At 31.3% G+C, this 59,756-nt stretch overlaps 2 protein-coding genes and 2 long non-coding RNA genes across 5 annotated transcripts; 1 reads left to right on the top strand and 3 right to left on the bottom strand.

The window, feature by feature from the left end:
• The first annotated feature begins 4,870 nt into the window (after nucleotides 1-4,870).
• Nucleotides 4,871-6,726, top strand: LOC145326419 (uncharacterized). The gene is made up of 3 exons (XR_013881906.1): nucleotides 4,871-5,373; nucleotides 5,702-5,771; nucleotides 6,250-6,726. It is a non-coding gene; the product is annotated as an uncharacterized LOC145326419 (long non-coding RNA).
• Nucleotides 6,727-20,971: 14,245 nt separating this feature from the next.
• LOC145326421 (uncharacterized) lies at nucleotides 20,972-29,025 on the bottom strand. Of its 2 annotated transcripts, XM_080169768.1 has the most exons (17): nucleotides 28,959-29,025; nucleotides 28,383-28,553; nucleotides 28,062-28,143; nucleotides 27,502-27,552; nucleotides 26,801-26,824; nucleotides 26,267-26,318; nucleotides 25,380-25,478; nucleotides 25,079-25,135; nucleotides 24,768-24,797; nucleotides 24,245-24,292; nucleotides 23,946-23,987; nucleotides 23,440-23,531; nucleotides 22,609-22,798; nucleotides 22,326-22,409; nucleotides 21,767-21,865; nucleotides 21,354-21,444; nucleotides 20,972-21,204 (listed from the first exon to the last, which is right to left on the bottom strand). In XM_080169768.1, exons 2-17 carry the CDS (start codon nucleotides 28,548-28,550, stop codon nucleotides 21,166-21,168), a joined length of 1,248 nt encoding a protein of 415 aa, XP_080025894.1. In that variant the 5' UTR covers nucleotides 28,551-28,553; nucleotides 28,959-29,025; the 3' UTR covers nucleotides 20,972-21,165. The 2 variants fall into 2 exon arrangements, with proteins under 2 accessions (XP_080025894.1, XP_080025893.1); XM_080169767.1 differs by lacking the exon at nucleotides 28,959-29,025 and having other exon boundaries at nucleotides 28,383-28,953.
• A 1,098-nt stretch (nucleotides 29,026-30,123) lies between these two features.
• Nucleotides 30,124-43,516, bottom strand: LOC145326422 (uncharacterized). The gene is made up of 7 exons (XR_013881907.1): nucleotides 43,485-43,516; nucleotides 42,911-42,987; nucleotides 41,385-41,474; nucleotides 41,051-41,153; nucleotides 32,864-32,979; nucleotides 32,161-32,202; nucleotides 30,124-31,027 (listed from the first exon to the last, which is right to left on the bottom strand). It is a non-coding gene; the product is annotated as an uncharacterized LOC145326422 (long non-coding RNA).
• A 248-nt stretch (nucleotides 43,517-43,764) lies between these two features.
• On the bottom strand, nucleotides 43,765-55,904 carry LOC145326423 (uncharacterized). Its single transcript, XM_080169770.1, has 5 exons — nucleotides 55,765-55,904; nucleotides 51,663-51,728; nucleotides 49,324-49,410; nucleotides 44,895-44,983; nucleotides 43,765-43,947 (listed from the first exon to the last, which is right to left on the bottom strand). Exons 2-5 carry the CDS (start codon nucleotides 51,726-51,728, stop codon nucleotides 43,791-43,793), a joined length of 399 nt encoding a protein of 132 aa, XP_080025896.1. The 5' UTR covers nucleotides 55,765-55,904; the 3' UTR covers nucleotides 43,765-43,790.
• Nucleotides 55,905-59,756: the final 3,852 nt, after the last annotated feature.

A 59,756-nucleotide genomic window follows, 5' to 3' on the forward strand; every position in this document is an offset into this window, starting at 1 on the left:
GCGCGACATTACCAACACCAGCCGGGATGCAGAGTTGCTGACCAATGCAGATACTGGTAGACCAGGTTTGACTTGATTTCCTTCATTGTCAGATTGTTTGTGACGGCCATCTTCTTCATTGCTCAATAACTTTTGATTCATTGTTGCCGCCGTAACCAACCTGCAAAAATACAATATAATTAAATTTCAGCATAAACATTTAAGATCTAGCATTAAATTCTTCCTCAGTAAATCTTTTTTTATGACACCATGAACAACAGCAATACAACAATGCCAACATAGGAATTATACCTAACAACAACATTAACACAATCAAAACAAACTTGGCAAACAATGGTAATATATCTTTGAACAAATGTTCTAGACCAAACCAAGGACCTGTAACCTGTTCGAAAAATGACAACTTATGATCAACAAAATCCAATTTAGAAGCTTGTCCATTAAAATCCTCAAAATCCTCTAATCCCTGATATTTAATAGTCTTATTAAAATCAGCAATAAACACCTTTTCGTCGTTCAGAAAAATCTTTTGTCCCACGTGTTCTGATTTTTCATTGGCAATATGCAGAAGTTCGAGTCCCTGCCCCTGATTCCCAAGGAACAAATTAGCTGTCAACTTCAAAAATACCGGACTTTGCGAACAATTTAACAATTTTATATCCTCTACTGCTACAATCATTCTACTATATTCTTGTATTCCAACTGTTTCACCTTTATAATCCACCATCAAGTGTCCTACTGCACATCCATAATCCACACCTAACTTTACTGGAATTTCAACCGCTGTACACTTTTCATACTTAGCAATTTCTCCCAGGAATATAATTCTAAACCCATGATGCATCTGTACATTTGACCTAACTTCTGTTTGAGCACATCTAGAAATACTAAAAAGTTCCATCATCCTCTCATTCCTTTCTCTACTCGCCAAAAACATAGCATTCAAATCAAATCTAGCTTCCTGTTTTAACAAATCCCCAAAATAACTTCTAACAGCCGCCTTCGGTTCCTCTAAAAACCTGATACCCTCCAATTCTGTTACAAAAATGTTGAAATCCAGATGCTGCAAAGTAAGTTTCTCTGTTCCCATAATTTTAACTAAAATATTCCTTTCCAAGTTAGAAACAAAAAGTTGTTCATTCCAAGTAGTCAAATTGAATGTATCTTGAAAAACTACCTTAAAATTACTGGCCGGTTTTCGTACTACATACGGAAAATATGGAGAAGTTGATGTTGCCCACAAATGATTATCTTCAAAATTCGCCACAATCGTTTTTTTATCATAATCCATAACAACGTTTCCCTTGATCAAAACGGGTGTATTTTTTACTAAAATATGCAAAGTCCCAACAGCAAAACCTAAATTGAACCACATATTGTGCGCGTATATTCCCAGTGTCTTGCATTGAATATTTTCACCACCAACATCCCAGAAAGGTGACAATGTTCCATTAACTGTGAAACTGTGAACAGTTGGCAAGTCTATATTTACTTTAAAACTAATACCATCATGCTGATACTTTCCAGAATGAAAAACCCTTCTACATTCGTCCATACTCAACTCTACCTGTTTTTCATGTGGCACGTCTAGTACGTGCACATGACTCGCGGTACCGCAAAACCAGCGCTCCAATTTTAGTCTAACCTCACAACTAATGGCTTCTGACAATATAAAATCGGTTTCTGCTAACCCCAATAATTCCACAGATCTAACCGGTTCCATCCTATCATGCAAACAGGCAGCTGATCTAAGTTCAACATTACTTATTTGAGAACAATCATAAGCTGCTAACCGTGGATCCTGTGACGTATACATACCACCAACAACAATCAAACAATAAAACTGCATCACAACAACAAATAACAAAATATCCAAGTACCTGACTCCTCTATCATCCTTGGATTTCTTCACAGGTACTGGTCCAGCACGTCCACTCTTTGAACTACAAGCGTCCGGTGATCTCTTGCGCATACCACGATCTCCATCTCGTCTATTGCGGTCATTCCGGTCATTCCGGTCATGTCTATCACCGCCACTTCCTCTCTTGTCATCACGCTCCCTACGGTTCTCGTGGTAATCTCTTCTCCTGCAAATATTATACAAATTATTACAAATATTATTTTTTAATCAATTTTGCGAGGTTCCTAGTTACTACATCGGCTACTGAATAACGTTCTAATCTGTCTTTTTCTCTGTTTTGTCTATCCTCTTCTAATTTTTGTAATTGCACTTCATTTGTAGAACCTTTAGGACGACCTTTAACAGGAATAGTCTCAGACATTTTTTGCAATTTTGCATTATCTAACGATCTATCTAATTCATCCTCCTCAACATCTCTACCTCGTTTAACACTTCCCCTTCGTTGTTCCAAGTTTACAATTTTACTTTGCAATTTTGGAAAAGTGTCCTCTAAAATACTCATCCGAGACTCTAACTCTCTAGCAGATTCCATGTTAACATCCTCTACACCCAAACTGTTGTCTACTAAGCTATTATCAGAGGCATAATCTCCATGAAAAACACTATCCTTACTAATAGTAGAATATGTAGAATCTAACTTAGTTTTGTCAGTCATATCATTTGAATCTACACTATCAGAAATATGAGTACTTTCCAAAGTATCACTAAGATCCTCAACTAAATCATCTAAATTTTCATTATCCTGAGATACATTTGACCTTTGCTGTGACAACCCAACACCCAAAAAAGATTTCTCCAAAAAATCTGGTGTTACCTGTCCATCCTTCCGCCTTCCAACCACCTCTGGACTAGCGCCACAACTATTCTCCTCTTCAGAAACGCCTGAACAAGTTAAATTTCTCAAAGTATTGGGAAAGTCATAGTTTACTTTCAAGGTATTATCCACAGAGAAACATTCATCTGTAATCACTAAGTCAATCTTTTCATCTGGAGTCAAGTCTAAAGTACTCTCAATAACATATATTTTATCTCTTGGTACAATTCTCACCCCTTTATCTTTCAATCTACACTTTTCTAGGGGTTGAACCTCGAATAAACTATCAGAAATTGCTTTTGTCACTAAACACGGACCCACCCATAACGAGCAGAGTTTACGAGCTACACCAATCGTTGTGACGTCATAAAAAATATAACAATAGGAATTTATAGCTACCGGCCGACCTATCCTTTCTGTATTTTCTACCTGCAAATACTTCTCAGTTCTATCTTGTCCAGTCCTCCAATTCTTGTCAAGGCACTCCAATAACTCTGAAAAATTCATATGTTTAATTTTCGAGCGTGTTAACGGGTCAAATGAGTCAAGTGGAAGCTTAGGGTTTCTTAGAAACATCTTAAAATACGGGGAACATCCTAACCTCCGATTGAAAGAAGTGTTCATACAAAATTGTGTAGCTTTAAGTTTATAAGCCCAATCTCCATCTTGAAAACGCAAATCAGTCTTAAGAAACGAATACACCGATTGGTTGTATCTTTCACTGTAATTTGAATTTGCTGATCTTGGAGGGATAAAAATTTGTTCAATTCCCAACCTTAAACAAACTTCCCTAAAAACTTTTGATTTGAAGCTTTGTGCATTGTCAGTCCTAATTCGCTCGCATAGTCCCCAAACAGAAAATAAATTAAACTTCAGACATTCAATAATTGTTTCAGCTTTAACATCCTCAATAGCAAACAACCACACATATCTAGTACAACTGTCAACTACTATTAAAATGTGCTTACAAATGACTCCATTATATTCACACTCATTCAAAGGACCTAAAGCATCTATGGCTAACTCTGCCATAGCTTCCCCAGCCAAAGGAGAAAATTCTATATTATGATTATGTTTAGGTTTTTTACGTCTATTCAAACAAATGACACAATTTGCAACTGCCGCCGCTACATATTTAGATACATAGGGAAAAATGAAGTGACGATTAATCCTGCTCAAAGTTTCCAAATAACCCCTATGCCCCGCTGTAACATCTGCATGAGCTAACAAGAAAACTTTATTGTACATTCCAATAGGTACCACTACCCGTTCAATAAATTGAAATTCTTTCTGAAGCCGCATAGGTGAAGTCAGGATAATTAAACCATCCTTATAACTCAGATGTTCAAAAAATCTTAATATTTGTTTACCACGATAAGGCATTTGAGACAATTCTCTGGACGTAGGTTTGACATTATTTACAATAAATTTCCTCACCTCAACTAAAACAGGATCCTTCTCCAGGCTACGACTAAATTCTCTCGCCTTCAATCTGGATGATATTTGACTGGCCGTCTCTGCTCCAATTCCTGCAATAAGACATAATTTAGGATCTTCCAATTGATATACAGTATCCAATATTAACTCTCCTTGTTCGTCTGTCGATAATTTAGATATCCTATCTTTACTATCCTTTAATGCAGTACGTGACAATATATCAACATTAGTATGCATCTTGCCCTGCCTATGTACAACCTCATAACTGAAGGTGGATAAAAAATTTATCCACCTTATGGTGAGACCAACAAAATATCCGTTCTGCCTCCAAGTAGATAGATGTTTCAGTGCAGCTGAATCAGTTCTCACGATAAACTTCTTGTGTCTCAAATAACATTCAAATCTTTCAACAGCATTTACTAATGCACATTAAGATATATAAGTTTTTAAGTTTCAAAGGGTTAGGGTGAAAAACATAATCAAGATAATAAAAAAAAATGTTTGTATTTTTAGGTTTTTTATTTTTGACCTTTTAAAGGCCCGGAAATGCAAATGAAAAGACAAAATTTGAAAAAAATCTTGCATTATTTTTTTTTTACCAAAGACGACATTTATATTATCCTTATGACTTCTTATTGGCGCATACAATTCTACATACAATTGGCGCTTTCTGATTGGTTGAAATGCGCTAACGCTAGCAGACAAAGACAGAGAAAAACAACAACATTCAAATCAGCACCAAACAACGGAAGCAAAACAATCCATTATTGTGAATTATAAACATTTAAAACAAACAAATAAATGTTAATTATCTTCATATAAAATAGTGAAAACGAAAACTCGAGATAAGTGTTCCAAATATAACCCAATTGGTGAAAAATTAAAGAATACTAGGCCTCCTACGTTTAGTGAAATTTTGAAACTTTCAAACTATTATCAAAATCCAAATTTGAATGAACGTAATATTGTTAAAAATTATGTTATCCCCGATATTATGGAAAAATGGAGTAAAGTACACAATAATCTACCACTAAAATCTGAAAAAAAAACATTGTTCTTTCTTTATGTAATTTCTTAAGTGATGTGAAATGCTGCCGATTTAAGAAAGCAACAAAAAAAAGATTGCAGCTGTCGATGCCCAACTTATACAAGTGTTTAAAGTAACTACATGTTCTTGTGGTCTCCCAGAGATAATTTGGAGGTAGGAAAAATTAAAAACATTATTCTAGTATCGCTTCAAAACTGATTAATATCCGGTTTTAAGCTATACTAAAAAATTATGTCTAGCATCTATTGTTTTTAGTTTTCTACAAATTTAAAAGTTACAATGTAAAAAATAACTATTCCAATATAGCTATTAGCTTCGAGACCAATTAATATCCACTGTATTTCCTTGGAAAGTTGTCTATATTACTATGCAACAAATAATTACTCTCTTAATATTCTATTACTTACCTATTTAAATCATAAGTTTGTTAATTAAAACAAGGATTAATTTGATAATAAAATGAATATTTTTTATATTTCAGTAAGCCAACAGCTAAGTGTCCAGCTGAACAACACTCTCATGTTGCATGCAATTGTCCAGCCGACAGTAAGGTTAGAAAATTAATTAATAAACTTTTTAAAAAGTTAAATCTTGTGCGAGAAAAGTTGCTTTAAGTTTAAACTATTCCCTATCCTTGAACCTTTCTCAAACAAGCATTGCAGAGAATTAGCATCTAATAAAAAAACTATTTCCAGTCAGGGGGGAGAGGACATTTGCAGTTTATTTCACTAGTCCCCAAAGTTTTATAATAACGTTTTCATATTCGTTATTTTTAACTTTTATAAGATTTTTATTGTTTTGTCTTTAAGTATAGTGTCCAAACATTTCAACTACTTATAGTTATTTACAGAGGGGTTAATTTTGTGTGTCATCATTGAGGTTTTGCATAAATTTATATGTCAATGTCAAAGAAATTATGCAAAACAATGCAATATAATAATTTCAATACTAGTTTAAGACTGTACTTTATTAAAGAAACCGATTGCATACCTAAATTCTATGGAAAATTTTAATAGTTTTACTTTTTAGATTCCAAGTTCTGATACTGAATACATGAAGAAGATCTTACATCCAAATGGTCCCCCTAGTGATCTGTGCTTCGGAACTGTGGACATTAAAGAAACTAAGAGGGTTGAATCTATTATAAAGAAAAAAATAACTAAAGAGGTTAATTAAAAAAGAAAATAGTTAAGTGACCTAAGTGACAATGATCAAAGTGACACAGATAGCTCTAAAATTAGAAATAAGGACAAACGAACAATAACTCTTGTAGAGGTGTCAGAACATAATTAATAGAACATTAACTTGTAAGTCTATACGGATTTTACCAACCGTGATGGACAGACATTCAGACGGACTGACTCTAATTATTAAAAAGCTTCGCCTACCTACCAATCTGAATTGTCCTTTATCATTTGATTAATATAATACTTTCATTTCATGATGTGGGACGTTAATATCCAAAGTAGTGCAGCTAAAGAAATAATTTTAATTGTTTTTAGCACCATTCTTATTAATTTACCTAAATACTAGCGGCTACGCCCCTAGAGGCCTCTAGGGAAACATGAGTGGGGGGGGGGGGGGTTGACCCTCCCTACCATTTTTATTTTAAGATTTAAAAAGAAAAGTATTTTTTTTTCTTATTGGGGGGGGGGGGTTAAATTTGTATTAGGAGGGTTGAGTTAACCTACCACAAAATAGTTAAAACCTTCCCGGGACCTATAAGAAGCTTAACTGTTAAGGAGAACCATATTGGTTCAGCTGTTGGAAAGATTCTTTGCTACAGACAAAAAAGCTTGTTATTTTTTAGACTAAAATTTGCTGAAAATTTTTTTTTTTTTTAAAGGTAATAAAATTGACGGTTAGATGGACTTTTTCTATTAATAAAGAGCACCTGAAAATTGTTTTTGTGATAAAAGAAAATATAATTTATTTAATTGTTGAATGACATTTGGCATGAAATATTGTTTTGAATGACAGTTTAATATTCTTTTAACATTGATTGTTTAAATCTAATCATATATTAATAAAATCTAAAATGTACTGAATTTCTTAATTTTTCACATTTCCTAGGGTATTTTTGGAGCCATTTCCGCTTGCCGATATTGAAATTAGGGCTTAAAACTCTTCATAGAGGTTGTTAGATACCTATGTTGATTATGTTTTTGACCCTAACCATAAAGAAATCAGAAAATTTTAGAAAACTTATAAAGCTTAATGCACATAATTCTCCTTTATGTGCTGCATAATTGGCTTCATGAGTTGAACAAACACGTGACCAACACGATATCATCTTCTCTTGTCCATTTTGTTTTTGACTTAACACCGCAGACATAGCTGTAGATGACCAATCTGTATCCAACACAAATGGTTCAGCCTCCATTCTCCAATCCGGAAACGATTTACTTATTTCTTTACAGAACAATTCTCTAGTCTTTGTAAAAGCTTCCATACTTTTTTCATCCCATTCTATTTTACTACTGTTTCTAAATTTGTTCAATGGTGCTGTAATATCAGAAAAATTCTTGAAATATGAACCATAATAATTTATGAAACCAGTAAATCTTTGAATATCTTTACCTGTTTCAGGTACTGGCCAATTCTTAATCTTTTCAATATATGCTTGGTCCATAAATATGCCTTCTGCATTTATAATATGGCCCAGAAATTTCACTTCCTCTGCAAACAATGTACATTTTCCAAGATTAATCTTGAGGCCTGCTTCACAGAATGTTCGTAGTAGAATATTCAAATGTTCCAGATGTTCCTCCACATTCATACTATATACAAGAACATCGTCCAAGTAAACTAGGCAAAATGCCCTTAATTCAGGACTCAAATCCATTACTCTATCCATCAACTTTACAAATGCACTTGGAGCATTGGTCAATCCAAACGGAAGCCTCTTGAAGCAATATTGCCGTCCATTAGAACAAAATGCTGTATATTTCCTGACAGATTCCTTCAAATGCATTGAATTATATGCTGAAGTTAGGTCAATAGACGTAAAAATCTTCTTTCCTCCAAGTTTGTCAAATAGCTCACCAATGTTAGGCAAAGGGTAACAGATCTTCTCAGTTATCTCATTTAATGAGCGGTAGTCCAGGACAAAACGAACTTTCACCTCGTTAGTATTTCCAACCTTCTTCTTAACAGCAAAAATTCCAGAATTAAACGGTGAATTACATTCTTCTATCACATCTGTTTCCAACCATAAATCAATCTGTTCTTTTAGTTTCTCTGCATGATGAGGATTGAGTCTAATCATCCTATTCTTGAAAGGTTGAGCTCCAGGAACCAACTGAATATCATACTCCTCCAAAGTACAAGATCCAATATCCGTAGGATCAATCGATAATGCCTTGAAATTCTTTAAAAACAAACCAACTATCCTTCCTTTCAAAGAAACATTATCCTTTAAAAACGGAACTTTATCTAACTTCAATTTATCTTTAATAAAACGAATCTTCTTTAATGTTGTTGACACATCTTCTTTAACCCTGTTCTCTTGCAGCATTGCTATCTTCTCCGCCACAAACAAATTTCCAACCAAAGTACCAGCAGGAACAGATTTCGTAACAGTTTCAAAATTCGTGATTTTAGTCATAATTTTACCGTTCTTTCCCACCTCAGTAATTCCTTCGTTTATCAACAAGTTGTTTCGGCTACAGTAACCTTGTCTAGGAGCTATATAACACAACTGTCCTTCAGGCATATTTCCTTTAGTTGAAACTTCTACCAGCACTGTACTCAATGCAGGAATTTCTATTCGATTTTTCAATGAACAAATCCATTTTTGGTCTTGTAACTCAGCTACATTAATCTCAGGTTTCTTAGTTCTTGCTTTCTCCATTTTCTCCAAAACTGTATGAACCAAATTCTTCACTACAATTTTCCGTTTAGCTACTAAATTCACACTGATTCCATGCATCTCAATCCTGTTGCCGTCTTTGGCAAATATCGTCTTCACGTTATTTTTGTTCAACCAATAACTGCCTAGGTTCATAGGTACAGTCATGTTGGAAATAACAAAACAATCTTCTCGAAAACTGTGACCTCCAATCTGAAATTCAACATTCCGAACAACACCATCAATCTTGATGCTGGAACCCTGCACGCCTGTTGCTTTCGAATCCGTTTCTTCAATCACACAATCAAGCTTTCTAGCCAACACTTGAGATATCAGGCAGCCTCTTGCATTGCCGCTATCAATTAAGGTCAGGATCTCCATGCCACCAATCTTTGTTGGAACATAGACTTCAGCCGCTCCAGCCGCCATCTCAGAATCTTCATGAAACTTATAAAACAGCTATCTAACTCACACCAACAGTTATGAGGTTGTAACTATCCAATTGTCTATCAAATAACTATCTATCTATCTACAACAAATAACAATAACAAAAGAACTGAATAAAACAATTCACTCACCGACAATATTTCATCCACCAACAGAAACGTCCAAAAATTCTTAATCCACAATCAACAACAGAAATTCTCCGTCCAACAGAAACTCCCCAAACTATTTGTTAATCCACAATCAGTAAACTTCTCTCCGACCAATCTAAAATATTACAAAATTTTAGATGCCAATTGATGGAAAATCACTGTACATAAAAATTAATATTGATATTAATATATATATATAACAAATTTACAAGACTATTTTTCGAACAGCAATATATATATAATGGTAATCAAATGGTAACAACATGAAATCATAACAACTCACCATCAAATAAATAATGATGACAGTATCTCCCAATCAACAAAAACACTCGTCTCAGCCAATCTAAAATAAATACAATGATTTTAGATGCCATAAATAAATGTTTCACTGAACCAATAACTTGTAACACAATAAAAGAAGTTGTATTAAGAAATATGACATGATCAAACATTATCAATCACCAAGCAAATTAATATTTCCAAATACCATAAGTTCAATTCTTTGAAATTCAATAAAATATTACCTAACAAAACTATTATTGTCAGATTAAACTGAGATGTATAAAAGGTTTAAAAGTTGAAATTCAACTAACTATATATCTCAATACCTGAGAGCACTTTCTTGCGCAGCTTTGCTTCTCTGCGCAGCTCAACTTTATGCGCATGGCGCGCTCCAGGCCCGATAATCATTTCAGCTACCTCTATACACCGCCCCATATTGCGCATACCAGCTCTGAGAGACAGTGCAAATTTCTTTGCAAATATGGTCACTCCCCCTTTCTCTCAAACAAAAGAGACAGCTCCCCCATATCTGCGCATACCAACTCTGAGAGGTAGTGCAATATTCTTTGCAAATATGGTCACTCCCCCTTTCTCTCAAACAAAAGAGACAGCTCCCCCATATCTGCGCATACCAACTCTGAGAGACAGCCCCTCCCTTCCTTCATAGAAAGAGACTTCTCCACGATTATATCTAATGCATTATAACAATTTTGCTTCATGAAATTCTAAACTTCATTAAAAATTTTGCTGAATCAACATCACTAAATCGCAATATAATTGTTTTAAAATCGAATACTTTAAATCACAATAACTGACTCATCTTTTAAAACAATTTTCCACATTTCATCAAAATTTAATACTTTTCAAATATCTAATTTCACATTTTTATCAAATTTAATTCAATTTAAAATTCAATTTAATATTTTTCAATAGCAATTTTACAAAATTGTATTCCTAATTCATTTTTCATTTTCACTTTTTATTATTCTTATCCCTGTTAGACTCCACAACAGTCTGAAACAAAAATGAATTTTCATAATTTCAACAAAACATAATCAAAAACTAAATTAATTATTTTGATTTCCATTATAACATAATCTCGTAATTTCATATAGGCTTATAAACAATATGTTATCTTTTCATAATTCAAAATAAACCATCAAAATAAATTATCACAAAATTAGAGTTGCTTCGTTCACTCTTTATCATTAATTTTGTTTTGTTGTTGTTTATTTACAATGCGCATAAATCAAAACAATGCCGCGTAACAAGTAGAAAATGGAATAAGGTTTTATGATTATAATACATTCAAAACATTAAAACCATAAAATGTCATCTATAATAGCATTATTCCATGCCTCGACTTCCGCTACAAGGTCGTCTTCATAATCGCTTGCCCCTAAACCATCGACATGCGCCACTTCCTTCGTATCCTCCCCTTCATTCACCTCTCCTTCAATTTCACCAACCAATTTCTTTTTATCCAAACTATTTTCATTCTTTTTAAAACTCTTTTGCCCCGTCTTATAAGGAACAAAAGGCTTGTTTCCCCACCGCAAAAAGTATTTTCCTTTAGAATTAGGCAACTTTTTATCTCTAATATCAAAACAATCCCTCATCATGTGACCCTTTCTGTTGCAATAATAACAAATAAAACCACCTTGAATTGCGCCAATTAAAGGAATAAGTTCAGCTGGTCCACCAAATTCATCAGCTAAATCAATTTCACATTGATTTATTTCATATGACAAATTATCTTCATCACTAACCTGATCAATAGTTACAGGATTTGACTTGGAACCAACGCCACCAACCATCGTCTTAGCCAAAGCCATCTGGTTTGTTGTACATCCTCTAGCCATTGACCCTGAAATTTGATTAAATTGTAGCCCTTTAACAATCAATTGTGCTTTAACTATTAACTCTGTCCGAAACTTCGTTATCATTCGCACTTGTCCGTCACGCTCCAAATCCAATGCAAATTGACGCATCTGATTAGCCAAAAGTGGAGATAAAACCACATTACACACTTGAGAATAGAAATCCATAAACATATCATCAGTTGGTTTCGGATACGCACGTTTCCAGAAAGATAGTATCTTATCAAAAAATGCATCAATCTTATCATTCTCATGTTGCTTAACACTCAAATACGCATCTTTACACACATTTTTCATGTCGGGTGGTAAAAATGTCTCCCGCATCTTACACAAGTACCCCTTTAATGTTAATTGTCTATTCTCCATGTCAGCAGGTTTTAGTGTATAACCACAAGCGGTTCTTACACCCACACATTTATCAAACAAAATTTCCTTACACACTTGATGATTAGTCATATGATAACGTCTAGTAGTCATCCAAAATCTCTCCAAATAATCATCAAAGAAAATCACATCATCGTCAACTGCAAATTCAGGCGCATTTTTTCTGAACTGATCATCAAGTTTAGCACACGTTTCATTGTACCTATGCACATTCTCCTCCCCCTGCGAAACATACAGAGATCTATCTGGTACATAAACAAGAGATTTACACCAACTAACCTGCGAATCACTCAGTCCAGCTTCAAAAAAAATTGAGCGTATTAAAATCCTCCGCATCAACCTCAGAAAGGGCTGGCCACCACATGAGAACTCCATTATAGATATTATCCACAGCATCAACTCTAGACAATTCCCAAAGTTTTATGATCTTATCTTCATTTCCCTGCATACCACCAAAAATAGGTCGAGAACCACCAGCAAACAATTTAGGCTTCTCTTCTGATCCTCCAAATCCTCCAGATCCACCAGCCGTCCTCTGCCACGGCATAGAGTTATTTAAACCATTCTGCTGGTTATTCGACCCATTCTGCTGGGTATTCTGCTGGTTATTCGACCCATTCTGCTGGGTATTCGAACCATTCTGCTGGTCATTCAAACTATTCTGCTGGGCAATCTTTTCAAGAATTCGCTGCTGGCCAGTCATAAACTCATTCTCAACGGTCACATTCTCAGTCTTGATATCATTATCAACACTAGGCTCCACCACCTTATTAAGACGATCTTCCAAATCGTCCATCCGAGTAGCCAGTCCAGTAACCGCAGCAACATTAGTATCAACATTATCCGTCAACTCTTGAATTTTCGTCTCCAGTGGCGCTATACGCCCACCCAGCTCCGCCGCCACATTATCAATTCTAGTCCCAAGAGCATGGATCTCATTAACCAAATGCAAATCCTTCTCATCCTGAGACAACTTCCTCCACTCTTCAATGGTCAATCCCATCGCTCAACACAAAAAATACCTGAACAAACTAAAAAGAAAAGAAATAATACAATTAAAAGAAAATCTGAGCTATAGATTCGTACTACACTACTGCGCCAAAATGACGTATAGTAATAGCAAGAACAAACAGCTAAATATTCTTATAAAGTGTATTAATTCAATACAAGGTTAACATACAATAATAACATTAATATTAAGACAACTGTTCACTTTTATGTTCGTATCCTGTTGCAGAGCAATGACTTGCTCCGAAACCGTGGATACCAGAACTAAAAGCTAAACTATATAATACATGCATTGCTCTTAAGTCAGGAAGAAAGGGACTATACATCACACCATCATACCATTAAGAAATTTAGTCAATCAAATAATTATAAAACTTATCTGAATCAAAACAAATCTTACACTGAAAAAATCTAAACTTGTTCAACTGTTTTTTAGACAAATAGATATATCACAAAACAACCTACCACTTTGCTTATATGTCTGTTAATGTTGCAATGTTTATGGGTTAAAATAAAAATTGTTTTGTATTGAGCTTTGTCTCGCTGGAAACATTTGCTTCGCAGAAAACTCACTTCGTCTAGTTGGCCATACAAATTGTTCCAACATTTTTTAGTCTTAGTTGCATATCTACCAGAGTTAGTTGAGTATGTTCATATGTCAAACTTTAAGATGGTCACTTGTAGATCCTTGATAAAGGTATACTTTAGACTATATGTCTATAGATACGCCCATAAAGACTAAATCGACTCTCCACTTTCTTATTAATTAAGGTTTTTTTCCATTTACAATTTACTGGCCGCGGCGCTCGGCCCACTAGCCTTTAACTTAACCTAACCTAATTGTAAAAAAATATCGTTTCGGACAGTGTCTTAGTTTTTTCGGGGGGGGGGGGGAAGGGGGGTGTTTTTTCAAAATTGAAAAAAAAATTCTAAATTGTTAACGCCAAAAAAATGTGATGGAGGTCGATGGGTCCATTAAGAAAAAATGGGCTATTACAATTTGGTCGCTCTCTCCTGTTAATGGTAATAAAAACATAATCTCAGTTGAAAATTTTGCAAAACACTTTTACTTATTTCCAGGGAAGGGAAGGACAATAAAAACCCTTTAAAAAAATTTACCAGCCACTAAATAAAACAATTTAAAGTTATGGCACTTTGCAAATTTAATTTAAACATCCCCAGCAAACCAGTTGAATCAGTTTTAATTACCAACATTATAATAAAACGAGGTTCTGATTATATTTTTTCTAAGAAGTAAATATTTTTTATTCCCTTCTGCTTGACTCAGTTAGAATGCAAAGCCCAAAAACTTCTTAATACTTTTGAGCTTCCTGCAATATATTTTTCATTACTTAGCCATTAAATATGTCTGAACTTAGTGTTTAATTTTTCTTTTAATTTGATCTGTTAGAAATTCTGAAATATCAATAAATATGTAATCCTTAACATTTATAAGTATTTTAAAATGTAATGGATTAAAAAACATGCTCTTAAAATTTAAATATCGTTGTTCAATCTTTTATCGCCGTAACTTATAAGAAGCGGATATTACCTAACAAAGCCTTTCTTGTTTTTTAAGTATGATTAGAAACTTCCCAGTCATCTTTGCATATCTAAATAATGAACATAATTGTCCTTGTATTAAAATCTATCTATCTATTTGAGACAGAGATGCTAAATTTCTTAGTTTTGTATTCTTGACAGCACAACTTTGTTTTCCACTTGTACCAGAGTTACTCTCACAGTACAAAGGGATATCACACTCGAAAAAAAATTATGACATATCATAAATACTTTTTGGGAGTAACTAATTGAACAAAATTTGAGTGTAAACACAAATAAAGATGGGCATAAGAAAGGGATAACATTAGTTATATAAAAGCTATATACTGTAAATGTTCTTTTTTTATCATATGTCTTATGAATAAGAAGCATCATTCATTAGAGTTAGAGTTTGTTTAGAGGGGAGAAGTTAAACAGTGCAGTACATATTACATGCTTTTATGGACGTAATGACAAACAATTATAGAGTTGCTTCGCTTTAAAAACTATTTTAATGACTAGACTATTTTTTATAAATAGTAATATAATGACGTGCACATAGACATGTATATATTAACCCAAAGCTCAAAAATATATTGTTGAGATGCCATTTCTCTTGTATTCGTGTTTTGGAGTGTTTAAGTTTACTCATTATATACAAATAGTGGGTATATATATCTTGCAAATGGACTGAACTAAGAAAATTAAAAGTAAATACTCTTAGGATAGGTTTACATATTGAAAGCAAAACTTATCTGCAGTTGTTTTTCTAAAGTTTGTTTAGCTATGAAGAATCTTTCTTAGTTTAATGAATCAAATGCTTTGCAAACATCAAAGATGCAAGCAAATTATAAATATCATAATCTTATCTTACTCTAAAGCCAGGGAGATTTAAATAAATAAAATCTTTTTTTTTCTTGGACTTGTCAGTGTCTGCTAAATCCTCCATCCGCTTTAAGGCTTAAATAAGCTTCATAAGTCAGCTGCGCAGCTTTCATAGCCACCCAATTAACGGTTAACCTCAAGCACAGCCTCCGAATTTTCATTCAGACTCACATAGGCCACGAAGCTACCTCAGCCATAGCCACTCACAGTTGCAGCCACCAAAATTGATTCAACTGCATCTGCAGCCAAATTTTGCTAAATATATTAAAATACATTCTTGTATCCCCCAACTAAAAATAATTTGAGTGGTGAAACTAAATCTGCATATTTACTTCCATATTTCTATATTAAAAATTTAATATTTATGATATGTAGTAAATATATGTGAGCATGGATAAGTAAGGGTGCTAGAATAATCAAATATGTTCCACCTCTAAAATATTCTTTTATATAATCATAGAACTCAAATCAAAGATAAATTTTGATTCTGTGAATCTTTTTTCTAATAGATTTGATTATTGAAATTGAAAGAAATATTTTATGAAAGAGCACAATAAAAACCACAGAACTAACTAAATCAGAGAACTAAACTTTAATAACTTTTTTACTAAAACAATAAGTGTTAGCTTATGTTTTAAGTTAGTAATGTTTTTCGTCTGTCTGTTAAGATTTTGATAACTACTGATCTAAAGCTACACATAATTTTCGCTACCTGCCCCCCTCCCCCCTTTCGGATAGAGAGCCTCAAGATCATGGGTCGCAGCCGCTAGAACATATAAAAAGTAGAACTTGAAGGGGTTGTCACAATGTAGTAATAACATAACACAAATTATTTTGTCAGCCTCCAGGTTTGTGTGTGTGTGTTTGTTTGTGTGATGTAGAAGGTGTTAACATCAAAAGTACTTTGTTCTCCTATATGAAGTAAAATAGATGAGAAGGTAAATAAATTTAAACAAATAACAAGATTTGGTGATATTTCGGATAAGGATGAAAACATTATTAAAAGCGAAGGTTAAAAAATCTAACAATTTTACAAACGTCAACAATTATAGATTGACAATGATTTTTTAATTCATATTTTAAAGTCTTAAAATATCTTGGATCTAAATATGTCTTAACTTTAAAGAATACTCAATACAAACTTCAAAGATAAAGCCAATGTAAATTCTATTAAATATAAATCGAATGCTTTTCTTTCCGGTGGTAATGCTTATAAAGCTACTACTTTAAAAATTTGCTTTATTGTTAAGCAAATCCTCAAATATGTTTGAAATCGGAAGGATATTTAAACCCAAGATTTAATGTGAATTTAGTGTTATCTGTTAACATATAACATAATAAAATTTAAAGTAAAAAAGTTTTTTCTTTAGATAAAATATATTTTCCTGAGTTTAATATTTTAAAATTGTATCCAATTCTGAGCTTAATCACAAACATGAAATAGTATTCTTACGATTTAAAGAAAAAAAAATTATCGAAAGTGGAAACATTTTAAACAAAAAATGGATTCACGGTAAAGCTCATGGTAAACTTCAGAAAAAATTCTTAGATACCAAGAGGAGCAACCAAGAAGTTTGACACATATTACCTAACTAATTGACTTGTTTTCAAATTATTATTTATTAATTATTCAAACAATAGAAAACTTATTCCTGTTAGTGAGTTTATTTTGTGCACATTATTACAACTGGTCCGTAGGGAGTTCTTTCTCAGCCATTATTGAAGGTAAAATACAAAACAGAAAAAAAACATCTAGTTTAATTAAGTTCTTAACAAGAAATTTTAAAATAAAGGTTACGTGAAAATACGAAAACTAAGATGAAATATGGTTATGAAAATTTACTTTTCCTTTTTAATTTAAAAAATCATATTGAACAACAAAACATAATTTTGGGCAATCTTATCATATAACCAATTTCATTCATTTACTAAGTATATTTGTAATAACTTTTATTTAATGAAATCTTCCAATTTTTAACATGTACAAAACGGCCTGCTTAATTGCTTCAAGATCCATGTCAGATCTATATAGGAAATAAATGTCTATAAACGAGCTCAAGTTTTCCAAGGAATATATGTATATAACTCATAGTGCTCCAATAATCCATAATAAACTCTCATTGGCTAGAACGATAAGACCCATTATTTTACTTTATTAAAAATAAATTAATTATTTTTATTTCATGTTGCTATTTACCTTATATTGATGTATTTAATTTCTAATCATAAAAAAGAAAATTTAAATTTATAATATAATAAATTTAAGAAAACTCTGTTTTAAAAGAATTCGATTGTGGCGACACTTTGTGTGTTCAAATATTAAACTAAAATTGTAATCATCATCATTAACCCTTTGGTGATGGTAATGTAAAGAAAAAAATATAATTTTAAAAATCTTTTTAAAATCATTTAAATTATTGAATATTTACTTTCTTTTAGATAGTAATGCCGGGTGAGGAAAATAGATTTATTGAGAAATAGATATGCATATAGAAAACTAGCCAATAGGGAGATAATTATATCGAGCCAACTCTAGTATCTTTATATAGACTATTTTTTCGTTTAAAAATGAACTGTTCCTCTATATTTGTAAATGTATGGTTGTCCAATGTGTTTTATGGATATTGTTTTAAATCTTTTATATTCCTCAGATATAAAGGAGTAATGTATTTTGTCTGTCCGTTATACCGATTTAGTTCAACATTTCAGGGAAATTTAAAATAAGTCCTGGAAGGTTTTCTCTATCTTTTTAATTCAAAACAATTACCTAGAAGCTAAGATCGCAACTGGCGATATTTAAATCAATGAAAATTTTGCTGTTTTGTTTCTTGTCTTAGATTACCCAATCTTTGTATTAAAGGACGCCTGCAAGAAATAACACGCTTTAACTGCTGAAAGACTGCCACAAGAAGACCCAATACCCCAAATTTAAAGCCTTCAGCTTCAATAACAAAAAAGTTCTAGGCATTTCAAAACAGCATTTTATGTACAATGGAATTTTTGAAAGATTTCCAATGCTCATAAAAGAAAAAGCAATATTAAATTACGTCGCCTAGACACAAAATTATAACCTTATCTTTGTCAGAAACTTAGATTGCCTGTAACTGATTACATTTTTACAATAAAAACACCACATTTCATAGTCAAAATCTATGAAAAAAATTCGATTAAGATTGCATTTTAAAACGAAAATCATAGCGGAAACAAAGGGGTAAACTAATACAAGCTTAGCTGTGATTGGTTGTTAAGCTGATTCAGCCTTCTGATTGGCTACAGTACATTCGGTACAACGCAAGTAAAACTTAACTTTTTTTAATGATTTTGACTATAAAAATGGGTATTTTTATTGTTAAAATATAATTAGTTACTGGAAACCTAAATTTATGACAAAAATAAGCTTTTAATTTTGTTTCTAGGCCACGTAGTTTAATTTCAAAGTTTTCAACATGAGCATTGCAATTCTTTCAAAAATTTTATGTACATAAAATGTCATTTTAAAATGCCTAGAACTTTTTTGTTATAGAAGCTGAAGGCTTCAAATTTGGGGTATTTGGTCTACTTGTGGCAGTCTTTCAGCAGTTAAAGCGTGGTATTTCTTGCAGGCTTCCTTTAAGGTATATGGATAAAGATATACGGTGTGACATCACTTCCACACATGTATCACAGAACCACATATTAATAGTTGAACACATAGTGACCCTATTTCTAAGCTTTCTTTGCTTCACAATAATTCATTTAATATTGTATTATTTTGCAAATATAAAACATTTTGAGGTTTTGATTATATACGAAGGTCATGGCACAAAAAGATAAGGCAATTTAATAAACAAGATGGGAGGGTTTAAAACTAAGGAGATCCAATCTTTTTTTTTAGGATGGGAGATGGGTACAAAGTCTTAATCGAGGGTAAATTCAAGTTACTTATTGGGGGAGGATGATGATAATTTGAAAAAATCAAGGCCTTTGTAACATCAGGGGGAAATCGGGTAATATCTTTACGTGGTAGGGGGGGGGGGGGGGGGGAATTAAATCTAATATTTTTGCTTTGTGAGTGGATGGGAGTGGTTAAACACTCCTTTAATCTCCCCTTGAACGTTCTGTTAACTAAACTTATATATATATTTAAAATAAAGAAAATAAACCTTTATAGAAATACTTGGCATAAAAAATGTTTCTTAATTAAAGCTCTAAACTAGGAACAACATCTGGTAATTACAATTATCCAAACAATAACTTTTCAACAATTTAATACTAGGCTAAATCTTTCAAAAATCATCTAACATTTTAAGTAGATCAATGTATGTTGACGTTTGTCTGTCCAACTAAAGCTTGTAAACCTAAAGATTTTGTTCTGTTTTTTTTCCGGAAAAAAACTTGTTAAAAAAATGGTTTTAATCTATTTCCACTAGTTATAAATCCCCCCTTACCCCTTAAAAAAAGGGTACTTGATTGATGATGCTGGTTTATCTTGGTTTTCTTCAGGTTAAGATACTAACACTCCTCCGCAAACAAACTAAAAAAATAATTCTAAACTTCGATTTCTATAACAGTATTAAACAGTTTTAAATATTGAAAGAACAGAAAAGTTTAGAATCTTCAACAGAAAAATGTATTGATGTATATAAATATATAAATTTGAATTTGTTTACAAGCTATCAGTGTAAAATTTTACAAAATCGAATTTGACGTTGAAATGTACATAAAGTTAAATGCATGCACAGGGTGTTATACATACAGTATACACGATATTTTTATTTTCCCATCCAAAAGTTTGTTATTTAAAAGTACAGAAAAATTCTTCAAATAAACATAATTTCACTTTACATATTACTATCTATAGTTTATTATAGTGTACCCTATTCCAGATGAGGGGGGGGGGGTCTCCAAATAATCACTATTCTGGGAGGTGGCCTTTCAAAGGTAGAAGGCTGAAACTTCTTGTCAACATTCCCATCAATATGGAGTATAATTAAGTTAAGTATAAAACATCTATAGCGGTCGGGCTGCTTTTAGCCGCTTTTATTTATCACAACTAATTTTCTCGTCTCCTGTAAAAGATAGAAGGCTGAAACCTCTTGTAAACATTCCCATCAATATGGAGCATATAGAAAATCCATAGCGATTGGGCTACTTTTACTTTTTACAACAGATTATCTCGATTCCTACAAAAATACACGGCTGAAATTTCTTGCCAATATTCCCTTCATGCACCGTGATTAGGTATACAAATCTACGGTAGCGGCTTTTTAGCTGCTGTTTTTTTACAACTTTCAAAAGCCTTATTTCTTTAAGGTTTCGTGATTTTATGTTATTGCATATTATCTCTTTTTATTTTCTTTCTTATGATTACAGATAATCTGCTCAATTTGTCTGTTTGTCTGCTTCATAATTCATTTTGTGTTTCAACCTTGTTTACCTTAGTATCTAATAATATATAAAGATTTATTTTAAAACTATTTGATACAAATATGTTTATGTATTTATTTCTTTACATAAAAATTAATTAAATTTTTGTTTGTTATTCTGTTTCCTCTTCATCTGTTACAACTATATCGACCTAAATTATTATTTTGTTTAGCAGGAACAGAAAGTATGTACAATTATAGGCAATAAAGTTTTGTTGATTAAAAAAGAAACAGATCCTTTAATTGTGGAATTATTTGGCTTTTGTAAAATCCAATATAAACAAAAAGAAATAAAACTTACTTTCTCATTTTCATTCTTTGGTATTACGAGTTTTAAAGTTTTTCTTCTTTGACTGGAACCACCAGACGTTGACTTGACTGACTCATTAGACCTTTAAACAAAGATGATTACGTCCAACATTATAGATTATTCATGATTTTTATATCTTTTTTATCAAATAAACTTAAAGGCTAATATGATTTGTCGTCTTACTTTAAGTGTTACTCAAATGAATTGGAACAAATTTTCTGAAAATAATGGTCTAAGCTCAAAAAGGGCAGATAAAATTGCCTTACAATGCAGCGCATCTACTAGACCAAAAATAGTACAAGATTTGTGTTATTTAGAACCTCTAGCCTGGCCAATCAGAATTCAGTAAAAAGGGAATTAATCATATATTTTAACATAAAATATGTGATTTCAAATTGATAAACCTTTCAATAATTGCATGCTGGTCATTGATCTTTTTAGGCAGGAAAAGGCTTAATTCCTTAGCCAATAATTGACTATTGGCCCGGGCACTTCGTTCCTCTCTGAAAAAAATTTATATAAGAATCTCATCGTTAATATTTTTATTAAAAGGGAACATTGTCACGTATTGTAATAAAGTTTTGACACGATTAGTTTGTATTAACCAGGGACAAGGAAATGATATTCTGACAAACAACTCTAAAGATAAAATTCCCCACAAACTCCTTCTCCTTTTCCTCCCCTTCTTTCCCACCCCTCTTCACTTACATGACAAAAACAAACTATTTCCCCAGATACCCCATAAGGTTTCGTGATTTTTTTTTGTAGAATTGTTGGTTAGACTGACCACCAGTGGTATAAACCAATCGAGATTTAACAGCGTCCACAGATGCTAATCAATACGAGAATAATTTTATAAACTTTTGGTAACATTATGATAAACAGTTATATGTCCCTCCTCCCTTACCTAATCACTGAAGCTGACATTTTGGCAAAATAAAGTCATTCCAAGGAACTTATTACCTTGTAATATGAATATTAGTTTGTGAAAGGGATCTTGGTTTGGGAACAGGAGAAATGTCAGGTGACATATTTCCAGATGAAACTCTGAAATGATAATTATGTTATCAGAAAAAGATCATACCCTTGTGTACATATTAATGCCATGATGGCAATTATTAAATGCTGTTTACTTTACAAATACTATTCAAAATATTTAATAGAATATTACTTCCAGATTTAAATGTGTTTTTAGATTAGAAACTTTAGAGAACTCCTTTTCACTTAAAATATCTATCTTACTTACTTTTTCATGCCGGAAAACGTTTTTGCTGTTCTGCTTCTAGGGGATGGAATAGGGCTTATTTCTTTCTTAGGTGCTAAGATGTCTATGTTATTCTGTTTCTGGTTGTCTGCATTATTTAGAATTTGACTGCTAGTGTTGATATTTATAACAGGGCTAGCTATTCTGGTGCTTGTATTGTCTTCGTTCATATCTTAACAAGGATGACAACTTCCATAACAGCGAAGCTCTGAAACGGTAGGACAAACGAACAATAACTCTTGTAGAGTGTCAGGACTTAATAAGCAGAACATTAATTTCTAAGTCTATACGAAATTGTACACAAATGTGTTTCGAAATTGCTTAAATATAGGATACAGTAAAAGTCCATACTTTTCTTTTAGGATTTGATAATAGAGTTGCCTCGCTTATAATACTTTATCTTGTTGTCCTAAGAATCATTTTTCAAATAATCAGGTATATAGAATAATCATATCATACAAAACAATTTTGTCAAAAAGTAAAAAAAAATCAGCATGTTTTAAATAGACTTATGGACTTTCTGGTAAAGATTATATAGTTGCAACGCTTCCTAAATTTTACCTAAATGTCTCAGGAATCATCATGCAAAGTTTGAAATTGATAGAATAATAATAAAATGTCATTAAATAATTATATCATACAAAAAATGTTGTCAACAAAGTTTTAAAATCAACATGTTTTAAATGGACGTACTTAATTTCAGGTAACAGAAAGATAGATTATTAAATGAAAAAGAAGAAAGTTAAATTATGTAAGAAAATGTGAAACTGGCTTGGATATGTAATGGATAAATCCTAATACCAGTTTTATTACCTGTTGATAATTTTTTATTAATTTCTCTGATAACCTCTGGATTGACGGACAGCTGGGAATGAAATGTTGATTGCCTGACACTTAGACCTGGCCTAGTCAAATATTGAACACAGTAATAGTGTCTGACTGATTATGACGTAACAAAAAAAATAGCCAATGAGAGGCCTCTATAAATTTTACCATTGGTCAATAACGGCCTCTCATTGGCTATTTTTTTTTGTTACGTCATAATCAGTCAGACACTATTACTGTGTTCCAAATATTTTATGCATAGTAATTGTTTTATAACAATAAATCAACTTATTTAAACTGTCACAACTTTGGAGCTAATATGATTTTTAGATGATATATTTTTTCTAGTCAATGGAATCTTCAATTGAATCAACAAAATAGGTAAGAACATCCTAGCCCTTTAAATGAAAAGTCGTGAATTACTAATACAGAAATTATATTCTTGTTGAATAGCTTCAACAGAAAAAAACATGTAACATGAAATAGTTTGTTACCTGTCTTGCTTGCAAATATTCTCTCTTGATCTTGTAAGAGTCCTTTAGAACATTAGAAGAAAATGTTTTTCATATTTTGCATAATTTCGAACCTTCAACGTCGGAGTAAAATAGTTCTTTTGATTTGCGAATTTGTAAATAACTATAAAATAGAACTTTATAAATCTAAATAATCCGTCCATAAACAACTGATATATTTACAATACATACAAATATTAGGTACATACAAACATTGTGAGGGATGGTAAGCTTTAACGAACACTCTGTGCGTGTTAAATAAACATGAAGTATTTTGCTACCTGTCTTGCCTAGGAAGAGAAATATTCTCTCTTGATCTTGAAAGGGTCCTTTGCATATTTTTAAAATATTTCAATATAATACATTTATTAGCAAAGTTATCAATTTTTCTGACTTTTCTATTGCACAAATATGCAACTTTTAGTGATTGCAAAAATAAACTGTATATGTACGTATAATGTCTTATCGAAGTAATATTTGCAACCTAGCAGCATTCCTAGCTTTGTATGTAATTGTAGAATAATTTCATAAAAGTGTATAAATCTCAGCTTTTAACGATTGTAAACCTAAGTAAAGTAATTGTCTTAATGTACTTCTAAACAGTTTAAATAATGAATTTACCCTAGAAGGAGAGCATATACATTATTGCAAAGGATTGTATCATAAAGCATATACCAAGCTTTATAAGAAAGCATGACCTAATTGGTTTACTTTATCCGAAGAACTTCTTTTAGTAATCGGATATTTGAAATATCTCAAGTGAATTTATTATTAAAAAAATTATAAAAACAATGTCTAAAATACCTTAATTCATGACTTGAAGCATTCTTTGTCCTTAAATAAATAATTATTATTATTGATTACACTATAATGTGAGTCATCAGTTTGCAACTTAAAATTCTGCAAAATGTATTCATTATCAAGATATCAAAATTGAAAATTATGAAGTTAAAAGGCTTTTAGAACAATTTTTCTCCCCCCCCCCCCCTCCAATATTTTTTTGATTTAATAAAAAATATCGTCCATTTCCTCCCACCCAATAAAAATAATTTTTTAAAATAAGTCTGAACATTAAATTACTTTAAGGACATAATTATTTGAAATGCAATAATAACCTAAATCTAGAAGGTAAAGCTCTATTTCTGGATCCAGGATCAATAGATGACATTGTTCTGAAATAAAAATTTATCTATAATGTATCTCTGTCTTAAGATCTTAAAAACCACTGCAATGGTTAAGCTCTACTTTTTAGGAAATACCTACTGGTCCTGCAAAGGGTTTAAGCTGTTTTTTTAGATCTGAACATAGAAAATTGTATTGGAAAATCTTAATACAGATGGATAAAGATATCATAGAGTAGAGGCAACATAAGTAATTTAAATCTTAGAATAGCAATGATTTTTAAAAATGTCTCACCCTGATCTGTTAAATGTGGTCTGTGGATAATTGTTTGGTTTGTCAGATATGTATGAAAATCCAGTGGTGTATCGAGAAGGAAAACCATTTGCGGGTAACCTATAAACACAAATATGATTTATCTATCCAAGATTGGTATGTAGTACATGACACTAACAACATCATAATCAACCTGAGGGACAATTCAACATATATTACTAGTTGCTGTAGAGTAGCTCCATAAATTTTTTGTACTTAGGTGGATAATTAGTTTTACAAAGATACTAAAAACACTTCAAAGTTGCTGATATGAAATTTTTATAATTTTTTGCATAGATATAATAAAAATTTTTTTTTTGCACGTTTAATCACATACATGCATACATTTGTCACAAGACTATATACGTTCATTGTAACATTCAAAAATCAATTGCATTTAAAACAAACCCTATAAGGGATTTGTTGCTTTTATTATGTAGCTATACAATTGTAGTGTTTAAAAAGGACTAAATATGGGACATTAGAAGAGTCAAATAAGATAAAGGTCGTTTACAAAGGAAAAAAAACAATGATAAACCCATATCAATATAGAAAAGTACAGCATTGATATTCATATGCAATAAGGAAGAAAAACAGACATATCAAAAGACAAAGACTTAATTAAAGAGTAGCTTGCAACTAATAGTTTGCATGCTATAATTTCTAAGGCATAGTCTTGATAAAGAAATGTTTCTATGTATGTTTTTTTTGCTACGGAAAGAGGCAAAAATATAGGTTAATAGAAGATAAAAAAAAACTTAATTGTTTTCAACCTTTAATAGCTTAGCTCTTTCTTTTTGGTGGTAGTTGCTAATATTTTTTTTTTTTTAAAGAAAAAAGTATGTAATCATTCTTGTTTATATACCTACCTAGATAAAGTTCCTTGAACACCACCATGTCTCATGTTAACAACGTTTCTAACTAACAATCAAAATTAAATTTTATCAGCTTAGAATATCTTTTTTTTTGGCAATACCAGGTTATAGCCACATGTTTAACACTTACTCCAAATATTAGAAACATTTTTAAAATAACAGAAAAGATCTTTCATTTCTAGTTCGAATTAGTTGTGTTTAAGATTGTGTTTTTAAAGCATATAAAAAGAGTCTGCTTAAGAAATTTGAGTTTTTGTGTTCTCGAAATTCTCAGTCACAGTATATTCACTCAACTTCCCCTAGTTGTGCAATATAGATACACAATATTAGAACACTTAAAATCCTAAGCTTCTCTGCGAAAAATGGAGAGCATCATTGACTAAAGATTGTACTAAACTGATAGAATTATGCACTAATGCGGTAATAATTTGAAAATGGATTACATTTACAGAAGTAAAACCACAAAGTTACAAAAAAGCGTTTTTAATATGTTTTGGTGTTCAATAATTTTTGGACAAAAAATATTACCTTGCCCTTGATTTCTGATATCATCTAAAAATATTATTCGGATCAACTGCAGTTCACGGTAAAATATTCCTGGTAACGATATTTCCAAAAATCTATGAATTTGAAAGGCTGCTAGCTGCCAAACTGCTGAACGTACAGATCATACTCGCACATCATTTTAAGCAGTATAAGAAGGCGTACAAATAATCTGGAATAGCCAAATTCCAATTATGCACAGGGAAAGCTTCACTGAAGAAAAAACTCGTAAAATAGGTCTTTTTCGCGCATTTCTCTGCACTGTGGGTTAATTATGCATTAATGATTTATGGCTATTCCAGATCATTTGTAGGCCTTCTTATACCGCTTAAAACAGTGTGCGGGCATGATCTGTACGTTCAGCCGTTTGGCAGCTAGCAGCCTGTAAAATTCATAGATTTTTGGAAATATTCGTTACCAGGAATATTTTACCGTGAACTGCAGTAGATCCTATTATTCTTTTGAAAAAAGAGTGAATTCACCCCTAGACTCTAATAACTCTAATATCATGATATATTTAGAATGACATTTTAGCGAAAACGTGTCAGCAATAAACTTATCCATTCAGGCCATATAGTCGACATAATAATGTAAATATTTGCTTATAAATAATTCCAAGTTCATAATTTGGCCCTATGTATCAAATGCAATTATGTAAGAAATAAATGTCATCTAAATAATTTTACCTTTTTTTTTCTTACAGCTTTTGTAAAGAAAATAAATTATTCCAAGACATACTGAATAAAATAATTGGCGTAAAAATATATTTTTTAATATTGCAAACCAATAAAACAAAGATGGCAGCATTCATTACAAAGAATGCTATTAAATATAAAATGATTTTCAATTAATAGGATCATCCAAAAAGAAGGACAAAGTTATTACAATGATTTTAAGATATTTTTTTCTCGTATTTATTCGAATCCGGTGGATAGGAACCGGTTCTCATCCATACGAAAAAACTATGTCTAGCATCGTATTATATCCAGCTTTCGACGAATATAAAAATGTACAATTATAAGATTAAAACTAGTTTTTTTAGCCCCGAGAAATTAAGCTTCTTTTTAAATGGAAGAATATACTAAATATATATAGAAGCTACTCTTTAGAACTAAGAAATTCAAAATAATATAAGCTAAGGTACAGAAAACTAATCAACAATTTCTAGACTCGTTTTTTCTGTATAATTTATAAGGACGTAAGGAGCTTAATAATAGAAAAGCTACTCTATAAAACAAGTACATACACAAGAATATGAGCAAAGCTACAGCCAACCAAACAATTACTTCTAGATCTCGGAATTGAATGTATCTACATACCAAGTCTGGCTGAAATAACATTTACAAACTTTAGACAAAGATCAAACAAAACAAATCTTGCCTAGTTTTAAGCTATTTATAATTTAAACCTTGCATTAACAGAAACTATCAGTAGGTTTTCTCTTTTTGGCGTATTACAGTTTACTGTATTTTAGCAGGTTTCTAAAGTTGTGCTTCTTGTGGACAAAATAGTCATTAATACTGAATTCAAAATACAATTATGATTAGTATTAAATAATGAGAATTACCAAATAACAGCTATCTGTATTAATTGATTTTTCAGTAGTCATTGAGGGCAGTGGAGTGCTTGAAGAAACAACAGAATTTTCTGTTGTGGAAGTTTTACTTAAAATTTGTTGTTTAGTTGTGTTTGTAATAGTATTGGTTTTAAAAAGGATTGCGTCATTTTCTGTCATAGCCTGAATATGAACAAGAATATTAGTATTTTCAATTAAAACGAAGCTTTATAAACTAACTAGCGGAACTATGAAGGACAGAGAAAGAGGCTAAAAAATAACTTAAAACCTCCCCAAAACTTAAATCTGAAAATAAGATAGCCTTAAACCACCACATGACCTTTATGAAGCCTACCTAAAATATTTAACCAAATCAGTTCAAATCGGTTCAAACTTAATGCTTTATATAATAGGATATAATAATTTCTTCATAGTTATTTACAGCTTTACTATAGCCAAATAAGCAAATCGTTAGAAGCGACCACAAGGCCACTATTTGCACAAGAAATGCGTGACTAAACATAACTCGCATAAAATCCATTTATTGCACTTTGCTTCGGTATTCAGAAAAGATAAACACATATCAACCAAGAATAATAATAACAAATTCTAGTAGTAATCTTCAAACTGGAAATATTTAATTTATCAAATCCTTATCAAATCAATGACTAAGTAATAGTATGATTCACACAAGTTTTGAATTATTATTAATTTATTCCTATCAGGGACATTTAGGGATAATCCAATGATCTAATGTTCGTCCCTGATTGTTACTTTATAAAAAAGGGTTCCTTTTCCTGGATACTACTTTTTGAAAAATAAATCTTTAGTTCTAGATATACTATCACTTCCGCATATTCACTGTTATGACTGCTGTTAAAATATGTAAACGGATAATGAAGTACATTGAGCGAATTGAACTACCCTTGTCTGAAAGTCCTAACTGTGCAGGGTGATGGGTTGAGACTTTTAGAGACCAAGACAAAGTGTTGTTAAGACTTAAGACGTTTAACGTTTGCAGTTATGACGCGGTTTGGGCCGCGATTTTCACCCCTACTACGAAAGGCTGCGCTACGTGTTACGTTACAGTCACAGGTGCATAGACATACATACTGACATACCTCATAAATAGAGGACCACCAATTCAAAACAGAGTATACAGACAAACATTTATTAATTAACTAAAGTCATATAAATTGAATACTAAATTATATCACATATGTTTCTAATATCTACAAAGTACAATGCTCGTTACATATTGTGCTAAAACCCTAAGATATATAGCTCGGCAGTCGTCCGCATTAGGACACTAAAAAATGATCCAATGCGGTTGTCGTAGCTCAGTGGTAACGAACTGAGTTACGGTGATGAGAGTTCGAGTTCTAGTCCCCATGTGGCAACTCGAATTTCTCAGTTGAATACATTCACGCAACTTCCCCTGGTTGTGTAAGAAGGGGATTATTGAGTAAGTTTGGATACTTAATAGTCAAGTACATAATATCAGTACTACCCTTATCCCAAGCTCCTCTGCGGAGAGCGTCATTCATTACGGTGACTTAAATTGGGACACCTGCCATACTCGGCGAGGGTGAGGTAATAATGAGTAGCTCTCATGAGATAGCGGGTCAAGTCATAATGTGCTTGAACGTGGAGCTTGATAGCCCTAGTGGCTATACAAAAGTGTCTCAGCCTACTCCATGACTACTTAGGTCCAAACCCTAAGAGACTATGGCTAATCAATCAATCAATCAATCGAGCCCTAATGTTACATATTGATATCTTAGAATAGGATATGGCACTTGAGGATAAAGTATTTTGCTTCAAACTTTTCCGCTAGTAAATATACTGGTAATTGTTAGGCTTGTTAAAAAAATAGAGGAATCATTCAGTTATGTCTTATCAATAATTATTACTGGCAGAAATGTTGGGCAACATTTGCTATAGCTACACAATTTTGCATACAACCCTTAACTACCTTCTTTACTGGGATAAAATAATAGAAAAATGAAATCTTAAATTAACACAATAGGTTTATAACACCGGATTTTTTTATCACATATTTTTTTTACAAACTACATACAATAAATAAAGTAATGCATAATTGTAATAATCTAGTCTAGAAATCAATATCATAAAATAGATAAGTAATCATAATTTCTACATATCTTCTGTTTTTTAGCTGATTTGTGCTTTATAATTTGGTTGTATGGTAGCTACTAATTACATATTAAAGACAGGGTTTCATTATCTGAAAAATAAAACATGATATGTCCATTTTGAAGCCCCCTAACTCTCCTTTGTATTAAACTAGGGGCGCCCCTAATATCTAGAGGTTCTATAGTTAAATATGGTAGACAAATAGCCAAAACCAGGTTTGTATCAGAAGAGATCTCTTACCTTTAGATTAGAGAAATAAATAGATAGCATTCAAAGCATAAAAATTTTGAATAGCGCAGAGAATTCGAGAAAAAAATCTAATATGGCTTTTATCCAGATAACAAATCCCTGTCCTTTTTTTTTAAAGTTGATAAACTATTAAGATTTGATTACTGCATATATTGCATAACAAAATTTTACTTAACAACAAACATTTTTTGCCAAATTACTAAGCTGTTTCCATTGGTGACATTATTAGGTCTGAGAGATTGGTTGTATTACTGAAATTAAAATAAAATTATTCTTAATTGTTCTAGCAAGTAGCGAAGCTATTCCATAAGTGACAGAGCGTGTCTGTACTTCTGTAAGTTCCTCATTCTTTATATTAATAGTGCATTTTTATTTGCTCTATTTTCTACCCTATTCCATTTTTCTTCATAGTTCCTTTGCATTAAAATTTTTGAGTAATTATTACTACTCTATTTTTAGTAGCGAAGCTACTCTATAATTCACTATGTCCGTCCGTCCGTCAGTTCGTAACGCTATGGGGGAAATGGGATTTACTCAGCTCCTATAAAAGATAGAATGCTGAAATTTTTTGAGAACATTCCCATCATCAGGGAGCATAATTGACCATAACACATCACTGGCGGTCGGACGGCTTTTTAGCAGGTTTTAGGCTATTTTTAAATTTTTCACATTTTCCCCCATATCTTTGGTGTTTATGGTCAGAGTTTAAAATTTTTTTCAGTTAAAGATATCAAAATTAAATTTTCCGTCGTTTGGAGAAAACTACAATAACGGTCAGACTGCCTTTTTGCAGGTTTTTAGCTATTTTTACATTTTTTACATTTTCCACCATATCTTTGGTGTTTATGAACCGATTTTCAAATTTTTTCAGTTAAAGTTATAAAAATCAAATTTACCGTCGTTTGAAGAAAACAATTGTGAAGGTTAGACTGCCTTTTTGCAGGTTTTTGGCTATTTTATATTTTTTACATTTTCCCCCATATCTTTGGTGTTTTTAGTCCAATTTTCAATTTTTTTCAGTTACAGATGTCAAAATTAAATTTCCCGTCGTTTGAAGAAAACAACAATAATGGTCAGACTGCCTTTTTGCAGGGTTTTGGCTACTTTTAATTTTTTTTACATTTTTCCCCATATCTTTAGTGTTTATGATCCGATTTTCAAAATTTTTTCTGTTATAGATATCAAAATTAAATTTCCTGTTGTTTGAAGAAAACAACCATGACGGTCATTCCCATCCACGAAATTTTGTGCTTCGCTACTTATGGATGTTGTCATCCTTGTTAAATTATATAGGTTTACTTTATCTTTTTGAAAATCTTCGCTATGATGGAGGTTATCGTCCGTACTCAAAGCAATGAAAAAATATTTAAAAGAGCTATGATACCTTGATTTTGATAAGTATTTCTTCTTAATAACAAGTCGAAGCCTAAAATATTTATATATGTATTTAACAAACCTTACATTCAAAGAAGGGGTCATGTTTAAAAATATTTTATCTACTTATTGCTATGCCCATAGAGGCCACTAGGGTCAATAGAGGTGGCAGCGTGGGTGGGGGAAAGTCTCTCAATTTTCTGTTTTTTTTACACTAAGAGATTTTTTGGGGGGTTGGGTAATTTTTTTCTAGTGTGATTTTTCGTGGGAGGGTGGTGGTACCCTCACCAAAAATAGTATTAACTTTCTCACGATTAGTGAGAAGCTACATTGTAAAGTAAACCGTATCTGTTTAGCGGTTGGCGAGATCCTTCAGTACAGACAGACATACTGAACATATATAAACAGACACTATGTTATTTTAATATTACTGCTATGAAAATGTTATTTTCTCCTTCGAATGAAAAGTTGAAATGCTGTAATTGTTGACTTTGATCACAATACTAAAAAATCAACATAACTTCTATTCTTCAATAACAAAAAAAATTGAGACAAGAGTCTTTCTGAACCAAAATCAGTCGCAACTCAAGTAAATTTCAGACAAAAACACATCCATTTAAAGGATTGGGTGTCTGCAATAGTTGGGATCCCCTTAGGTATTGCGATGTATACACATTAATGTAAATATAAAATCCAAACTAACACGACCTTACCTGTAAAGACCATAATAAAATAGATGAACAATGATGACGAATATAAGAACCCCCAGCAGGTACAGACAAGTCTTACCAGCTTGTGTCCAGTTCAGGATGGTGTAAATATAGGGCTTCTAAATCATAATAAACAAGATTAGCTTTTAAGCCAGTTGAAATGACAAAGGAAAACTGCCTCTTCATTTATAAGCCAAAGGCTTATAAATGAAGAGGGCGTTGCTACAAAAGACCTACTATACAAAAGACCTACTCCTACAAAAGGTCTACTCTACAAAAGACCTACCCCTACATAAGACCTACTCTACAAAATACCTACCCCTACATAAGAACTACTCTACAAAAGACCTACGAATATATATTGTTATATAAACATCAAATGTATTAATAAAGTAATACATAATCAATACATGGCCGCAGCGCTCGGCCCCCTGGCCTGCCTTGCCTATAACCTAACCTAACCTTACCTAAATATTGTAAAAAAAAATATTAAAATTTGAAAAAAATCTACCAACCACTTTTTGTAAATCAACGAAATTCTAAAATATAATTAAGTTAATGTACGATAAACATTCATACATTATTACATATAAGTTAGGTTAGGTTATAGGCAAGGGGGCCGAGCGCCCGCGGCTAGGCAGGCCAGGGGGCCGAGCTCTGCGGCCATGACCTTCTAGCATTACGATTTTTTGTAGAGTAGGTCTTTTGTAGGCGTTGGTCTTTTGTAGAGTAGGTCTTTTGTAGGCGTTGGTCTTTTGTAGAACCGACGAGTAGGTCTTTTGTAGGGGTAGGTCTTTTGTAGAGTAGGTCTTTTGTAGCAACGCCAAAGAAAATGGGCGATATAGTTAAATACACCCCAATTAAAATGATTAAAGTTACCCCTATTGCAGATTAAAATTATTTGTGAAATAGTTTTGAAACTGAAGAATAATACCAATCATTCGAGATAAATCTTAAGTAGCCAACGGTTTAAGTTAATTAATGTAGATCGTGTTTGTAAAACATTGGGTAACAGTCACGGGTAGGCTAAAAAAATTCCAGGTTTTTGAAAATACCCATTTAAGTGGTTTGTACAGCCTTAAAGTCACATGTCTTGGTATACTGGAAAAATTAAAAATCAAATTTTCTACTGGGCCCTTTTTGAGAAAATCCGCGAAATATATTTTTCCATTTTCGTCTAAAATCCTTAAAAAATAAGGTAAAATATTTAGGGTAGGCTTTTTAAAACTGTTATTGGTCATCCCATAGTTATCCTAAAAAAATTTTAGACATACCAATGGAAAGCTTATCTCTTCTAGTTTTCAAAATGATAAACATTTTTAACATGCATTGTAAGGTTTTGTATTTATGTTGCTAAATATAAAAAGTATCATCAATTACATTAACATGTTCATGTGCATGGTTTATTGTGCATCCCCCCCCTCTCATTCCTCGATCTAATTATTGCAACCTGAATAAAAACCTTGGGTACCAGAATAAAAAAACTTGGGTACCAGGATGAAAAACCATTGGTACCAGAATGAGGAGAGGGGAGTTGAATTTGATAACCATTTTTTTTTTAATTTAGATTTAAAAAGACAAAGTTAAAAAATTGTAGGGGGTGGGTTATTTTTTTAAAGGAGGATTATTTTTTCTAAGGGTTGATTTCTCTTGGGGGGTGGGTGGTGGTACCCTCCTCCAAAATAGTTTTAATCCTTCCCAGAACCTATGAGAAGTTACCCGCTAAAGGAGAACCTGATCGGTTCAATGGTTAGCAAGATCCTTGGGTACAAACATACAAACACACAGACAGACATCCTGTTGTGTTATTATTTGGATAAATTATTAGACATTTTCTGAATTAAACGTTAGGATGCATGCATGGTATCTGGATAAGTAAATCTTCGAATGAATGAGTGTGCATCTTCTAAGGCCTGTTCAGAAAATTGACTTTAAGGTTTTCTAGTAAGGTCAATGAACTGCACCCATGTACATGCATGTAGTTTTTAAATAAAGACTAGAATGAAAACATCTTTACAACCAGAGCAAAGTTCTTATTATACGTAGCCGCCTATCCTACTAAGTAGAAATACCTCATCAACTGTTTAACCCCTGTGGGGGCTTATTTGTATAATATATTCCTAACATAACCTATTTAGAAATATCTTTTAGGTTATACAAATGCCTAACCCCTATGGGGAGCTTATTTTTTTATCCCTTTCTTAACGTAACATAGACTATTCAACCTTGCAGGGGGCTTATTTGTATATTCTTAACCTAACCTAACCTTTGCAAAAATACCTAAACAAATTTTCCCCTGACATAATATCCACTGCTGCTATGTGTCTGTCGCGTGACAATAATAGCAAGAGTATATGGGGAATGCATTGGTCCATAAACAGGTGCAACTCGTTTTCAGATTGGAACCAACCGATCAAAATTCAATTAAAAGACCCAAAGTTTTTAAGCCTACGAATAAGATAAAGTGGTTATAAAACATTGGGTACCAGTGTAATTTAATGTACAAAGTCCCCTCTCTGGGTTTTGTTGGGGAGGAGGGGGGATGGCGGGGGCATTGGGTTGTTTATTACACTAGTTCCAAAATTTTAAATAATAAGGTTTTTAATTCATTATAATAAGTTGAGTGTCTAAACGTTTCAACCACTAATTATAATATACAGAGGTAATCATCATTGAGATCCCTGGAGTCTTGGCTTTTAAATCAGTTTAGACTAATCAGGGAGGTATGGACCAATGATAGATAAATTAATCTCCCCACCCCACCATTTTCTTCCCCCCAATGTCAGAATATTACAATTTTTTATTGGGTGGGGGGAGGGACTAAATCAAATTCATTGTCCTGTGTCCCTGCCCCCATGAGAAGAAACACTTCACCATAGAAAAATATTCACTCTGGTACCCAAGGTTTTCTATTCAGGCCATTTATTTAGCCAGAAGGTCGGGGATATAAATATTCACTCTGGTATTTAAGGTTCTGTATTTTGCTATAGGATGGGGAAGGGTAAACAATATTCACTCTGGAACCCAAGATTTTTCATTCTGTTACCCCAGGTTTTTCATCCTGGTACCCAAGTTTTTTTATTCTGGTACCCAAGGTTTCTATTCAGGTTACAATATTTAGCTAGAGAAATGGGGGGGAGGGGGTGCACAATTAAACCATGCACATGTACATGTTAATGTAATTGATGATACTTTTTTACAATTAGCAACATAGATACAAAACCATACAATGCACGTTAAAAATGTTTATCATTTTAAAAAGTAGAAGAGATAAGCTTCAAGTGGTATGTCTAACAATTGTTTAGGATAACTATGGGCTGAGCAATAACAGTTTTAAAAAGCCTACCCTAACATTTTGTACCTTATTTTATTTTTACTTTTTCTATTAAACTAAGACATGTGACTTTAAGGCTGTGCAAACCGCTTAAATGGGTATTTTCAAAAACCTGGAATTTCTTTAGCCTACCACCCGTAAGTACAACATTGCAGTCCATTGACCCATACCATTCCTCCCTATCATCTAAAAATCAGATGAAAAACGTCAAGTATATTCCAAATTATGTGGGACAAACAGACACTCAAATATCTTACAGCCTTTTATTTAAAGTTTCACATAAATGAATAAAAATAGTTGAAACCCAATTAAAATCACTTTTGGATGTTATCATTTTTGTTTCGATAGTATTTAAAACTTCTTAAATAAGATTTTGATGAATTCAGTTTAGCATGAACAAAAAAGTTTCCAAAATAGTGGATACACACACCTTTTACTATAATTGGTACAACGAGCTCTCAAGTTTTTCTAGGGATGGGGCAATGGACTTATAAATAATTTCGAATAATAAGTAGAAAACAAACACTAGTACTATGCACAGGCCAAACATAATTCAACCCAACGAATGATAATGTACATGAAAACTTTCTAAATTACATTACCATCGTATAACAAAAATATTCTATTCTTATCCCTAGCTAGACTTCTCTATAATTTACTTTTTCTGTTCGTTTGTCGACAGTCAGTTCGTAACAGTTGAATTGTTTTGTTAAGATTCCTATGCATAATATTTTCATTGTTATGTCCGTCTGTCTGGCAAACAAATAGCATTTTTTAAAAAAGATTTCGTAATCTTTGAGTTTTCCATGTTCTCTCTTTTTTCCTTTGTTCTAAGATTTAAACATTTGCTCTAAAACTCACTTTGTCAGTTTGTCTATTCCATGATTTTTTGTTTCGCTATTTATAGATGTTATCATCCTTGTTTCCACAATAATTGTAGTAAATTGTAATTGTTAAATAACTGGCCTTGTACCAGTTCACTGTAATATATTTTAGTAGAGTTTTTGTGATAAGATCCTTAAGATAAGTATTAAGGAAGGTCTTTGTATATTATTCACGTTAAATCAGACAACTTTATGTTCTAAAGTCCCAGCGAAAGGGCAAATAATTATGAAAAACATAAAGGAATGGGAATGTAAAATAATTATAGTTTGAAAGTACAACCCCTGATAGGAGTTAACAAATTCCCGGGTTGGGACGGGTAATTAAAAAATTTGCAAGCTTGATGTAGACTTTTGACATCAAATAACAAAGATGACCACATGCATAAAAACGAAGCTCTGAATTCAACAGCTTCAAAACTTAATCAGCAGGATGCTAATTAAGAGGTATTAACAAAATAATCTATAAATTGCATAAATACATGATTCTGTTTGAGGACAAACAAAAATGATTGTAAAAAATTAAAAATCAATTGGATGTATATACTTTCTAGAGTTGCTACGGTTACTTGATCGTACTTGACTGTTATTAGAATTATCAAAAAAAAGTTTAATCGATAAGACAATTGACGTACAGACCCTAATAAAAAAACTTCTCTATTAAAAATGGGCACGACTAAAACTTCCACAAAGTCGTTATTTTTAAAAATTATTATCCCTGTTTGAATAAATATCATAGATTCACAAGAAAGATTAAGAATTTAAATTCTTATGAAATGTGCATATTTTGTACTTTCATGGTTTTCCGTGGCTTCAATTTAAAAGTTTGTCTGTAAGTCTGTCAGAAACATTTGTAAAGTGTTTCTTTTTTCATTTTTATCTTTTAATCTCTTGTAATGAATGTGAAAATCCGTTCATCAATGAACATCTTATTTTCAACTATTTTGTCCGTCTATCTGGATATCTTAAAGCTAAAAGTGTGCTTCACTTTGGATGGTTATTTTCCAAACAAAATATGTAATATTCCTTTACAAAAATTACAAAGTTTAGGGTAATAACTAAAAAGTCGGAGCCAAAGTGTTTAACTTTTTTCACTCACTAAACATATGAATTACAATTAGGGATGTAAATGGGAATCTCATTACAAAATTATACCTTTATATTCCATGTTTGACGATTGTAAATCATTAGAATACCACAGTATAGTGCAAAGTGAAATTATCGAATATTATTTTCTGCTTTTCTAAGAAAACCTAAGCTATATAGAACACACATGATTTCACAAAACTTGGGGTATTGTCGTATTATCACAGTAAATGTAAATGTAAATGATTGCCCCGTAGCGTTTAAGCACCCGTAGGGTCTTAAAATAAAAGAAAGGCGGATCATGGAAAGAAAACAAAGTCATTCCTTAATTAGGACAGAAGTCACCTTCATAGGAAGGACATAAGTAGCTTCCCTTATGTGAGAATTTGTTAGATGAAGGGCATAACTTGTCTCCCTTAACAAAGATTTTGCAAGATGAAGGACATAAGTAGCCTCCCTTCACCACACAAAACCTAGCTTTTTGGTCCTTCACATAGCAAAATCTTGCATAAAATAGTTTATCTGTCCTTCACATAGCAAATTCTTGCAAAACATAGCATTTATGTCCTTCACATAGCAAATTCTTGCAAAACATAGCAAATTCTTGCAAATCATGGCAAATTCTTGCAAAACATAGCATGTATGTCCTTCACATAGCAAATTCTTGCAAAACATAGCAAATTCTTGCAAAACATAGCATTTATGTCCTTCACATAGCAAATTCTTGCAAAACATAGCAAATTCTTGCAAAACATAGCATTTATGTCCTTCACATAGCAAATTCTTGCAAAACATAGCAAATTCTTGCAAAACATAGCAAATTCTTGCAAAACATAGCAAATTCTTGCAAAACATAGCAAATTCTTGCAAAACATAGCATTTATGTCCTTCACATAGCAAATTCTTGCAAAACATAGCAAATTCTTGCAAAACATGGCAAATTCTTGCAAAACATAGCATTTATGTCCTTCACATAGCAAATTCTTGCAAAACAAAGCAAATTCTTGCAAAACATAGCAAATTCTTGCAAAACATAGCATTTATGTCCTTCACATAGCAAATTCTTGCAAAACATAGCAAATTCTTGCAAAACTTAGCATTTATGTCCTTAACATAGCATTTTGGTCCTTCACATAGCAAAATCTCACAAAACATAGGTTTTTGTGACCTTTTTCTACCAGGAGATCAGAACTAAATCAGAACACACATAACAAGAGTTTTACATAATTTAACTCTGCATAAATTATGATAATTCATTATTATTACCCCTCCCCCCCCCCCTATTTAAAATTTACCCCTGCATAAATTATGATAATTCTTTATTATTACCCCTCCCCCCCCCCCTATTTAAAATTTACCCCTGCATAAATTATGATAATTTATGCTGAGTTAAATGTACTGTTTGAACTTCTATCTAACAGGATATGAGAACTGGGAGGTTGTGACACAAAAGAGGCCAGCTATGGTGCCATGTAGGAAAAGTGGCATAGCATTCTAGGACCTAAAAGGCGTCATAGGTGGCCCCTTTTAAGTCCATCATATGACATGGGAAGGAGGTTGAGGAGCATTTTATGCAGTCTAAATTCCCAAGAATGCAATGCCACTTTTCCTACATGGCACCACCTCCCATAAAATGCTCCTCAACCTCCTTCCCATGTCATATGATGGACTGGAAAGGGGCCAATTGAATAATTGTTAATCTGAATGTACTATGTAAACACTCTTGTTATGTGTGTTCTGATTAAGTTCTCATATCCTGTTAGATAGAAGTTCAAACAGTACATTTAACTCAGCATAAATTATCATAATTCATGCAGGGGTAAATTTTAAATAGGGGGGGGGGTAATAATAAAGAATTATCATAATTTATGCAGGGGTAAATTTTAAATAGGGGGGGGGAGGGGTAATAATAATGAATTATCATAATTTATGCAGAGTTAAATTATGTAAAACTCTTGTTATGTGTGTTCTGATTTAGTTCTGATCTCCTGGTAGAAAAAGGTCAGAAAAACCTATGTTTGTGAGATTTTGCTATGTGAAGGACCAAAATGCTATGTTAAGGACATAAATGCTAAGTTTTGCAAGAATTTGCTATGTTTTGCAAGAATTTGCTATGTGAAGGACATAAATGCTATGTTTTGCAAGAATTTGCTATGTTTTGCAAGAATTTGCTATGTTTTGCAAGAATTTGCTATGTTTTGCAAGAATTTGCTATGTTTTGCAAGAATTTGCTATGTGAAGGACATAAATGCTATGTTTTGCAAGAATTTGCTATGTTTTGCAAGAATTTGCTATGTTTTGCAAGAATTTGCTATGTGAAGGACATAAATGCTATGTTTTGCAAGAATTTGCTATGTTTTGCAAGAATTTGCTATGTTTTGCAAGAATTTGCTATGTTTTGCAAGAATTTGCTATGTTTTGCAAGAATTTGCTATGTGAAGGACATAAATGCTATGTTTTGCAAGAATTTGCTATGTTTTGCAAGAATTTGCTATGTTTTGCAAGAATTTGCTATGTGAAGGACATAAATGCTATGTTTTGCAAGAATTTGCTATGTTTTGCAAGAATTTGCTATGTGAAGGACATAAATGCTATGTTTTGTGAGGTTTTGCTATGTGAAGGACAGAAAAGCTAAGTTTTGCAACTTGAAGGACATAAGCAGCCTTCCTAATGTAAGAATTTGTCAGACAAAGGACATAAGTCACCTCCCTTAAGTTAGATTTTGTTAGATGAAGGACATATTAGACCAATTTTCAGTGACTTCTGTCCTAATTAGGAATGACTTTGTTTTCTTTCCATGATCCAGAAAGGCTACTGCGAAAATACGACGAAACGCCCTTAAGAGGCAATGTCACGAAACTAAAAATACCCAAAACTTGTAATAATTACCTCTTTAAAATTAGTTCCACCAGCAAAAAAGTAAATAACAGAGAATGATAAATAAACAGTGGAGAATAAAAAGGTGTGGATCATGTGACTTATTTTCCAAGGCCTGAAAGAAAAGAAAAAATATTCAAAATTAGTGCTTCACTTGTAGTCTCTATCCTTCTTTTAGTTAAGTTAAGTACTTAAAATTAAAAACGTGTTGTTGTTTAGTCTTCCTAAAAATAGTTTAAATCCAGTCCAAAATAAAAGGTGTAATAATAACACGCAACTAAAGAACAAAACATAAAAAAAAACGTTTAATGGCCATTATAAATATATTTTATGAATTATATTTTACCTGTCAGAAATAAATACATCTATGATAGTTGCTATAGCTATAAACAAGTGTCCAGTGAAGTTTCCAAAATCAAGTCGACTTGTCTCGGGACTAAAAAATAGATTTTCTTCTTATTATAACCAGTCTTTACTACAATTTGTTTTGAAGTTTCTAACAAAAGCACCAGAAGACCAACAGGAAGATACTTCAACATAAGAATAATATTATCAATAAAACTTCAATGAAACCTCTATCTTTGATAATTTATGGAGCATATCTTCTGCAATCAGTTTTTAAAAGTTGATAAGAATACTTTTACATACTTAAAGTGACCTCATATTTAGAATTTTGTTGATATTTTTAATTTTATGCAGTAATTAACTGAACGTACTTAATTATATCAATTGCATATTGGGTTAAAAATGTCCAATATTGTAAACAAAGACAGAGATATAAAGGATATGCTCTTTAATACATAATGAAAAGAAAACAGACTTATATCTTAAGATGTGGTGCGCCTTTATCTTACATTACAAGATTATGTTGTACAAATTCATGCACAAACCAATGCATAATGAACATATAACAATCTTTCTTCGACAGCAGCCAAAAATCTTTAAAATAAAACATTTTGTTGTGCTAGGTATATGTTTTCTATCCCTGAAGTATGCAATATGGTGCAAATAAATTCGCAAATTCAAAATTCTGCACATGTTTGATAATCAGCACTTTTCTTCAATCTAGCTAAGACAATATAATAAAGTAAGTCTCTATATTCATTTGTTGGGTTTCGCTTTGATGGATGTTGTCATAATTGTGTTTTTTTTTCTTTGCTGGAGCACAAATTATTTAAGAGTTAAGACTGATTTAAATAAATCTATAATATTATGACATAATAAGAAAATTACCCAATTTTTAAAAAAGTACCTAAAAAATGGCAAAGTTTTTCGAAGATAATATTTTATTTATTGTTTTCAACTAGTTATTACCACCTTACTGATTGATCAATTTTTTGTTGTTCCTGAGAAATAAAATAAACAAAAAAGTGCTAATTATGGAATATTTGCACAATTCATGTTTTTCACAAAAGAATTTGTTGCATGATATTTAATCATGTAGGAAAATCATGACTTTTCTTTAAAAAGTACAAATTTCTTCTTTTTTAAATAAAAAATACTTCATATGTAATAATAATTTATCGGACAAAAAGAAGAACGATTATGCCCTGAATTGAAGGAGTTATGCTTTTTAGATTAATGCTATAAATATATGTATATTTTTAATTTGTGACCGAATTTATTTCAAACTTTCAAAAACTTTCTTTGTTTGTCTATTAATATCCTATTTTAGATAAAAACAATATTGGCGAGGAGAGGGAGGGTTGTTGAGTACCCCCTCCACAAAAATAAGGTTAAACTTTCCCGAAACGGGACTATTAGAATATGCATGCAAGGTAAGATATATCATTCTTGTGGTTCTCGAGATCTTTCAGCACAGACAGGCAAACAAACTTCCTTTTACTTCAGTAAATACAATGTTTAACTTACTTATAAATGGTGACCCAATAAACTACAGTAATTAGGATAGAGAGGACAGAATTACAGTTACACAGGAACCAATACAACTAAATTAAATATTAACAATTAAAGGGTAGGAAGGTCGCCTGAAGATCTGTAGAGTAGATGGTTGAATTTTATCCACAAAACCACAAAAAATTGATTGTTTTGAATTTCCTCACTATCAGATTTCATTCATTATTGTTTTTCTACAGACAAGGGTGTGGAACTCATTCCTAAATATTTATTGAATTCCTATTGTTAAAACCCATTCCCTTGCATAGAAACATAAAAACAGCAATACAAGTTATTTAGAAATTACTTTCTAATTCACCGCTGAGCATTTTTTTAATAGCATCAAAATTGCTTGTAATGTTTCTTATTTTAACAGGTTATTAATCTTGGGTCAAAATCGAGCAAATATGCAGCATTTTGCTACGGGAAAAATTAAGTTATCATTTTGTGTGCTATTCCTATATCCCTATAAATAAATAGATTAAAGAACACACAATATTTGACGTAGGTAATTATCAACAAATCATAAGAAATTATCTTAAAGATATACCTTATAAAATGATGGTAAAACTTCTTTTTCATTTTCTAAAATATAAAGACAATTAATTTGAAATATATTATAATATATTAGATAGTTTTTAAAACTCAAAAAAAAGTTATATTAATATTTAAAATGTTAAAAGATCAAGTAATGTATCTTTATAATACTCTTAAGTAAAGAAAGAAACTATCAATTTTATGTATTAAAATATAATATTTTGAATATCACAAAGAATACGTAATTAAAGTTGTCATTACAAGTGTCCTATTCATTGCTTCGTGTTTTTATGCCATTTTTACAAAGATGAGGGAAGGTTCAGGAGGGGGTAAAATCAGACGAACAAAAATTAATTCTACTTTTCTCATAATATGATAACAAGTTGAATATACCTTTATAAATTTCCTTTTTCTCTTTATAATATCTGATACTGCAGAGACAAGCTTCTATTGTGAATGTTAGAATTGCTACCCATCTAAAAATAAAATAAGTATAATCAAATTATTGCAAATTCGTATGGTCAAGTCTTTATAATTTTGTTAACTAAATAAAAAGTATGCAGACATAATTATAGAGTTGCTTCGGTTCTAAAAAATGTACATTTATTTACACACGAATAGAAAAATCTATTTACAGAAGGTATTTTCAAGAAAATAGAATCTGTCAGCCATCAAAGATTACAACAGTGTGGACTTTGAATTTGTTTTACTTTTATTAGCTGAAATGTTGGCATGTACGCCGGATATCTACGACGTTGCTGGTTCGAGTCTGGACCACAAAGCGCTGACAAAAATGTCATATGACGTGACATAATATGTAAAAGTAGGAGACATGATTTTACCAATAGATATACGCAACTCATTAAAATTTCTAGGGTAGCTTTTATATAGTTTAAGTACTTGTTTGTTGCGTAATAATAATTATTTATTCAGTGGTAATTTACTTCTTTAATCTAGTTAAATCTGTTTTTTTTTAAATTCCCTACGTAAATTGTAAAGAATCCCCTTAAACTCCGCACCAAAGATTAAAAATACATGTTTGGTTGTCGGTTACAAACCAGTTTAAGGTGCAGCAAAATCTTAGTACTAAAGCTAATATATTTTCTGAAATGTCAGACTTTCTCTGAAATGCTGGCTTTAAAATGAATAGGTATTAACTTCTCTGTAAATAGTAAAACTCTATTGTAGTAAACAAATGAAAAAGCTTAATTTTTTAAACTAATTATCGTAATTTAATACTATTCATCTTATGATTTGTTCCTTACTATAATGATCCTGTAAAAAAAATATTTCAAGTAAGATCTCAACAATCTCCAAATTTGTTGAGGAAAAAAGGTTAAAAACGAGGGAAAATGTTTTATAAAGTCTAGGCCCACTCCTTTTTGACATGTAAAGTAGCTGTGCTAATAAGATAATTACCAACCTTCCATTATTAGTGAGATAAATAAAATATTTAGCTATTTTCTCTGGTTCTCCCTCTTCATCAAATCTCAGATATGTTGACACGAAAGACTGAACATTATATTGTTGTTTACAAATATTCTATTTTCTTTTTTGCCAAAAAATGCTACAAGCCAGGTACTGCTGTAAAAAGATATAAACACTGAAGCAGCTATAAAAAGTTACAAGCAATGTAACGGCTGTAAAAAGTTTCAAGCAATTTAACAGCTGCAAAAAGTAACAACCAAAATAACAGCTATATAGGTTACAGGCAATGTAACAGCTGTAGAAAGTTACCAGCCAAGTAACAGCTGCAGAAAGTTACAAGCAATTCAAAAGCAGTTATAAAGCAGTAAAGGTTTTTTTTAAATTACATCCCATGATAATTACTGTAAAAGTTACAATTAAATATTCCAATTATAGTTTCAATATGACTTTGATATGGTTCATGATGTACTCTTTTTCAACCTTTCAATAAAAAGCCAAGGTATTTAATTTTACGCTAAATCATCTAGCAAGAATATAAAATATTTTTATTGAAACAGGAGACGTAAAAATTTTATAAACATTTTTAAAAATTGACATAAGATACCTAGCCTTTATATTGAAATTGTTGAAAACGTGATAATAATGTCGAAAATACAGAGGTGAGAATTTCGAAAATAAATATAGAAATAAGATAAAAGCGTAAATTAGACAATGGACTATGAACAGCAGAAAAAATACAATTATGGTATGTCTGTGCGTCAATACTTCATCATAAGTTATGTAAAAATTGGTGAATTTTGTTAACAAAAATCAAAACAGCCATCCGACGAAATAGGCGTAAAATTGCAAGATAAATCTATTTTTCTACGTCTATGAACCTCTGTGTCATGTTAATATTCCTTTAAAAGGTTTTCTTAATGCTCCACTACTCAAGGGCATTACTGTCCATGTTAAGAATACTTTTGCTCGTCTTTGAAGTTACGCTGTGGTGTGATTTCACTTTCGCACATTGAATAACATTATCAAATTTAAAATCATTACTAGTGCAAAATTCGACCCTTTTTCTCGCCATTTACTTATTCGCTATTTTGGCTTTTTACAAAAATAAAACATAATAAGGATTATGGATATTTAAAAATGCTGAACGGATGCGACACCCCATAAGTTGCATAAGATAATGATTCCCAGATAAGGTAAATTACATTGCATGCACTGAAAAAAAGAGAAAATCGCAGAAAAACAAGGATATGTTCGATGTTTTGCATTAGGGCCTAACGAAATTTCTGTTGTGTTTTTCGGCTTTATCTATAATACAAAGTAGAACTATGTCTGTCTTTTAAATCTAAAATACGAAAAATTGGTTTGATTAATCCTCTTGGGGCAAAGCCCCTAGAGGCTAGGGGCGAAGCCGCTAGTATAATATAAAATTATACCTATTAAAAAACGTGAAAAAACTATAAAAACTACTTAGGATGCTGCTATGATATACATACCATACTACTAATTATTTCACGAATTGAATACAAAGAACATGTATAATTGTATAAAAATTACTCAGACTCTAGGACTGTATATAAGCTTTGCAATTGCATGAGAAAATAGTTTAAGCATGAAAAAAGACTGTTTACGTCAAAAGTTGACCCAAAAAATGCGCAAATAGCTTGAAAAGCTTCTACAATTGAAAAATAATTGGTCAATTTTAGATTACACTTTCGTAATTGTATTTTTTCTTATATTATATAAAATCTAAGGAAAGGATAAAAAGATGTAGAGCATGAATTATATTAAGTTCTTGAGTTTCAGCAAGCAGAATCAGTTTTGATGCACAAGTAAAATTTTCAGATATTGTGCAATCAAAGGGTTGATAAGCAGTCTCAATGCAAATATCATATAATGCTTCTAAATCTAGCCGTATTGATGGTATCTATTAGGGCGGGTTCATATCGGAATTAGACAAAGAGGGGATGTGCAACAGATAAAACTAACTTAAATAAAATTTCTGACTGAAAAAGAATTTTTAAAAATTCAGTTTTAGAATAATACCACTTAAAAATGTATTTCATTAATAAAAAATATGCAAAAGCGACATTCAAGTCCTCTCAGTTCCTATTAGTGCTAGAGGGCTAAATATTTTTGTGCATTTTCCCAGTTTAATAATGAATTTCCGACTATAAGTCAGTCAAAGTCATATTTACTAACCTTTTACCTACGACCAGAAATACAATTGTATAGCTATTTGTAAATGAGAGTAAGAAATTTATTGAATCAGAACTATGGCTTCATGGTGCTCCCAGAGGAATAGAATCAGGAACTACTGTCCGTTTCAAAATATCTCATTCCTAGCCTTAAAAATGACTAAAGGTTGAGAATTGTCCAATTTGAAGAGGTTTTGTGAGATTTTCTCAGGCTAGGAAAGAGATTTTTTGAAACGGTCAAAAGTTTCTGATTCTACTCCTCAATACCTTTCCTGGGAGCACCATGAAGCCATAGTTCTGATTCAAAATTCTGTGATTTTGACACCCATTCACAAATAGCTATACAATTGAATGTCTGGTCGTCAGCGGTTTTAAGACTTAGGATAAATTTTACATCATCCAGAGGTATATTATACTCATAAAAATCATTTGCAGATCTCCAAAAAAATGTCCAAAATCGACCCACCCTAGTATCTATACCAAAGGTTAGGCATCTTTCTTTTATAACAGCAAAGAAAAATATAATTCTAATTTAGTTAAGCCAAACAAACGTACAGACAGACAGTGCACGCTTGGTTTTTTATTAAATGAATAAGTTAGGGTACAATGTTTGGCACTTTCGATATAAGTAAATGATAATAAAAAACCCATAGAATGCGATAATAACTTCAGAAAAATAGAAGAAAATAGTTTTAATACTTAATTAACGTTTTTAAGTTTTTCTTCAAAAAGTTTAGATAAGATGCCTTTAAAAGTCGTCTATGATTTTGTCAGGGATAAAAATGTAACTTTAAAATAAGAATTACAACATATTTTTTTAATTAGTACAAAGTAAAATTTTGAACATTTTATTGATCAGTATATTTTTTAAAATGTGAAGTAGAAACCTGAATATTTTATCATGAAAATTGTGTTATGATTTGATTGTCTGCTAGATTACAAGAAAAAAGATACTGACAGTACTTGTTGGTTCTTTAAAAATGATTAGGTAGATTACTTTCAGAACCCCTCTTTTTGCAACGTTATTTCAATAGAACAGAGCCGTAGTCTTAGTGTACTCAATATCTAGACAGCCAACCATTGTTTTAGAATTGTTCAATTTTTTTAACTTCTGATAAAAACAGAATTAATGGTATTTTTGTAAATATTATACCTCCAAGAAATGGCTATACTTCCCAATCATATGTTGTGTGATATTTAAGAGGAATTATTTTGATATAATGTCATTAAAATATTCGTTAAAAAAAGTGCTATTCTAGCTTATACTTTACATTTTAATGTGTATGATAATTCAAATAAAAGATAATGAAGATTTATATTATATTTAATTGTTATAATTATAAAGAAAAACCTGGAAACAGTAAAAAACTGACTTTATTTTATTGACGTAGGGAAAATTTTGTCAAATATTTGAATAAAAAAACATTATAAAACAAAATAAATTATTTTTAATATAGTCACAAAAAGGCTTAATGAGTTTAGGAAATATTTCATTCACTAATCATGTCATTTAAACTCTACTACACAGAATACAGTGTATAAAGATGTTCTCGTTTTAATTTTAAGTAATTTGAAATGCATTTTAATACCTTTTAATGATTTATTTTTTGAAACATCTTTTTATAAAATGTTATTGATTTTTGAAGTTATATGTTAAAATGTTTTTAAATTTTGTTAACATTTTGTTTTAAATGTAGAAAATTGGTAATTCTAAACATTCAAAAAATGATTTTATTAAATTTTCATCACTTAAATTGCATGTTTGATGAAATTTTCAACTGATAATTCAAGAAAAATCGTTTAAGTTTTATTATATTTTACTTTGAAATGTTAAAAAAATATAATTATTGTCAAAAATGTGGAAGTTATACTTTCCTCAAAAAAAGACCTAAAACATGCAAATTAACACGTGTAATGAGATTTTTTTTCTTTCAGGTTTAATTTTAAGTAATTATTGATATTTTTTGTAAAAAGGATTTTATATAAAAAGTTTTAAAACTCGAGTTATGTAGTGGTTCTAAAAAAGGTTGCGAATTTATGCAATTTTCTTGCAAAAAAAAATTTCTAGGATTTTAAAAATAGCAAAGGGTGTTATTAGACGTACTTACAGATACAATTGCAAAGTCATTTTGGCCAAACACTAAAATAAAGTTTTGACATCTGAGGGTCCAACCGTGAGTGGTTAATAAGCAGCTGCACAACTAAACTCAATATAACAACAATAGATGCCTCTATAAGAGTAAATGTGAAAAATATCGCTCTGGTCCAAACATAAATGAGATGTGGTATCTGTACCTCCTCTACTCCTCCAATCCACTAAAAAAGTAAAATAAATATTATACTTAATATAAACATAGTTAGATTTTAACAAAGAGTCTTAAGAAGCAAAATTTAAAGAATCATGGTTAGCGTTACTGCTTTGTTTGTCATTTATAAAGTTTCTACATAATACAAATTGATACAAAAAAAAAACAAATAGGCACAAAGTATATTAAAGTACACTCCTAGAACTCAATTTAGTGTAGTCTACGTATTAATATTCCTAAACAACAAGACTTTTTTATTAAGTTATAATACATATAGCTTCGCTACTACTAATGTAAATAATTAAAAATGTGAATCATAGAAACTAAAACTTGAACAGGAGTTATTTAGTGATTTGATATTTAGGTTAGACTACTAAAATTATTTGTGTGAAGATTCTTTACTCAATCAATCAATTAGCAATTTAAATCATTTGATAGGATTTGGTTATAATGTCGACTTTATCTGCTGCTTTTAAAAAAAAAACTAGCGGGTGTAACCTAGGACCTCGGGCTTTGTATTCAAAGAGGTAAGAACCATGTAACTTAATTGTCTCTCCTACCACTTAGTTATTCATGATACTTTATAAAAGTTGTTTTTTTGGGTAGATTCACTGCCTTTAAATGCATGCTCTAATCCTTGTTTCAGTAAGAATGCATTGACTAACGTATTATACTAGGTGATAAATTACATCAAAAATGTATGTCCAAAGGTTTGCTAAATCAACACAAATTTTAAAAAATGCTTTTGAAAAAACAAGTGAACAAAGATGACAACATTTATAGGTAGCAAAGCTCTGAAATATAAAAGTAGGAACATCAAAGTAACAGAAGAAAAACACACAAACTAGTAAGATAAAGAGAGATCTTTCAGTTATCACTGACTCTTTAATTTTATGACCCTACTCTAAATATATAGAGCAGATATGTCTCCTCAATATGTTTACAAACCTCAATAATAAATAAGTAAACCTGATAATGTATATAATTCTACTTTTTCATTATCTCTAATATGATTTTAATAAACAACTTAACCCCTAATAGGAAAATTCAGAAAAGAATTAAAAATACTAAATTATTGATATTTCCTTTTTTCTTAATTTTTGATTATTGTCAATAATTGATTCTGTTTGTAAGAATATTTATCCAATCCTTTGCAAAAGTATGACAGAGTACGTTCTTCCATATGAGAAACGTTATCTACTTTTAATCAACACAGCTTTTCTATAACTCTTTTAGTCAGTATGTTAATTATGGGTAAGGGCAGGAGAATGAGGGAGTTTATTTGGTCTTAACACACCCTTTAAACCCTTTATAGTAGGGGGCACAGTATTAAATATCAACACCAGCAATTAAGTGTACCTTTTTACTCCCTACACTGATATTTTGCAAAATTTTTAGAATCTTTGCAATCCAAACTAGAAAATATATTTTAGTGGATAATTCTTTATCTAAATCCAATAAAATCTATTAAGACTGCTTCACAAATCTATAATGTATTTCTATATAAAAATTAACTAATTTATGACTATATAATTATACAAACTAGATTACGCAACATTATTCTTTGATACTCACAAATTTATTTGTTCTTGCTAAATTAGAAGGCTGCACTGCACATACACAATACACATAGACTGTCAGATATGAGGACAAAAAGTGACAAGAGAAATTTTAAGACAATTGTTAGCGAATTCTTTATGTTAATAAAAGCATTATGTTATTTTCATATGTTTTTAAAAGAGATCTCTGATCGTAGACTTAGCCGTGTTGGAATCGTTCTAAAAATTTCAAACCTTATATTTAGACTCTTGTAAAAAATATATCGAGCACAGCGTAAAGTCAAATATATTTTTTTAAAGAAAACTTCAGGTGACCTGAAGTTCCCCTTGACCAATGAGTGTTTACTCTAACTAAATTGGATGCTTATGGAATTATGATAATTAGCTTAGCTACTTATGGTTGTTTTCGTCCTTTTATTGCATATCTTTTATAAAATCAAAACCATAACTTGATCTGGATAATACTTGGATAAATACCTTAAACCATTAAGAGATTAAAAACAGCGTTTATAAGAAGCTAAGTATAGAAATAAAAAGGTTAGCGAAATCTGTACGTCTAAGTAGAGGATTAACCCCCCCCCCCCCCCCCCCTTCAAAATTAGATAGAGAATCAAATAGAGTAGGTATGCTACTAAAATAAAGACTTTATACCAAAACTTTTTCTAGACGGGAAAGAAATTGAGAAGCATAGAACAATACTCACTGTGTTAGTAAATTTAGACCTTGTAGGTGGATCAGAATGCTTGCAACATTGAAAAATTCGCATCATCTGAAAAAAATTCTTTAAATTTAAATTGAACAATTAAGACATATGTAGAAAGGTTAAAACTATTTATAAAAAGTGCAGAACTATGATTCCAATATCTCTTTTATATTACTGGAACTGTATTGTTTTCAGCTGTTTACTAAGTAAAAGCTGGGTAATAGGTATATCAATTGAGATAGGTTTACCCATGAGGCACATAGGTACAAACTTTCATGATAAATAGGTACACCACAATATAATAAGTACAATTTTTATGTGATTCCAGCTATTATCATTTTGTTGAAAATAAAGATCAATTACTTGAATAGTTTGGAATCATGGAAAGAAAACGAAGTAGTGGGTTTCGTCGTATTTTCACAGTGGCTTTTGATAGGTTATTTTAGGTTAGGTAAATGTTAATGATTGCCCCGCAGGGTTAAGGCCCCCCAAAGGGACTAAAAATATGAGAAAAGCTACTGTGAAAATACACAAAACCCCCTACTTCGTTTTCTTTCCATAATCCATAGTTTGTTTATGGATGTTGACATCCTTGTTAAAAACGTATCTATTCTATATTTATGTTAAGTCTGTTCGTCCGTCATCGTTAAATAAAGGCATGTTCACGCACTTATGATTTGCCTATCAACGATAAACTTGTTCACCGAGAAATTAGAGATTTGTTTATCTTTTCTGTAAATGTTTTGGTGTGGTGAAATTAATACACCAAATGAAAATTTACCTAGAAAGGAAGATTACATCTTTGTACATTTTCTTGTTTTTAAATCAATATAGCAATAAGAGCAATAAGAAACAACCCGACTTTATTATTAGTTAGAACGTGTCCACATTTTTGTACGAAGGGGAAGTTTTTTTTTAGTAGCGAAGCTACTCTATAATTCACTTTGTCTGTCCGTCAGTCCGTCCGTAACGCTATGGGGGAAACGTGATTTTCTCAGCTCCTATTCAAGAGAGACAGCTAAAATTTTTAGTACAGATTCCCATCTAATATATACAGGGTGGGGCAAATAAGACCGGACAAAATTTAAACGGCCATAGCGCCAAAACTACTTGACCAATCAGGACGTTTGACCCCACTATAAAAATTAGGGTTATAAGATGGGCTCGTACTCCGAGCTGGCCGCGCTTATGTTCAACAAGGCAGATTCGAAATGCGCCGGTGAAATAATCTGGATTCTTGACTAGGGCCTATTAAATCGGATCTCAGCCCATCTGTAGATGAGGTAGAGTTATGCAACTTGCTGGGGGTACTTTTAGATACATAAATAAGACACTAGAAAAGACTAGAGCTCTCTATCTAAAGTGTCTTTGCTGTAGTACTCCGGCAAAGTGAAACGTGGCAGATTTTAAGATGTCAAAAATTGTGTGAAATCGTGAAAATTTCTAGGTTCTCGACGTTAGAGACCCATATGGAACTTAAAAACTCATTTTAAACTATGAATTGCGCTGACAACCCTAGCTGCCATTTTTCATGTCATATTCAAAAAGGTATAGAACGTCGTTCCAGCTGAACTGTGGTTTAAATAAGAGCCTCTGTGTCAAAGGGTAGCGTTAAAGTTGGGTAAATTTGGATCCTGCGGTTCCTCACGTTCCAAAGGAAATGGGGCCTCCCAGCAGCCCGATCTTAATTCAATAGACTTTTAGGCCTGAGGCTACTTTGAAGCATGCACCAATAGACGTGCCTATACATTAAAGACCTCCCTCATTGCCACCATCAAGGAGAAATTCGCCAGCTTGGAAAAGGACATGGTGACCAGGGTTCTGCAGGCGGTTCAGGGGGCGGGTGAAGGCGGTGATTGAGGCTGGCGGCGATTTTATTGAATAATCTAATAGTCATACACCTATTTTGCTTGCCAGTTTTTAAAATTCAATAAAATCTTTAAAATTGACGATTTTATGTTCATTTGTTTAGAAGTTAGAATTTGTCTGGTCTTATTTGCCCCACCCTGTACATTGTTTTGTCCATCTGTCTGTTATTTGAGGTGCAAGATCGATTTCTAGATTTTTACGTTATTTCAACTCCATTTCAAGAAAGAGGGCTGAAATTTTTAGGGATTATTCAATTTTACATTCTAAATATTTTCACAAAGTTTTATTAAAATGTTCATAATTTGGGGTGCTAGATCGCTTCCTGATTTTTTTTGTTTTTCGTAATTTTCTCTATTCCTATTCAGGATTGACGGCTGAAATTATCAGTGATTGAATATGCTCGTATCTTACATTTTTCCGTCAAGTTTTTTAAAGATTTGTCTATTAATTGCGGTGCTAGATCGATTCCTAGATTTTTAAGTTTTCATGGTTTTAAGGATTTCGTGATTTCCCTATTTTATAAAGTTTGTTGTTTATTGTATGACACTGATCTATATCAATTTTTTCCCGATATCCCTTCATAATATTTGAGCTTCGCTACTTATAGATGTTGTCATCTTTGTTTTCATTTCATCCATTTGTAGTTATAGTTCAAATAAGGTGTCTTAACTTTTATTTTTATAGCTAGTCGGTGTTTTTAGTAAGTAGTAGATGTAAACTTTTTTATAGAATTCAGATATGCAATCGGTTTTTTTGTAGACCTCTTATTTTTTAAGTAATTTAAGTTTTTTAAAAATTAAGTTGGTTTTAAGGTACTAAAACGCAATCAAAAAAAGAAGAAAATGGCCATTATGAACAAAAATAGTAAAATCTTTAATTTGACACCTTACTTTTTGAATTCTGTGAGGTAATTATTGAAAAATCGATTTTTTTAAAACGCGGTTTAATCAAAACGTTCAACATAAATATATCCTAAAATAGGCATAAAAAATATGGGTTCATATATACTTTTAGCATCAGAAAAATATTACCAATCCATTGTAAGCAAAATTGAAAAAAGTAAAGAACTAAAAATAAAAAAAAATGGCCTAATTCATATTATTTTGTACAGGCAACACTTACTTTACCCCATATTTACCCCCTTCCCATTTTTACTCTCAATGATTTTACTCTTAAAGATTTAAGATGGTTGCCTGTATAATATAATATAATATTTTCATATAACTTCTTTTATCATAGTTTATTTACTATTTTGTAAACTTTTTATTTCAGTTTTGCTTAGAATGGATTTGTAATATTTTTCTCATTCTAAAAGTATATATAACGCCTATTTCTTATGCCACTGTAATGATATATTTAAGTTGAAAGTTTGTATTCTCATGGGTTCAAAAAAATAGTTTTTTTCAATAATTACTCAACAGAATTAAAAAAGTAAAGTGTCAAATTAAAGATCTTACTATTTTTTTTTTCATAATGGCAATTTTCTTCTTTTTTTTGTTGCGTTTAAGAACCTTAAAACCTACTTAATTTTTTATAAAAAAAATTTAATTACTTAAAAAATAAGAGGTCTACAAAAAAAAAACCGATTGCATATCTGAATTCTATGGAAAATTTTACATCTACTACTTACTAAAAACACCGACTAGCTATAAAAATAAAAGTTAAGACGCCTTCTTTTAAAGACAAAACTAGCTTTTAATGAATTGTGTTTTCCAAAATTGAGTTGCTGATGTTTTTGAAATATTAAATATTTGACATAAATTTAGACATAAAACAAATATGATCGTCTGCTTTAAGTTAAAATAATATAAACTTTTAGACTTAGTTTTTACTACTTGCAAACATGTTTAATCTTTGTATAAGAGCAACATAACATCTATCTGCCTGTTTGTGTGTATGTAACCTAAGATTTCGCTAACCGCTGAACCGATATGGTTCTCATTTACAGTAATGCTTCTCCTAGATCCAGGGAATGTCTCTAATTATTTAAGTAGTGAAACATTTGATTGACAAAAACTAACTGATTGTGAATTGTAGTCAACCAAAATGACAACATCCATAAAAAACGAAGCACAACATATATTAGACAGTTATAACATAAAAAAATTTAAATTGGTAATCGGTTTTCCTTTAACTATAAGAGTTACTACGCGCTTCTCATACATTATACCTTAATGGTAACAGAAAAGACGATTTTAACGTCCCCATAATTAACAATTAGAAAATCATTTACCTAGCTGTAGAAAAGTTTTGCTTTTATAAACTGGTTCCTTGTTACAACATGGGTGTGTTTAAGAGTCACTTTCTCATATGTTGAGACAATATTACTCACAGGCCAAGCATGGTAATCCAGATACTGTATTAAACTACAACAAAAATATTATAAAACCAACTCAAGTGAGAAGAGGCGTACTACGGTACTTTTGCTTCCGTATTGTTTCATAATTCCTTAGAAAAGATTTAATTGCATATAAGTAATATTGATAGTAAAAATGGAGATTAGACAGTAATGTTTCTGATAATATAATACATATGCGGAAGTAAAGTCACACTTAATACACGAGAATTTTAATAATAGTATGTAATGGTTTCTTGCAATTTTTTAAACATGAAAATTCTATAGAAATTTGATGAGTTTACAAATAGTACGTAGCTTTATGGGTGTCCAATAATATATCTGTTTGTATTTAAAGCAAATATTTGTATGATTGTCATTTATCCAGCAATATCTAGAAAATGGTTGGACTTATTTCTTATTTAAAAAGCTTAAGTTGAATACCGTCAATTAAAGACTGTGAACATATTGGTATGTTAATTAATAGTATGTAAGTTATGTATAAAATCTAACACATCAAGTAACCATTCAGGTCTAACAGGTTTTAGGTCGACATAATTAATCCAATTTTAACACGAAATCCTAGGAAATATAAGTTATTTGAAAGAGATATACCGCTATGAAATATACATATTTATAAAGTCTGCAAAACATAATTTATTGAAATAACTTCTTATATACTAATTTATACAATAAAAGACCGAGATTTTGGATTATTAATTTTGCAAAAGTTTTATTTTATGTAACGAAAACAAACAAATCTTATTTTCTGGATTATTGATAATGGTTATGAAAGCTAATTAACTAAATGTTCAAATATAACTTAAAATGACTTATATGTGAGAATTAACATGATAATATATTTAAATAAATTTTACCGACTAAATTATAATAAATTAAACAGAACTAAATTAACTAGTTTAGAAATCACTGAAATGGAACCTTCTCGTTAGCTCTCTGTTAAAAAACTGAGTTAAAATACTCGCTACTTCATTGTAGACATACATAGAGTGGTGTTCATGCAATAATACAAAACAACATGTTTACAATTTATTGATAATACAAATCTTTTAAAACCAAATTTATTTGAGAAGGAAATTTTTTTAGCAATGTCATGAAATAATGCAAAATAGGGTAGATTTATGTGGGATTTTTACTTCTTGGTATTGTGATATTTGCAGAAGCATCTTTTTATAATCTAACAAGTACAATTATAAGGAAGAAATATAAAAAAAACCCAGAAATCTAAGAATACCATAAATTTGGACAGAAATCAGTCAAATACAATATATAATTATACAGGCTGGTTTCTTTAAGGAACAAAATCATTGCTTCATTAAACCCACTTACCCTTGAAATAAATTTTCTTAATATTTTTTATTGATAAAAAATGAGATAATATCGGTGAGTAATTTCTGTTAAGGGTGTGTGGGTTAGATATAGTAATACTTTAGTTTTGTTCCTTAAAAAAACACCTTTTTCAAGTATTTGTGGGTTGTGCTGTGCATACAATCAAGTTTACCATTTCCATGTGTGTGTGTGTGTTTTTCTAAGTGTATGTATGTGTTTGTGAAAATTACAATTAAAGTATCTAGAAGGCTCAATTATAGAGCTCCAACACTAAAAAAAGCGATGTCGATATGTATGAACACCCAGAGAGTTCACTCTAAACTTTCATTAGTTAGTGTTCAAATTATTTAACAGAATTTAACGGTACAAATTGGACGATTATTTCCAATATTGACTTAATACAGGATACTTTACACTCTTAAGACATGTTTGTAGAGATGCTTCGCTTATAACATTGTACCTTCTTTTCCCAGGAATCTAAAGCAGATTAATGGGATAATTATATCGTATAAAAATGGTTTTCATAGAGTACGGATGTGCAGACTTTCTGATAACGATTATATAGTTGCTACGCTTTCTAAATCGTACCTTTGTGTTACAGGAATCATCATGCACAGTTTAAAAATGATAGGAAAATTCTAACATGCCTAAATAACGATAGGAGTTATCTGTGATACATACAAAAAAATTTAAAAGCTTCGATTTAAAAAAAAAGGTTAATTATATTCAAAATCACTTCAAACTAACAATTTTTTTTAAATATTCGATAAATTATATAATTCTGCTATTTACTATAGTTGAATGTTAATTATATGATAGAAAAACACCGAAAGCAAGACTCTAGCCTCCATAGAGAGAAAGTAGAAAAGGAGTGATAGAAAGATACATTTCGACCTCTGCAATACAAATTATGTAATTTTTCAAATTTATCCTTTAACCTGATAGCTTATTTACGTCACTTAATCATGAGATACATTTTTACACAAGAGGTTAGATTAATAATGAGCATTATAACTTTTGTAACTTATTTCACCATGCATATGAATAAGTTGACCTTTACTTTCAAGAAGCGCAATCACTCTAGAATAAGGTGTTCGAACATCCGTCCATTTTTGTCCCAGATTTGATCATTTTTATTACTCACTATTGTTTATTGACGAATTACAAAAGTTGTAAAAATTATAAAAACTGCAAGGATGACATAATACTTAATTCTTAAAAGACAAATGATCAATAACCCTTGTATAAAAGCAGAATACTAATCTATAATTTAAAACAAATACAGGATATGGGTATGCTTAAATTTTTTAGCCTGCTTATAGAGATACTTTAGAATTTTATACAAATTGTCTGTTTTTAATTGAAATGGTTATGGTTAGTAAGATTTGTCTCGTAAGATAGTCCATCAAGTCAAGAACAGGCAATAAATATAGATTTTACATTAATAGTCCAAATCCCTATATCCCTGAAAAAAGACTTGTCCTTTTAGAAAAGGAGTGATAATCATCTCAAAGTTTTATAACTTGATAACTTCCGCATAATCATAGTTTTAATTAGAGCATTACTATAACAAGCTTTACTTTTACATAAGAACCTAACAATTTCTTAGATACTAAAAATATCCAATTCGTACTACAAAACATCTAATATTTATGTACTGGGGGCAAAAACTGTAATTCACAAGGAAAATGTAATTCACATAAGCACAGACGTAAAATGGATCAAGTCAGAAATATTTGTTCTAAGTCATACAGCAATTATTTAATCGTATTGTAAAAAAATTAAAAATTAACTAATCTTGCAATTTTTCATTTTACTATCCAAGGAAAGCTGTCTATAATACGATTCGAAAAATAATCATTAAATCAGGTTTAGTACACACAACTGGATTTTAAATCGTCACCATCCTGGTGGCCACAGGAAGCCGGCAAACTTTGCTAAGTAACCAAAAGCACATATTACAAAGCATTAAAAACTATGATGAAATATTTAAAAAGATATTAGTGTTAAAGCCAATTTTACCACACAAAATATAAACTACTGCATAAAAAATATTACTTCTTACTTATCTTCGTGTTTCCGACTTCTTCCAAACACGATTCCCCCTAGGCAAATATTTATTATATAGCATTGAAATATGACCAATAAATTCTGTTCAAACAGCTAATACCAAAAAATCCACAAATAGCTTTTTTATAAAGAGGTTTAAAGAAGCCCGTTTTAAATATATAAATTTCTTTTTGTCTATTGTCTATTTATTAGTGCTGCATTTGACTTTTTTATTATTAAAAGACTTGTAAAAAATACCATGAAAAGAATATACATTGCTGCTATACAAAAAATTTAAGTTTGTAGGGTAGGATAGAAAGCACCCCCCCCCCCCCCCCTATATACATTGTTTTTAGTTATTTTATCAAAATTGTGAACCTAGTAATTGTGTCTAACTTTTTATCTTTGTGACGTAACAAAAAATCCATCTCTTTTTTAGGGGTTTCCTTTCCCACCTCCCCTCTTATCCTTCGATTTTTGTTACGTCACAA

Source organism: Acartia tonsa, chromosome 8, assembly GCF_053477335.1.
Source record: "Acartia tonsa isolate MP-2025a chromosome 8, ASM5347733v1, whole genome shotgun sequence".
NCBI lineage: Eukaryota > Metazoa > Arthropoda > Copepoda > Calanoida > Acartiidae > Acartia > Acartia tonsa.

Excerpts from the sequence above, each read along its gene's own strand:
- LOC145326423 (XM_080169770.1), bottom strand. The coding sequence starts at position 51,728 with ATGATGCGAATTTTTCAATGTTGCAAGCATTCTGATCCACCTACAAGG. Across the intron at positions 49,411-51,662 it reads GGTCTAAATTTACTAACACA|TGGATTGGAGGAGTAGAGGA; the intron begins GTGAGTATTGTT and ends TTACTTTTTTAG. Across the intron at positions 43,948-44,894 it reads TATCTCACTAATAATGGAAG|ATGGGTAGCAATTCTAACAT; the intron begins GTTGGTAATTAT and ends TTTTATTTTTAG.
- LOC145326421 (XM_080169768.1), bottom strand. The coding sequence starts at position 28,550 with ATGACAGAAAATGACGCAATCCTTTTTAAAACCAATACTATTACAAAC. Across the intron at positions 25,136-25,379 it reads ACCACATTTAACAGATCAGG|AACAATGTCATCTATTGATC; the intron begins GTGAGACATTTT and ends TTTTTATTTCAG. Across the intron at positions 23,532-23,945 it reads AATATTTGCAAGCAAGACAG|GCCAGGTCTAAGTGTCAGGC; the intron begins GTAACAAACTAT and ends ATATTTGACTAG.